This window comes from Tasmannia lanceolata, unplaced genomic scaffold (genome assembly GCF_043159265.1).
Source record: "Tasmannia lanceolata isolate RefF3 unplaced genomic scaffold, GAP_Taslan_0.1 ptg000012l, whole genome shotgun sequence".
NCBI classification, from domain to species: Eukaryota; Viridiplantae; Streptophyta; class Magnoliopsida; order Canellales; family Winteraceae; genus Tasmannia; species Tasmannia lanceolata.
The window spans coordinates 12,442,057-12,514,145 of NW_027518689.1; the positions used below are offsets into that span (position 1 = coordinate 12,442,057).

Sequence of the window (72,089 nt, forward strand, 5' to 3'; positions counted from 1 at the left end):
GGCTTTCTAGGGAAAATCGTGAATCATTGATTTTTCTAGAGTATTTTTGTTTCTCCATCAAAAATCATAATTCTGTTTTAGTGAGAATGTGGAGAGATTAAAGCTCTAGTCAGAGAGGAAACCTATTGGGTTTTTAGAAAATATCCAACTCCATTTTGAAAAAAAAGTTTGGGTCCTTGGAGACCAGCACATTTTATTGCTGAAATTCGTAGAGGGCGTGAGATCTCTTTCTTCTGCAAGGTGTCGGCAGAGAAGTTCTACAGAATACAGATGGGGGCAATCTCTGTTCATTTATAATTTTTTACTTTTCCCTTGTAATTGCTTTGAAAAAAGAAGAAGGAATGTCACTCCTGCTCGTTAATGTCACACTGATAGGGTCATCAAGTTGAATGTCCTAATCCACTAATACTGCATCGCTTAGAGAAAGATTTTGCTATTGTAGGAAATGTGGCTGGCATTGCCATCCATAACACTAGGCACTTCCACCCATGTTCTTATTTGAGAAGGAATTGAGGAAATAACTCCCTAAAAAGTTTATTATATTACACATACCATATTTATATTTCAGAACACTTGCTTAGTTGTATGATCAGATGCAGTATTTTTTTGAAACCTTATTGTTTGGCCAATTTCTCATCTGATATACTGCAATGATTTTATTTTGCAGAGGATATGAAGCTCTGTTCTGTATTCTAATTAGAGCAGTAGAGTAAATGGAGCAGACAAGTATTTAGGTTTAAGTTATTCGGTTCCAATGATGGCATCCTCTCGCAATATGAAGCTCAATTAATGGCATCCTCTCGCAATAGTAGTTCTAGCAGACGTGGTATCCGAATTGCTACAAGAAATTGTAAATGTGAGAAGAAAGCTTCTATCCAAATAACGCAGACGGATGAGAATGGCAATAGAGGCCGCCTGTTTTACGCTTGTGCCTTCTTTTGTGTAAGTAAGCAGTGAATAATTCTAATTTTTACTAGTATGTGAAGTTTCAAATTCCTAACTCTTATACAACACGCAGGAAGGAAGTACAAAGAAGTGCAATTATTTCCGTTGGTGTAAAGAAGATATGGATGACAATGAAGTTGGTTCGAATAGGGATGATATAGCCGAATTGAAGAATGACATGGGCACATTGGTAAATTTATTATACGAATTGAATGTGCAATCAGGCAAACGCTTCAACGGATTGAAGGTGCATGCAAATGAATTGAAGGTGCATGGAGGCAAACGCTTCCAAGTTTTTGAGAACCAACTACAATGGATTAAAGTTGCAGTTGTTGGGTTGTTTATCTTGATCCTTTTTGTGTCTCTGTTTCTTAATGATCTTGGGCAGTGTTGTTTAGTTGGAGGTGTGGGGTTGTTTATCTTGTTTCTTTTTGTGTCTATCCATTACTAAGTGATCTAGGGTACTGTTGTTTAGATGCCCTTTTATGAATGTAGGATGCTTAACTTAGCCTGTTTAACTTGCTTTTCCTGAAATTGGTACTTGTTTGTACAAACTGAATATAGATGACGAAGTGAAAGGAAACACGGGGAAATGAGTGTCATCGGGGTGATTAGGGATGAAATGGCAAATGTGATCATAGCCTGTTCCATTTACTATGAGACCAGCTCAACACATGGTGGCAGCAACCAGCTCAACACATGCAATGGCAAGATCCAATGTATCTTCACCAGCCCCTCATAATCAAGATTGACCACTCTGGTGGGCATTATTGTTGAGAACAACTCCATTGGGTAGGGTAGGTAAATCCTAGGGATTTATTCAGTTGGGAACAAATGATAATTTTCTTCCATTAATAGTTGTTTTATTAGAGTGCCCTTTTGTGGATCTATTTTCTAAGTGGAGAGTCAATGCTGCGTTAGTTTGAGTATAATAATCAGTATTGGACTTGAAATTGTAGAATTTGAATCATGAAAGCAATTTGTGAACAATATAAGATTTGTTTTGGATTATGAGAACCAATTGTGAGTTCAAAACTGATTATTAAATGAGGCTGACTTTGATGCCTCACTTCCAAGGTAATATTGAATGACTTTCTTTTTTAATTGGCTCTTTAATTGGCTTCTGAGAGTCTCAGAAGCCAACTGAGAGCTTCTAGGTTAATTAATAAAATACAAGGTGTGTGTATGCAATTATCAAAACATGGTAGTGCATCAATCCCGATTGTAGCCAAATACAGTAAATGATATTTTGCCATTTGAATCTTTTGATTTGATTCCACACAGTAAATATGGATTCATATTCGAGGAATTAAAATTAGCTTCTGAGATCCATTTTGATTTGATTGGATCTTGAGGATCTATTTAGATCATCCATTCAACAGGGCTGTTCTATAAGAATACCACCTCCCTTTTGTAAATCAATAGAGAAGAAAAACCAGAGCAAAAATGAAAGTGGCGAGCATGCAAATCAAGATGGGGCTGCTCTTGGGTTTGATATTTCAGGCAGTGAGTGTTGAGCATGTAAGGATTTGGGTAAAAGGATTGGTGAATAGCATTTTGTAATCTTTTATGCTTGTTACTTATAATGGAAGATAGATTCTCAGTCGTTTGTGCAACTTGTGTTCTTTGTTTACTCTTTCTAATCATTGATGTGGTTAGAGATTGTTGGAAAAGAACAATCAAGAAATGAAGAGTTTTGAAACCGTAATGCATATTCTAGGTGGAGATGGAGTTTCATTATTAGCTAACCTTCATTTCATGTCTATGTATGGTTTAGTTTTTATTTTGAATGGGTGTGGATCGATCAAAGAAATTTCATATCAATTAGGACAGAAAACAAGAACTTTCTGAAATGCTAATTTCTCCGTCTAGCCAATAAGAGAAACATCTGTACAATCATCCGCACCTTATCCAATCAATTATTGATACTGATTGGATGACTAAAGACCAATTGGCCGTTCCCTAGACAATTGGATGAGTGATAATTCCATCGGACTACTAGAAAATTTGGACGATCAGAACCCAAGTCTAATTGTTTTTTTCTATTTTTTTGGAGTGATCTGATGTTGGTCTAAATTGGTGGCAACTGGCTCAAATTCAAAAATTGAGATTAACAAATTTGATTGAAAATGTAGTTTCTCTCTATAGCAAAAAAGATTGAAGGATGTCCTAGTTTAACAGGGTCTTTCTATGACAGTGAAAAGGAAATGATAAGAATATGAAGAAGTTGCACGATAACAATTGGGAAAACTGAGATCCAGGGTCAGTGAGAAAGATATGCAATTTTATTGTTGTAAGAAATTTGACCATTTGAAGCAACAATGTACAGAACATGCTGAAAAAGGGAATGTCAATGGTTTTGAAAATACTACAGTAGTAATGGAGGTGAGCAAAAGAAGGTGGCACATTCCATACCAACATGGCACATGTAAATTTGATAGCTTATTTAAGAACTTAAGAAACTATAAAATGTCAATGTAAAATTGCTTAAGAATATTAAAAAACTTGCTTGATCCACCACTGGAAGAATGATAAACAGGCTCAACACTGTTCCACTTTCAATATCTGTGTCTATAAAGGAACAAACGACAAAAAATATAAACAGAAGAGAAAGTATTCCTTTATCCCCCATTACAGAAAGAAATTGCACCCTGTAGCAATTATACCCATGCCATCAACCTGTGTCCAAATATTCGAAACGACTGTTGATGAACATTCAGAGGTTAATATTGAGACATTTCAAAACTTAAAATTTGCTCATTACAGTTAATCTTATACGAAAGCAATCAAGGGGAAGCTTATTAAGAGCGCTTTTGTACACTCACCCCAAGTGCCTTTCAGTTCAAAACCTGAAAAGAAAGAAAAATAGTGAGAAAAAGGTCACTAGTAAATGGAAATGCATAAAGCTAAGTACTAAACTATCAGTGCATAAATGTTTTCAGAGAAAGGAAGCAACAGAATTATTCTATTATACAAAGAGAAAGGTAAATTCTATGTTTAAGGCTACAAGTCATACTTGGAAGAGTCTTTCTTGGACCATAGAGTCTTTGCTACTCTATGGTTCCTTGCTTCAAGCTACACCTACCAAGTACAGTTTGAGCAGATAAAATCATACTTGAAGAAGACTCTTGAAAGTTGCATCATGGACTTCAAATGATCAATTAATTATTGCGTAGATCAACTAAACTCTTTCACTTGAAGTCTTGCTCAAGTACTTGATCTGCCTACTACTTGGCTAAATGAGGCTACTCTTTTCTTCTCCTCCGCCTATATTCATTTTATTAGTAATGTTGATTTATAGTAGTGGCATTAGTGAACTATTCAGTTTAGCATATATAAATTAATCAATACCATGGAGATGTGTAGCCTCCTTCTATCTGAGTTTGGCTTATGGTTCTCTTAAATTGTGCGAATTTTGTTATATAATGCTACAAGTCAACTTTAGATATGGTTTCCATTACAAGACCACAATCTCTTTAGAGTTCCTACTACATTTCAGCTTGTTATGCAGGATCTTAGTCTTTGGCAGACAATGAACAAATAATATCTTCAACTATATTCTGCTAAAAAAATATCTTCAACTATATATTTTCTTTTGCTTGGGAAGGGGAGCATGGTCTGGGATGGTCGATTACCTGGAAGATGGCCTGTTGGGCACGTCTTCAATTTATAAGTGCACTATTATCGAAAGAAGCTACCACATACCTACGCGAATCTGCAAAATCACGAAGCAATATCCGCATGCATTGACTCTTCATGTTCGTCATCCTCTTGCTCATCCCTTAAAGTCATCTATTTCGAACCAAGAAAAATGAAAAAATTACAACATTGATAAAGACAATTAGTAAGAATAAGAAATTGAAGAGGTTGACATAAGAAATCCAAACCTTCTGTTTATTTTTATTTTCTTGTCCGCATGTTGTCATGTAATGGCCAATTTCTCCACATTTCTTACACCTTCGTATCTGCTTTGGTTGGGATTGGGACTTTTCTATCGGGGATTTGAACCGGGTAGCAACCTTTGGACGGCCCTTGGTTCTTACAGGTTGGGGGTCGCGAATAGAAATCTCAATTCCTTGGCTAACAAAGTTGGTTACTGCTTGGCTCCCACTGTTTGCCAAATTAGCTTCTTGTCTCTCATCTCCTTCTCAGAGTCCAACAACCAAGCATCAAGGGTTTCATTTGCCTACTTGAAAAGAGTGTTATTATCTTTAAAACTATCTAGAAGTGTTTGAAATTTTGTTATTAGGCACCATTTGTGAAGTGGAGATACGTCATTATTATACAACTCTCTCATAAACACTCCACTATCCACACGATATCTAACCCCAGTAGTCCATCTATTTAAGATATATTATTGGGGAATGCTCATCAATTGCTTCTTGGACATAATGCGGAGTATGTGTTTGCATAAAATTCCTTTCGTCTCGAACATCGCGCACTCACATGTTACCTTTACCCCTTCAGATTCATCGTACACAACCTTGCACCATTTCCCCTTCTCATCAACACTTAATCCAACTTTGTATACTGCCACGACGCCACTCTTTTCCACCTTCTCATGATAACAGTCAATACTATCCTTAAATTCTACCTGAAATATGTCAAACATTGTCTTCATATAAGACTTACTAGCTTCTTCTTCCAATTTGCTCCTTGAAACAAGTACAGGCTTCGTAGTTTTAGACTTGAAATCTTCTTGGGACTCCGCTTTACGGTGTTCAATAAGTGCCCTATCATATTGCTCTACGAATTCTTTTAAGCTTGTCTTCTGATTTACATATCCATCAAAGAAAGAGTTGATGCTTTCACTGCGCGCACTGGATGTCATGCCAGCAGTGAATGTGTCCCTGAAATATGCTGGCACCCAGTGGGTCCGTACATCCCACATTTTTGCTAACCATCCATTTTCCTCAATATGATATTTCTGAATCAAATTTTCCCATGCTACCTCACAGTCTTCCTTTTGTCTCGTGTAAAACCATTTCTTGTAATCCTTGGAAAATTCACTAGTGGGATCTCGCATTAATGGAACATGCTCAAGTAGATGCTTACTGATGTGCCAAGAGCAAAATCTGTGACGCGTATTTGGAAAAACGGTTCTGATAGCATTTTGCATCGCCCCATCCATATCTGTGATGATACAACCAGGAGCTCTCCCGAACATGCAGTCCAACCACTGCTCAAATAGCCATGTAAATGTCTCTTCTGTTTCGTCTGCTATTAGCTCACATCCAAATAAGGTGCTCTGCCTGTGGTGATTTACTCCAGTAAATGGTGCAAAAGGCATTCTAAACCTGTTCGTCCTATACGTTACATCAAACACAATGACATCACTAAAGGTTAGATATGCATCTCTAGCTCGTGAATCGGCCCAAAACATTGATCGCAAGTTACCATTAATATCCAACTCCATTTTGAAAAAAAAGTTTGGGTCCTCTGATTGTTTCGCTTGGAATTTCTGTGCTACCAAAACGCCTTCTTGCCCCATATTATTCACCCTCTGTTTTCTCAAATGGCAAACCACCTAATTTGTCGTTATAGAACTACCTGATCCTTTATATGAAACATTAATGGCCTTCGCAATATTAGCAGGATGGATTGAGGCTGTACTCAGGTCGTCCATCAAATTCTTAACTACCTGAGTCTTGATAAATTTGTTATGCGAATGATGCATTTGTCTTTTCAGTGGAGAAGTAAGCTCATGACAATGTACATCTTCAACAGCTTTAACTTTCCACTTCCCATCAATTAATGAGATATCCATTTTTGCTTTACAACCCTCCCTGACAGTCCGACGTGGCTTCACAACTCTATCAACCACCACATTTTTAGCTTTACTACTTTTGAACCCTGCTCTATCACAAACAAATCTCTTAAATATCACTTTCTGTGTTATCTTCGACTTATAAGTTGATAATTTCCATACTCCAAAACCGGTGGCCAACCCATATATATTATAAAACTCGTATGCATCATTTTCACTATCAAATATCTGATCCAAAAAGGGTTTCTTACCCAGATTCCTCTCACCACCATCATCAATATCAACAAATTCTACACCTCCCTCCTCATTTGGGTCTCCCTCCTCATTTGGGTCTACCTCCTCATCAACAGATATATATCCCACCTCACTTTCATCATTTCCTAACATATCGCCAACCATAATCAGTCTATTAGCGTCAATATCATCAATTGATAAACCAAAATCTATACAGTAGTCTCTATCATCCATTAACTCGAGTACACTTCTTCAATCCCTTCACTTCAAGACAATCAAATAAAACAAAAAACATGTAAGCCAAATCAATGTCAATTACATAATAATAAACCAAAGCATAAACATAAGCACAAATCTATAGAAATGCTTGGTCTATCCAAATCACCAAATAACCAACAGGAACAGCAGAAAAACCCATGAACTCCAAATCTTTTTAAGTACAAAAAATCACCACATCCAGATACATTACTCTATCATAGCATCGACATCCAAGTCACCAACAAAAGCCATTAAAACACAAAAAACCCCTCCAAATAAGTTAAAAACCCCACCAAAAATATGTTAAAATGAAACGGATATTTTCCCAGACCATGAAAAAACAGATACACCAGTTATTTTTCTAGAGGAATCTACACAAACTTGAAACTAAATTTGATGAAATTGCAATAACAATGAGTTAGAGGCAAAAATCACAAAGAAAACAGGGAAATAAATCTACAAATAGCATACTAAAAAAATCAACTGCAAATACCTTCAAAACAGAAATTGATCTACCTGAAAGGCTCTAAAATATCGAAAATATTTTCAAATGGTGCATTACAGTTGAAAATCAAACTGTAGAAAATCAAGGGGACAAATAACTCAAGAGAAGAGAGGACCGAAAACACCATCACAAACACCATCACAAAAGAGGGTAGAAAGCAAAAAACCCAAGCTATAAACCCTATAAACATAAACACTAACACTAGAAGAGGATAGAAACCAAAAAAGCCTAACTGAAACCCTAGAAAAGGGGAAAAAAGGACAAAAAATGAAATATAGAACTTACCTAGGGAGGAGAATGGCATCTGGTCCGTTGGAGGAGAAACCTAGAAAGAAAAATCGAAACTCCTAAAACCCTAGAAAGCAAAAATGTAGATCTGAAACCCTAGAAAAGGGGAAAAAAACAAAAAATTAAATTACAACTAACCTGGGAGGAGAACGCCGGGCTTTTGCGGAGATGGCAGATTTCTTCGTTGGAGGGGAAAAAAACAAAAAATGAGGTTATATATAAATAACCTGGGAGGAGAAAAAGGGAAAAAAAACAAAAAATTAAATTACAACTAACCTGGGAGGAGAACGCCGGGCTTCTGCGGAGATGGCAGATTTCTTCGTTGGAGGGAAAAAAATAAAAAATGAAATTATATATATAACCTGGGAGGAGAAAAAGGGAAAAAAATAAAAAATCAAATTAGAAACTAACCTGGGAGGAGAACGGCGGACGTCTGCTCCTTCGTTGGAGGAGGAAAACCGGCGGAGATGAGGGATTTCACGGCAAGAAAAGAGGGGTTTGGGTTTTTTCGAGCGAGAATGGCAAACGATCGACTCTTTTTTTTGTAAAAGATCTGAAAAGGGTTTGGGTTTTTTTCGAGCGAGAATGGCAAACGATCGACTCTTTTTTTTGTAAAAGATCTGAAAAGGGTTTGGGTTTTTTTCGAGCAAGAATGGCAAACGATCGAGCGAGAATGGCAAGTCGAGTCTCTTTTATCGAGCGAGAAAGAGAGACGATTGTAAGTTTTTTTGGGTGGATTTTAGCAGGCGAGAAGGGTAGGGGAGAAGGGATTTTGGTGCGTCTGTCGAGAAACAGAGAGAGAGAGACTCTTTTCTTCTTTACATTCTGAAAAGGGTATGGAATGGCCAGGATCGTTTGAGATCGACGGCTCCGAAGCTGCTGCGCATTTAACCTTATATGAGCGACCGCTCATAGTCACTTTCTCTCTCTCTCTCTCTATATATATATATATATATATAGAGAGAGAGAGAGAGAGAGAGAAAACGGTTCCTACACATGTGTAGAGAGTTCTCTACACACTAGCTTAAAATACAGTGGGGCCCACATTGTTTGGGTGATCCAAGCCATCCATTTTAAAGGCCCTCACATAGATAGGGTGTCTACAAAAAATCAGATCCATAGGATCATCCCAACCCTACGATTTGTGGAGGTAAAATGGATGTCTTTAAACCTTCACAAATTAGTCTATTTTTTGCCTCTACAGTTCGAATGGTTAGGATGATCCTATGGATCTGATTTTTTGTGGACACCCTATCTATGTGAGGGCCTTAAAAATGAATGGTTTGGATCACCCAAATAATGTGGCCCCCACTGTATGTTAAGCTAGTGTGTAGATAACTTATCTACACATATGTGTAGGAACCGTTTTCTCATATATATATATATATATATATATATATATATATATATATATATATATAGGATTGGCTTGTGAGAGCTTTTTGGGAACTGTAATAACTTTTTTACAGCTCTTTAAATACTAAAAGACAAGGTGCGTAAGTGAAAATATAAAATCCTTCCCAAAAAGCTCTCAAAAGTGATTTTTATAAAATTGACTTTGAATATACTTGAAGTAAGGTTTTTTTTTTTAATAAAACAATGGTAGTTCTGTCATGAAAAAAACTTATTCCTATAGGGCACGTTTGGTTGCCAGGAATTTGTTTTCATGATAAATCGGGCATCTTCAATTGTGAAGACCCTGAAAATTAGGAAACATGATCCCGGAAACGACTGTTTCCATGATGAGAAGTTGATAAAAATTGGAAACAAAAAACTCTGTTCAAAACCAGAGTAACATTTTCCGGTTTTGTAGCAACTTCTCATCACGGAGACAACCATTTCTCGGATTTGTCTTCCTGATTTTCAGAGACTTCACACTTGAAGATGCCCGATTTATCATGAAAACAAATTCCTCGTAGCCAAACGTGCCCATAAGCTTCGACACGGCGCAATAGGAAGGTTGTTAGGAAAATCCTTTACAAGAGTGTCTTCCAACATTCACAAATTTTATTGAAAATAAGGAAATCACATATTTGCTCCTTTTACTTGGGACAGTGGCCGCTAGTGTAAAACGGTAGTCATAAATGCACGAGACGGGCTGTCACAAGTAAGTATAAAGGGCTGAATATATGATTTCCTCCGTTTGGATGCAGGTCTGAGTACAAACAATATAGAAGTAAAAATTATGTTGTACTTTCCTTTCCTCTTAATTTGGGAGGAAACTCAAAAGGCTATAATTTGGTAATTCCTCCTTCCATGCAAGAAAAATAGAATAAACCGTGCGTGGCAACTGAACGTCCCCGGAAAAGGAATTGACACTAAACCCAAGGACAATGGACAAAAACCATTTAATCCGGCAATAGTCCTTTGTAATCTAAACATCCAAGCTAATACCTCTAGTGATGGTCTTATAGCAAGTTAACAAAGCAAATCACAGACCGGGCATCAACTAGTACAAATGTCAATTCTAAGCAATTGACAATAAACACTTTTACCGGTTCTCATGACAACCACCATTTCCAGTGAATCTAAGAAACATTGTAATTAATATTTAATGCCGTAACAAATTCAAATCCAATAACAATTCAAATCCAATAAGGGCCCGTTTGGATGCCGAGAAGATTTGGATTTGGATTTCTCTCATTTGCAGCCCTTTTTGCATTGTAATTTGGATCGGATCAAATTCTTGGATTTCTAATTCAGCAGCTGACAGTGAAAAAAATCAGATTTCTAAATATGCTTTGGAAATAAGAAATTGGAAATCCACAGATGTGGCAGTATCCTTCACCCTCTTTGCTCCTCAACCTCTCCCCTCCACTAGGAAGTACCCCCTTCCCTCTCTTTCTCCCTCTACATGAGTTGCCGCAAATCACAGACCGGGCATCAACTAGTACAAATGTCAATTCTAAGCAATTGACAATAAACACTTTTATCGGTTCTCATGACAACCACCATTTCCAGTGAATCTAAGAAACATTGTAATTAATATTTAATGCCATAACAAATTCAAATCCAATAACAATTCAAATCCAATAAGAGCCCGTTTGGATGCCGAGAAGATTTGGATTTGGATTTCTCTCATTTGCAGCCCTTTTTGCATTGTAATTTGGATCAGATCAAATTCTTGGATTTCTAATTCACCAGCTGACAGTGAAAAAAATCAGATTTCTAAATATGCTTTGGAAATAAGAAATTGGAAATCCACAGATGTGGCAGTTTCCTTCACCCTCTTTGCTCCTCAACCTCTCCCCTCCACTAGGAAGTACCCCCTTCCCTCTCTTTCTCCCTCTACATGAGCTGCCGGATCTACTCATTTTGTATTCAAAACTCAATTCCAAATTCAAATACAAAATGAGAGGCATCCAAACGGGCCATAAGCTTATTATAAGGTCCACGTGACATGTTTACGATTCGTGTTAATTTATAGCTTTTAGACTATTTTCTCATTGGATGATAGGATAGTGTTAATTTTCTATATAAGAAGCTTTAGGAACTTTTTTGAGGTTTTTTATTGTCAATACAAGATTACTGTCCTTTCCGCGAAACTTCCGAGCAAATCCCTTTAATAATTGCACACTCAGCTTGTCTTTTTCTACTTTAATGGGCTTCTGAGAGCTGTAATAACCTTTGACAGCTGTTTGAAAAATAAAAGACAAGACAGCTAGTGCAATTATTAAAACACGGTAGTGCCAATATCAGTATCCTTATTTTATTTCCTTGATTAAGGGCCAGTTCGGTAGGCAAGAATCTGGTGCAAAGGAAATATCACCAGTTTTCTCTATTTAGTGCACAGAAAGGCTTTCCAGAGTGGAAAGACCTTTCCACCTTGAAAGGACAAGACCCATTTTTCGGCTTGCCCCCTATTTCATGTTCACTAAATGCTGATGAGTTGATGATGTTCAGCAGGTGAGAAAGAACCATCAAAACTTAAAGCCATGGGAGGCCTACAAAAGTGCATCCATCACGGTACATAAATAAGGCCGCCCACATCAAAATATACAAAAAGATGTCAAAAGGACAATGAACGTAGATTACCTCCTATACTTGGGTGTCACTTGGTTCTTCCCAAGGCACCACTATTGAAAATTTGAAATGAAGATGAGCATCTCCATTGAAATCAAGATGGCAATAGGTACTTGGAGTATAACTTGCGTAAAAACAAATGAGATCTTCGTAACTTTTATGCTAAGTAATAAAAGAAACCAACCAATTTATTTAAAGGCTCCAACTTCCAAATCTCAACAACATAATCACAAATTAGGTACTGAACTTACTACTAAATCACTCATAAACCTTATAAGTATAAGACTACACATTGCTGTGAAGATCAATAGTCACTATTGCTTCAAAAATAATCTTGAAAGCATTGCTCTTCCTTGAAGTGTAGGATACAACTGTATACACTTCAATTAGCAGATCTGGATATCGACTTGCAATATAATCGTCAAATCCTTCAGGAACTGGCCCAAGAAGTTCCTAATATAGCAACAATAAGCTGCACTCAGCATTCAGTATGAAACAAAATAAGAGAAAATAAATTTGTTCAAAGAGATAAAAGTATCAATATGATAATCAATTATCACTACAACTTTTTTTGGGGGAATGGCATCTAGGGAATTATGCATAAATCTTTTTAGCATAGTGAGGACATGTTTTGTTCAATCATGGGAGTGATTTTGTCTTAACTATCACCATAACTTTATCCATATGAAATAAATTCAAACAAATTAATTAATTTAAATAAAGAACCCAGTAGGCACATGAGAAATAAAATAGAAATCATATAATTATTGCGTTTAGAAGTGTGGGACCCGATCCCGCGAGAGGGGTGGGGCGCGAGCCGCCACGCACTCTCTTGGTCTCTCGTACCCACGCGATTGGCGTGTGCATTTTATGATTAATTTTAATTCATCTTTTATGTGAACTTGGGATCACTAAGGCAATCCGAATTCCACACAAAAGAGACTGGCAGAGTCGCCACCTAAATGTGGGATCTAGGACCCATAATTAACCAGAAATCTAAACTCGCTACCTGGTTACGAGAATGGAAGGTATGGGGATTTATCCACCACATGCACCATTCCTGCCCGATAATCGGTCTTCGATTCCAAAAGCTAACTCTTTTAAATTTATTTTAAATGGCTCATTCAACTCTATGTTAATGTGCGAACTATGTGACATGCATCCTATGATCTAATTTCAATGTAAGTCCTAAGTGTGTATCTTGATTACTTTATTTGTTTGAATTCCATCTAAGTGAAAGTTCTCCTAAAATTCTAATTTCATGAAAAATCCTAAGTGATTTGATTAAGCATTTACAAGAAAATTAATATACAAAACACCACAATTTGTTGTGGTGCCGACTCGCGGTTGGTATGCCATCAGACATCCAAGCTGCCTACATACCCAAGCCTCACTGGGATCAGAGTCGACGTAGTTCGGTGCACCTAAGCTAAGCTACTTATGCCTAACTCAGCTAAGACACCGATCTAGACTGATTTGACTGTTTCAACAGTTTTAAGAGAAGTTATTTAATTCAAGTTGAGGATTTTATTATCTTAGGATTTCATCTAAGATGCTATATGATTCTTATCTAAATGCAAGTTGTTCCTTAGACTAATGCAGGTTAGCCTACATCCTAGTTTACTAGGCTTGTCCTAGGGAAAGATTGGGTGACTAGTGTAACTAGACCTATGGCACGGTTGCTATACATAGCAAACGTCCGTGATGAGGCTGGACTCCTAACTCTAGGACTCCCTAAAACCTAAGACTCCCTAAAACCTAGGACAAGACACGACACCAGTGTTCCTAAATTGGGCTCTAATGGTTCTTATATCGGAAACCATAATCCAATGGTTCCGAAAGACTCGAGACAAATCGATTTAAGCTCTTGAAGTTAGTTAATTTCAGATTTCAAGGATTTTCAATTTTTGGACATTTAAGGATTACCAATGGCTCTAGGGTTCACCAATTTCGGCCTCGAATAGCATCCAAGGAAGGGAATCGCACTCTTTCCTTGCGCAATTTAATGCTTAGGTTATAGCATCTTATTGCCTGGCATATCTCAGGATTTCCGTGGACAGTAACCTCGGAGCCAACAACATGCTATAGCTTAAATATTCTAATTGTCAAAGATCGGTTGCAATTGAGATACGATTATGGATGCACTGGCCATTTTTCAAGGGAAATCTAAAGATCCTAAGATTTTTGTTTCAATGGATTAAGGAGTTAATATGTGACAGAGTTTTAAGGTTCTTTAGAGATTTTCAGATGATTTTTAATTAATTTCGGATTTTCAATGAATTTTATCAATTTTAAACATATGAGTGATTTTACAAGTGAAACTGTTGTAAACGAATTCAAAAGGAGTTGAAACTTTTACAGCAGAAAGATATGATGAAATGTAGCTTACTGAAAGATTTTTACAGATTTTACATTAAGCTCATATTTAATTTTGATTTAACAATTAATTGATCAGATTGCAAAAATAAGACAGAAACTACTGGAAATAGGAATCTAAATTCAATGAAATTTCTACAGTAACAAGATATAAGTAGACATAGCATGCTGTGAGATTTTCATGAATTTTAGAAAGCATTTACTATCAGTTTCGGATTTTTTAATTTTCAGACAAGATTATGAATTAAAAATACATCCCATATGAAACAAGATCTAAATCACTTGAAAATTTTACAGCAACTAGAAATATGGAATATAAGACTACTGTAAAAATTTGGAGAATTTTATCTGTGATATGATGTCTGTAAAAATTCTCCCAAAATCTAATAATTTTCTAAGAAAGCATAAAATAATATACCAAACCAATTCCAAAAATTCTCAAAAAGTCATGGTAAAATGTATCAGCATTATATTATTTTCCTACGAAATTTCATTAATTTTGGAATTCGTTTAGTATATAGTTTATTTTTCTTCTTCGAAAAGATATTTTTGAAGAGTTTTCTATTTTTAAAACACGATTTTCGAGAAAATTACGATTCCGGAAAACGTCCTCCAACCTTGTTCTGATGTGATGAACACAAGAAAAATTTAAAATTCCAAAAAATAGATCATCCTGAGATGGCTATTTTTTTGAATTTCGTAATTTCTCAGCCAATTTTTTAAATAAAATTCTACTCCTCACTCATTTTCTACAAAACCGTTTATCCAATGTCCGATCTGATCCGATAGTTATTTTACTCTATTTAAGTAGAACATCGTATTAAATTTTGGGACGAAACGGATTTGAAACACTCATGCAGATCATTATTTTTAGTTCACACATTTAATATTGAATTAAATTTAATAAAATGCTAAAAACCATGCAAAATTCATAAAAAATGCCAAATCATCTGGGAAAAATCTGAGAATAGTGTACTAACCTGTAGGCGAGATCTCTGCCGAGTCCAAGAGCCGAAAAATCCGAAAATCCCGCCGACGCTGTGATCCGACCCGCTTTCTTCTCCCCTTTTTTTTTTCTTTTGTTTCTTACTTTCTTGCTGTGGATGGGGATAGAGATATAGAGAGGGAGAGTGTGAGAGTGAGAGACAGTGGTAGAGAACGAGAGTGAAAGAAAGAGTTTGTGAGAGAGTGAGGGAGACAGATGGAACGAGGGAGTGAGAGAGACAGATGGAGAAACAAAATAGAGAAAATAAGAGAGATAGAGAATGGGAGGGATAGGGAGACACAGAGATGCGGAGAGACCGAGAGGTGAGAGGCCGATAGAGATTGACAGAGAATGTGAGATGGGGAGTGGGAATGAGGATGAGAGAGAGATGGGGAGTGACAGAACGGTAGAGAGTGTGGGGAGTGGTGTGGAACAAAAACAGAGAGGGTGGTGAAGAACAGAACGAGAGGTTAAGGGAGGGAGAGAGAGAGAGAGAGAGAGAGAGAGAGAACAGAAAAACAGAGCATCGCATGCTCTGTTTGTTCACGTTTTTTTCCTTTTTTTTAATTTAGAGGGAATATAAAGGAGAGAGAATAGATATGGGGAACGTGAGAATGATGGGGAGATGGAGAGGCCATGGGAGGACTGGTTGGTGTAGCAAAACAGATGCTCTGTTTTCCTGCTGAGATAGGATGGGTGAGTGAAAAACACGTAAAAAAAAAAATAGAGTAAGAAGGGAGCTGCTGGTGAGGGAGTGAAGAGATGATAAGCTATGAAGATAGAGGGTAGGGAAAATGGAAGCTCTGTTTTCTCGTCCCTTTTGTTTCTTTTTTTTTAAAAAAAAAAACCACTTACGGCTTGCTGCTGGGGAGAGAACACCGAGGGAGAGGCTGCTTGAGAGAGTAGAGGATGTAGGGAGAGAGATCTGTCAAAAGAAAATCATCGATGCTACTCAAGGAAGGTTGTAGAGAAATCGCACTCTCCCTTTCAACCATTCATCTCCCACCTCTCCTCAGACCGATTCTCCTCCTTTTTTTTCTTCTTCTTTTTTATTCTTTTTTTTTTCTTCAGCCGAGAGCCTCTAGAGAGAGCTTGCCTCCAAACGTTTCTAATCCTCCCCCTCTTTCCTTTTTGCTCGATCTCCCTCTGAGGGAAAGTTGCCAAGAGGTTTTCTTTTTTTTTTTCTTTTTTAAGTCTGCTCTCTTTCTAATATTGCCCATGCTTCCACTTTGAGAGATACAAACGTATCTTTTCACATTGGAAAGAATTTTGGCCATCCTTTAATATTTTTTCTTTCTAAATGATCACTCCCTTCGTGAACAGACCTTCTAAATGGATTTATGCGCCCATAATTATTTAAAAATCAAGCCTTTTATAAGGGGTGGACCCACTATTCGGCCGAACAAATATTCCTTAAAGAAATTTGATCTTTTAAACCTTGACCAATCGCATCAACTTGGATACATCCCTAACGCTGGGCGATTGCATATTGAATATTTTACGGGCCCCACTTTCCAACTTGGCCGAAAATGCACGAAAATCATCAAGAAATGGCGGGCCCCCTGTTCGCTGAAAGACGATCTAAAACCGTCCATTTATACTTCTCAAATTAATCGCTTCTCATAAGTTATCTTTATAGGATGACCTTTAAAGGAAAGGTGGGCCTCCTTACATCGGATCAAAATTGGCTTGAAACTCATTTTTCATTAAAACAACATGCGGGCCTTCTGATTGGTCCAAATTTAAGCAAATGTTCAATGCGGGCCCACCCCAAACCGGTCCAAATTTCAATAAATGCTCAATGCGGGCCCACCGAATGGGTCCAAATTCTCTTTTGCTCGGATTCTCGGGAATAACCTTTCTCAACAATTATCAGGACGACACAAAACATGACAAAAATAACCAAAAAGATCGAGAAAACAAGAGGAGCGGACACGGGAATGGAAAACACTGAAAGAGACTGATAACAAGAACACTAACTTCTTTGTTGATTAAAACAAAGCAAAATGGGGTGTTTACAGATGCCCCTCTTTGGTAAAGATGACGTAGTCATCGAATACCAAAGCAAAAATGACAGAACCATTTTGCGTAGCTTTAATCGACAAAGGACTCTCTAGACACAACGCACCTTAACATAATGCAAAACCCTAGATGAAATCCTAGAATTGGAATGTAATAAGAAATCCCGCTGTGGTGCCGTTTACAAACGGGCAACGAGAGAATGAGATACCATTTTCGAATGAATTCTGAAGAGGATGAAATACCATATTCATACGGATTCCAAGGAATGAGACATCACATTTGTGTGATGCTCAAAGAGAATAAGAGACCATAGTTGTATGGATTTGAAGAGAATGTAATGTCGTATTTGTACGGATTCCAAGAAAATGAGATGTCATAGTTGTATGATGTTCAAAGGGGATAAGAGACCATAGTTGTACGGACTTGAAGAGAATGAAATACCGTATTTATACGGATTCCAAGGAAATGAGACATCATAGTTGTATGATGTTCAAAGGGTATATGAGACCATAGTTGTATGGACTCGAAGAGAATGAAATACCGTATTTGTACGGATTCCAAGGAAATGAGACATCATAGTTGTATGATGTTCAAAAGGGAATAAAAGACCATAGTTGTATGGACTCGAAGAGAATGAAATACCGTATTTGTACGGATTCCAAGGAAATGAGACATCATAGTTGTATGATGTTCAAAAGGGTATAAGAGACCATAGTTGTCTGGACTTGAAGAGAATGAAATACCGTATTTGTACGGATTCCAAGGAAATGAGACATCATAGTTGTATGATGTTCAAAGGGAATAAAAGAGACTATAGTTGTATGGACTCGAAGAGAATGAAATACCGTATTTGTATGGATTCCAAGGAAATGAGACATCATAATTGTATGATGTTCAAAGGGTATAAGAGACCATAGTTGTATGGACTCGAAGAGAATGAAATACCGTATTTGTACGGATTCCAAGGAAATGAGACATCATAGTTGTATGATGTTCAAAGGGAATAAAAGAGACCATAGTTATATGGACTCGAAGAGAATGAAATACCGTATTTGTACGGATTCCAAGGAAAAGAGACATCATAGTTGTATGATGTTCAAAGGGAATAAAAGAGACCATAGTTGAATGGACTAGAAGAGAATGAAATACCGTATTTGTACGGATTCCAAGGAAATGAGACATCATAGTTGTATGATGTTCAAAGGGAATAAGAGACCATAGTTGTATGGACTCGGAGAAAATGAAATACCGTATTTGTACGGATTCCAAGGAAATGAGACATCATAGTTGTATGATGTTCAAAAGGGTATAAGAGACCATAGTTGTCTGGACTTGAAGAGAATGAAATACCGTATTTGTACGGATTCCAAGGAAATGAGACATCATAGTTGTATGATGTTCAAAGGGAATAAAAGAGACTATAGTTGTATGGACTCGAAGAGAATGAAATACCGTATTTGTATGGATTCCAAGGAAATGAGACATCATAATTGTATGATGTTCAAAGGGTATAAGAGACCATAGTTGTATGGACTCGAAGAGAATGAAATACCGTATTTGTACGGATTCCAAGGAAATGAGACATCATAGTTGTATGATGTTCAAAGGGAATAAAAGAGACCATAGTTATATGGACTCGAAGAGAATGAAATACCGTATTTGTACGGATTCCAAGGAAAAGAGACATCATAGTTGTATGATGTTCAAAGGGAATAAAAGAGACCATAGTTGAATGGACTAGAAGAGAATGAAATACCGTATTTGTACGGATTCCAAGGAAATGAGACATCATAGTTGTATGATGTTCAAAGGGAATAAGAGACCATAGTTGTATGGACTCGGAGAAAATGAAATACCGTATTTGTACGGATTCCAAGGAAATGAGACATCATAGTTGTATGATGTTCAAAAGGGTATAAGAGACCATAGTTGTCTGGACTTGAAGAGAATGAAATACCGTATTTGTACGGATTCCAAGGAAATGAGACATCATAGTTGTATGATGTTCAAAGGGAATAAAAGAGACTATAGTTGTATGGACTCGAAGAGAATGAAATACCGTATTTGTATGGATTCCAAGGAAATGAGACATCATAATTGTATGATGTTCAAAGGGTATAAGAGACCATAGTTGTATGGACTCGAAGAGAATGAAATACCGTATTTGTACGGATTCCAAGGAAATGAGACATCATAGTTGTATGATGTTCAAAGGGAATAAAAGAGACCATAGTTATATGGACTCGAAGAGAATGAAATACCGTATTTGTACGGATTCCAAGGAAAAGAGACATCATAGTTGTATGATGTTCAAAGGGAATAAAAGAGACCATAGTTGAATGGACTAGAAGAGAATGAAATACCGTATTTGTACGGATTCCAAGGAAATGAGACATCATAGTTGTATGATGTTCAAAGGGAATAAGAGACCATAGTTGTATGGACTCGAAGAGAATGAAATACCGTATTTATACGGATTCCAAGGAAATGAGACATCATAGTTGTATGATGCTCAAAGAGAATAAGAGACCATAGTTGTATGGACTAGGAGAAAATGAAATACCGTATTTATACGGATTCCAAAGAAATGAGACATCATAGTTGTATGATGCTCACAGAGAATAAGAGACCATAGTTGTATGGACTCGGAGAAAATGAAATACCGTATTTATACGGATTCCAAAGAAATGAGACATCATAGTTGTATGATGCTCACAGAGAATAAGAGACCATAATTGTATGGACTTGAAGAGAAAGAAATACCGTATTTATACGGATTCCAAGGAAATGAGATATCATAGTTGTATGATGTTCAAAGGGAATAAAAAGCCATAGTCGTATGGACTTGGAGAGAATGAAATACCGTATTTGTACGGATTCCAAGGAAATGAGATATCACATTTTTATGATGCTCAAAGAGAAAATATTATTTTCACATGGATTCAGAGAGATATGATAATTTGAGTTTTGACAGAGATTATCAGAAAAAGGAAATCGAAATCTCCAATTAACAATTTTGGAAGCAAAGGATTTAATAAGACCATGCAACAAAGGACTTTCAAGGCTTGGATATGAGATGCCACTTCATTAGCAACCTTCCCCAGTTTGAGGTATTCTTACCTCCTTCTATTCATTGACCAGAGATTATTCTTTCAAAGATCTTCGCCATTCGTGGCAGTGTCACCTTTTTCCAAGTTTCTCAGAACATGTTAATGAACCTGCCTTCAGAGTGATTGCACCCTACAACAATTCTAAAAATAGAGTTCGTAATATTTTTTTTTTTTTAACAAAATAGAACCACAGACATTTGTAATAAAAAGACAAAATAAGAAAGATTACTCCAGTAATCTCATGATGCTTATGACTTTTCAGCATTTTCTTTTGGGTTAGGCTAGCCTCTTTTAAAGAATGTTTCTCCATTGATAAACTTCTTCACTTATTTTTAAGATAGTGATACTTCATATATCTTTCTATCATCTTTCAGATTGCTTTGAAATTAATGCCCCTAGTTTCGAGAATCATTGTTTATTAGCTTTGCCTGACCTACCGCGAGTTCAGAGATCGAGGTAATTTTCCTGGCGTGAATCCCATCTTACCACGACCAAGTCTTCCTTTTTGGATTTTCAACTTGGCGGACCGCTCGGCCTTAACTTTTGCCTGAATCGCCTTTTCAGGTTTTCGACTCACCCCCTTAACTTTTGCCTAAGCCGCCCTTTCAGGTTTTCAACTGGGAATGATCCTAAATTTTGCCTAGATCGCCTTTTCAGGTTTTCAATGTAGCGGATCTTCAAGCTCCATTTCTTTTTTTCTTTTTCTTTATTTTTTCATTTTCTTTTTCTTTTTACTTGAACACCAAAAGGACTTTATAGGTGAGGTAGGGCTTTTCAAAGAATGGCTTAAGGTTTTGCAAGAGTTTCGACCGAACCTGTGAACAGGTTGCCTACGTATCCCAATGTAGGAATCAGGTCATGCGTAGTTCAGGGCGAATGCTCCTAATTTGAAGGTATTTTAATTTTTCTTTTCTTTTTGCATTGATTTTTTCTTTTTCTTTTCAACTTCTTTTTGGAATGATTGATTTTCTTCCTTTGAAACAATCGAACTCGGTTTGACCGAGCTGCCTACGTACCCCAGTGTAGGGATCAGGTCATGCGTAGTTCAGGGCGAATGCCCCCAATATATTGGGCTTTTAAAGGAAAATGTTATTTAGGCTCAAAAGGGTTCGCAAAAGGTTATATATTTTTTAACTTTGGGTTATGAATTTGGGATTTGTTCGGCCAAAAGTCGGCCTTCTGGTGTTCAAGCAAAGAACCTCTTGAGTTGATCAAGATTTGTTGGTTCTGGTAATATTTCTCCATTTAAATTACGGAGCTTGACGGTTTTTCCGGGTAAGATTTGGTCCACAATGTATGGTCCTGACCAATTTGGCTTGAATTTGCCTCTTGGGTCAAACACTGGTGCTCGGTTCTCTTTCAAAACAAGATTGCCTTCTTCTAGATCTCTGATTTTAACCTTTTTATTAAAAGCCCTGGCTATTCTGCGCTGATAACCCTGTACATGGTAAAGCGCCTTTAACCTCTTCTCATCTAGCATGCTCAGCTCTTTATATCTGGCATCTGCCCATTCATTTTCTGGCAACTTGGCCTCAGTCAATACTCGAAGCGAAGGTACACGGGTCTCAACAGGTAGCACTGCCTCCATCCCGTAAACAAGAGAGTAAGGGGTTGCCCCAGTTGAAGCTCTAATTGATGTTCTGTAAGCCCACAAGGCGTACGGCAACTTATTCGACCAATCCTTATAAGTTTCTGACATTTTGCTAATGATAGTCTTGACATTTTTGTTTGCAGCTTCTACCGCTCCATTTGTCTGTGGACGATAAGGCGAGGATTTATGATGCTTAATCTTGAACTCTTCGCAAAGAGAGATTACTTCCTTCTTGAAATGAGATCCATTATCTGAGATAAGTTCATGGGGAATTCCATATCTGCAAATAATGTTGGTGCGTATGAATTTAGCAACTGATGCGGATGTAAGCTTTGCATAAGAAGCGGCCTCGACCCACTTGGTGAAGTAGTCAATTGCAACGAGTATGTACTCATGACCATTAGATGACCTAGGAGAAATCTTGCCAATGATGTCAATTCCCCATACCGAAAACGGCCAAGGAGAGGTAAGAGAATGCAATTCGGTGGGTGGTACATGGATGAGGTTCGCATGTATTTGACATTTATAGCATTTCTTCACAAATGTATGACAATCTGCTTCCAATGTTGGCCAATAGTACCCCAGACGTAGGATCTTCTTTGCCAACATCTTTCCATTCATATGAGGCCCACACACCCCTTCATGAATATCTGCGAGAACTTCTTCTGCCTGATCTTCAGTGACACATAAGAGTTGAATTCCATCGAAAGACCGTCGATACAACTCTCCTCCACAAATGACAAAATTAGCTGCCAATCTCTGCAAAGTCCTTATTTCTTTACTCGACGCCTCATTAGGATGCCCCTGGCCTGAGATGTAGTTCTTTATGTCCGTATACCATGGTTTTCCATCGGGACATCTTGTAGCTATCTCTATAGCATCAACATATGCAGGAGCCCATTGCTCTTGAACCGTGATGGGCCTCATCTTCATATTGTGAGGTATGTCAATCATAGAAGCTAATGTTGCTAAGGCATCGGCGAATCTATTCTTCAACCTTGGCAGATAACTGAAAGTGATGCACTTGAATTGTTTAGCAAGAGCATCCAAGTATTCATGATATGGCAATAGCTTTTCTTCTTTGGTTCTCCACTCTCCTTGAGTTTGGCAAATGATTAGCTTCGAATCTCCATATACGTCAAGATTCTCTATGCCTAAGGCCAATGCAGCCTCAAGCCCAACAATGCATGCTTCATATTCTGCCATATTGTTGGTGCAATTAAATTGTAACTTAACGGCAAGGGGAACATGCTCATTTCGAGGTGACACCAGCAATGCCCCTACTCCTTGTCCTGTTTGATTTGCTGCTCCATCAAAATAGAGGGTCCAACCAGTTTCTGGATATTCATCTTCTACCATCATGATCTCTTCATCTGGGAACATTGGTTTGAAAGGCTGATTTTCTTCTCGGGGTGCTTCTGCCAATTGCTCAGCAATGACTCGGCCCTTTACTGATTTTTGGGTTACATGGGTGATGTCAAACTCAGACAACAACAATAACCATCTGGCGGTCTTGCTTGTCAAGGCTGGTTTTTCAAAGAGATATTTCAGAGGATCCATCCTTCACAGGAGCAAGACCTTATGTGATAAAAGGTAATGCCTGAGTCGCTGAGTAGCCCAAACCAGAGCTAAGCAGGTTTTTTCTAGGACAGTGTACTTCTGTTCATACTCCAACATTTTCTTACTGAGATAATACACAGCCTTTTCATGCTTGGTTTCTGGATCTTGCTGTGCTAACATACAACCCATTGTGGTTTCTGTTACTGACAAGTAAAGCAGCAAAGGATGCCCCGGTATCACTGGTGCTACTATCGGTGGTTCAGCCAAACTTTGTTTTATCTTCTCAAAGGCCTGTTGACATTCCTTCGTCCATTCTTTAGAAGAGTTTTTCTTTAAGAGCTTAAAGATAGGTTCACAAGTTGATGTCAGATGAGCGATGAATCGCCTTAGGAACTGTATCCTTCCTAGGAATCCTCGAATTTCCTTCTCGGTTTTAGGCGGCGGCATCTCCTGGATAGCCTTAATTTTCAGAGGATCTACCTCTATGCCCCTTTGACTCACCATAAATCCAAGCAACTTACCGGAGGTAACCCCGAACACACACTTGCTAGGATTCAGGCGAAGCTGGTATTTGAGAATTCTTTCAAAGAACTTCTTAAGGTTTGGGATATGATCTCTCCTTTCCTTGGCCTTTACAATCATATCATCGACATAAACTTCAACTTCTCTATGTATCATGTCATGGAGTAGGTCTGTAGCTGCTCTTTGATATGTCGCACCGGCATTCTTAAGACCAAATGGCATTACTCGATAGCAATATGTCCCCCATTGTGTAATGAACGAGGTCTTAGCCATGTCCTCGGGTGCCATCTTAATTTGATTGTAGCCCGAGAAACCATCAATGAACGATAGTAATTCATGCCCGGCCGTATTGTCTACCAGGATATCGATATGTGGTAGAGGGAAATCATCTTTTGGACTTGCCTTGTTCAAATCCCTGAAATCTACACACATTCTCACCTTTCCATCTTTCTTCGGTACAGGTACTATATTTGCGAGCCATTCTGGATATTCTACCACTTGCAGGAACCCAGCATTCAACTGCTTAGTAACTTCTTCTTCTACTTTCAGGACCCACTCGAGCTTCATTCTCCTTAGCTTCTGCTTTTTAGGTTTAATCCCAGGCAACAAAGGTAGCTTGTGCTGAACAATGTCTTCGCTCAACCCGGGCATATCTTTGTAGGACCAGGCAAAAACTTCTTTATATTCCTTAAGTAGGTTTATTAATTCATCGCGCTCTTCAGAGGATAGAGTATTTCCAATTCGTATTTCCTGTATTAAATCTTCTGTTCCGATGTTTATAATTTCGATTTCATCTTTAAGAGGCTGGGCTCGGCGCTCCTCCTCTTGTTTGAGCATATGCTGCAATTCAAGGGGAGTTTCGTCGATCCCCTCTTCCTCGTCTGAGGAGGGAGTGTTATCATTATTATTAAAGTCAGAAGCAAACACAGAGACATACTGAGAATCAAATTTCATTGAATTGAAAGAAATTACATCATTATTATCAGACTCATCCTGAACAGGCTCAGGATTCACATAGTAAATAAACTCAGAAAATGACTCGCCTGGACTAGGCACTGACACTGATTCAATCGACTTGACTAGACTTGACTTAGCAATAAAATAAGATGGAAAAATATCAGAACTCCAGTTTGAAAGATTTTCTGTTGCAGGTGCAATCTGACTCTGAGGTTCAGTAAATGTATCATTACTCTGAATAACTGCCACCAGCACATCTTCACAATCGGTCTCTTCTTGTTCTTCAGAATAGTAATCAACATCTGGCACATTTTCTTCAAACAAAGATCCCAGCACATCTGGCTCAAGGTAGACTAACCAGTCCTCAACAGCTTTCTCAACATAATATATCGGCGGTTCTGTTTATGGGAGAGCAAGGCCACTGAATATTTCCAAACCGGGTATCATGATCCCTGTCACTGAGTCATACCATGGTTCAGAAAACCCATAGTATGTAGAGGTCTCACCTTCTTTGATAAAATGACCATTCATCGATAAGGAATATGGAGCCATTGGGAGTACCCTTCCGGTGCGGCGGACTTCTTCCTTCAATTTCAACAATTCTTCCATGGCTTCCTCCTCCTCCTCAGTAGGTACATATCCAAGACTGAAAATTCCATGGTTTGCTTTGATTGGGCGCCAGTGAGATGCCTTGCTTGGATCACGGCCCAAATTCATACCAGGGAAGTAATTCATTTTTCTCATCATCTTGGCCACCACAGGACTGATGGCAAAAGGCAAATACAACTCCTCCCGAGAGGCGTTATCATAAGAAATAGCAGCAACGTCGAATGCGAAACCATTCAAGTTGTAGTCATCTGCTTTTGCAACTGGAAGGATCAAGGTTTCTCCTGTTATCTGCCCTATTTCTGGCTCTTCGTCACCTCTGACAGTGAACAACTTCCCATCTTTGATGAACTTCAGTTTTTGGTGAAGGGTTGAAGCAACAGCACCTTCCTTGTGCAACCAGGGACGTCCTAGAAGCATATTGAACGAGGCTTTGATATCAATAACTTGAAACTCAACCTCAAATTCTTGACCGCCTATAACGATCTTGGTGGTGAGGACTCCGACCACATTTCTGCGGGTGTTGTCATATGCGAGGATACCAAGAGTTGATTCGGCAAAATCAGTGGGACCGAAACCCAAGGTAATGGCAGTTCTCAATGGACACACATTCAAGGCGGATCCGTTATCTACCAACACAGATGGTACTTTCTTGCCTCTACAGACAATAGTGACATGAAGAGCTCTAGCATGATTCCGACCTTGAGGAGGCAGCTCCTGATCTGAGAAACTAATGGCCCTGGTGGCCTGGGTTAGAGCAACAACTTCAGCCAGTTGTTCCGGAGATATCTCTGAGGATACCTGTGTGGTATTCAATTCTTTCAACACAGCCTCTCTGTGTTTCTTTGATGCTATCAATAATCCCCATACAGATATAACAGCCTGAGTTTTCTTCAACTGTTGCACAACTTCATCATCTGGATCTTTCACATATTGCGGCTCCTCTCCTCGAGCCAATGCCCCTGGGTTTTCGACTCTCAATTCAGCAGGTTTGAAAATTCTTCCGCCCCTTGTCACATGTCTGACTTCATCCAATTCAGGCTCATCATAAGTGATAATTTGAGGGACTTGTGGCTCGTAGGTGATTACCAAGGGAGGTACTGACTCTCTTGGGTATGATTCATCACAGAAGATGATTTGGGGTTCAGAAACGGGTTCTAAAGCGCATATGAGGGTGATAGGGTCAAACTCAGAATCTCCTATGTTTATGGCATTAACGGCAGCAGGAGGGTTTGCATGACCAGGTAGTGGGTTTTGGGTGACATTGGGTCTTGGCTGGAATGCAATGACTTTCTCATCAATGAGTTTCTGGATTCTATATTTCAAGGCAATGCAGTTGTCAGTAAGATGACCAGGACCTCTGTGATACTCACAGTGTAGGTCAGCTCGCCAATTTGCAGGTAGAGGATTGGGTGGAGGCCGGATGGTAGGTAGGGTTATGCGACCTGAAGCCAGACACTGCTTAAGCACCTCTAAAGATGGAATGGGGAGAGGGGTAAATTCTACCCGGGTTTGTTGCCGAGGTGCGGTCGCGGGTTGAGCATAGTCCATTACTAGAGGTTCTTGGGATTTGGAGGACTGAGCATTGGAACGAGAGATGCTACTGACTTGGGCTGGAGGGGACTTTTTGAAGTCTCTGGGGTTTGGGTTGCTACGGTTAAATACACCTTGAGCCATAGCCTCCTCTATCTGGGTGCCAGCCACAATGAAGTGTTTGAAGTCTGGATAGTATTGCAATGACATGTGATACTGGAGTTGGGGGGAAATATTTTTCATGATTATTTGAACCTGCTCCTCCTCAGACGGGCGCTCCATCATCTGAGCTGCTATTCTCCTCCATCTTTTCACAAAAATCAGGAAGGATTCCCTCGAGTCTTGCTTTGTTCTCTCTAAATCCTTTCTGGTGATTTCTGTCCCATCATCATATTTGAACTGCCTGATGAATTGTTCGCCGATATCCTTTCATGTTCTGTAACGAGTCTTGTCCAAGACCATGAACCATCTCCTAGCAACCTTGGTTAGGGAAACTGGGAACAATTGAGCCATTTGCTCAGGAGATAAGCCTTGAGGCTGACACATGATGGTGAACATTTGCAAATGTGTGATTGGACAACCCACACCATCATATTTGTCGAAATCGGGCATTTGAAAATTAGCAGGAAGGCGGATTTCGGGAAATAGAGTAAGATCACTGTGATTGAAACCACCCTGGTCTTGAAACTGAATATCTTGAACTTTCCTAGTAAGAGTCTCTAATTTCTCCATAACAGACTTATCAACCATGAACTGAGAAGGCCTACTGCGATCCTCGCTGTACTGCTCTTTTTCTAAGTCTTCTTCGGCTTTATCGGGGATATTGATGAACATTGGTTGGGCAGGTGCTGCTGAAGTAGCTGCTTGGTGCATAGGCCCTTTATCCTTGGACAATGATGGTCCCAACTTTTCAGAAAGCTGAGCCTTGATAACTCGGTTCTCTTCTTTGAGTTCTTGAAGCTGCTGGAGAATCAAGGTAAGAGTATCGGTAATAGCAGCAGGTGGAAGGCCATCTTGGTTATCTGCCATTGGTGAGGATGAGAAAGAAGGAGATGCTTGGGTTCTCAGAGAGGGTGGTGGAGAGACAGAATTCCTCTCCAATCGTGAAGAGACCCGAACCCAAGGAGCAGTGGGGTTAGCTATGGTGTTTTACTGCCCTGTAATATTTGAAAGACACATTTTAAAATCAAGGAAAGAAGTAAACAATGACGCATGCATAGACTAGGATAATGAGAGAGAAAGATGAACTTTATTGATCAATCATTAAAATTTGAGTACATGGTTCAATCTTTCAAAGATAAACGGATAAGATTAAACATGGAACTAAGCATTCTTTTTAGACTTCTTCTTTGAACGACAATCTTTCTCAGCTAACTCTTTTAGAGGCTTGATGATTTTGACATCCCAAGCAGATGAAACGGCTTTGACAATCTTGGGCTTGAGATCCTCAGGCGGATAGAAATGACGAAGGGGAGGCACAATGGATTGCTCCCTTCCATACTAACGCAGGATCCTGGCAGGAACATAAAAGGAAGTCTTTTTGAGACCAAGAAGGTGAACGTAGTTAGCTTCTCCGGTGTTGAAGACAGCTTCTTGGATTCCAGGAATTTGCCAATAAATCTGATCTTCTTGGCGAGAATTTAACCATTCAACCCAATCGCTTTTATGATCGAAAGAAACATCATGACGCCATTCACTGAAGGTGTATAACGTATGATCAAAATGGACAGGAGCTGCAATTTTTAGCTTGTGGCATAACCACACTTGAAGTAATGCAGGACATCCTGAGAAAGACCCAACGAAAGAGCGAATATAAGAGCCTGGACCTGAACTGGCACGAAGGTGAGCCATATCATCCAATCCATTGAAGGTTTCTGCAAGCATAGTAGGAATTGGATTGGCGCCACGATCCATTTGATCAACGAGGTCCAGAAGAACAGCTGACGCAAAGCGAGAAGGCTGTACAGTGAGGAACCTAGCAAAGGAGCAGAATCTCAAAGCGCGCCGTCGAGCTTTTTGAATATCAACAGCACCAATGTGTCCAACAGGAGGGTAAATGTCAATCAGTTGCTGCATGGACACTTCTTGGCCTTTGATGAAAGAGTTCATGGATTCATCTGGATTATTCATCAAGCGAAGGAACAAAGGACGATAATCTGGAACACAGGATGGCTTCACTAGAGGGCCATCCACAGGATATTCCAATAAGGCACACCATTCTTCAAAGGTGGGACACATTTCTAGGTTGTCAAAACGGAAGACATGATGATCGGGATCCCAACACTCTGATGCGGCATAAAGTAATCCCCAATCGAGCTTAATGGTTGCCACGTAGCCGAAGAGATTTTTCTCTTGCTCACTTATGGCATAGATATGGGATTCTCTTAATGTACCACGGATCCAATCAAGAATTGCACGAGTAGACATGGTGCCTGCAAGCCAAGAGAAGGGATAAAGAATGATCAGGATTACATGAACACGAGATTGGGATAAGTTCCTGCCAGTATAAAGAAAGTATGGATACATGATCGAATCACATAATAGAAGTTTGAAAATCGTACTATCAAAAGATGGGATGAGATAGCATAGGATTGCTTTCAACGGATAGATCATGAATGACTAATCCTATGAGATCTTCGGAAATGATGGGATTTATATCCTAACCCCAAAGGGAAATTTTTTAATCTTCGCACATTTTAACAGTGTTACCTGAAGGCATCAACCCTAATCCTAATCTAACGGAGTGGAGACAGGATCTCGACTCATGACTTTGTTTGTGTACTTAGGGACCGATCGTAGCCATTGGAAGATGGACTACGGCCTAATCTAGATGCAAATGGGTAGGATATCCTAAACTAGGCTCACACACGTGATGCACATGTGTTCGTATACTACATGCATGTGTGGGTTAATCTAGGGGTAAGGCCAAGAGTTCCCTTAGCGCGAATCCATGTTCGATATACTGTACTAGTGTCCGGCGTATCAGTACGTGAACAAGATATTCGTTTACGCACCATAAGGCGCTAGGCTAAGGGTGGAATGCTTCTCTAGCACAGAGGCACCAGGTGATGAAATCCCAGTCAACCATGCTAGATAACACTCCGGGTTCCTAAAATAGGACGTGTGTGCATGTGAGATGCAGGGTTTAGATGCAAGTGATGTAAGTGTGTGCAATAAGTTCACGCAATCTATGATGCCTTCAGGTTTTATTAGATTAAGTTCGGGTAAAATGTGATGAGAAAATAAAGCATACAAACTAATCTAATCAAGTATATAAGAGATAGAGTTTTTATGAGCCAGTTAAATTAAATTCAAATGAGTTATCTTTTAGAATTTTGATGAAGTTAGGTGATCCCCAGCAGAGTCGCCAAACTGTGGGACCCGATCCCGCGAGAGGGGTGGGGCGCGAGCCGCCACGCACTCTCTTGGTCTCTCGTACCCACGCGATTGGCGTGTGCATTTTATGATTGATTTTAATTCATCTTTTATGTGAACTTGGGATCACTAAGGCAATCCGAATACCACACAAAAGAGACTGACAGAGTCGCCACCTAGATGTGGGATCTAGGACCCATAATTAACCAGAAATCTAGACTCGCTACCTGGTTACGAAAATGGAAGGTATGGGGATTTATCCACCACATGCACCATTCCTGCCCGATAATCGGTCTTCGATTCCAAAAGCTAACTCTTTTAAATTTATTTTAAATGGCTCATTCAACTCTATGTTAATGTGCGAACTATGTGACATGCATCCTATGATCTAATTTCAATGTAGATCCTAAGTGTGTATCTTGATTACTTTATTTGTTTGAATTCCATCTAAGTGAAAGTTCTCCTAAAATTCTAATTTCATGGAAAATCTTAAGTGATTTGATTAAGCATTTACAAGAAAATTAATATACAAAACACCACAATTTGTTTTGGTGCCGACTCGCAGTTGGTATGCCATCAGACATCCAAGCTGCCTACGTACCCAAGCCTCACTGGGATCAGAGTTGACGTAGTTCGGTGCACCTAAGCTAAGCTACTTATGCCTAACTCAGCTAAGACACCGATCTAGACTGATTTGACTGTTTCAACAGTTTTAAGAGAAGTTATTTAATTCAAGTTGAGGATTTTATTATCTTAGGATTTCATCTAAGATGCTATATGATTCTTATCTAAATGCAAGTTGTTCCTTAGACTAATGCAGGTTAGCCTACATCCTAATTTACTAGGCTTGTCCTAGGGAAAGATTGGGTGACTAGTGTAACTAGACCTATGGTACGGTTGCTATACATAGCAAACGTCCGTGATGAGGCTGGACTCCTAACTCTAGGACTCCCTAAAACCTAAGACTCCCTAAAACCTAGGACAAGACACGACACCAGTGTTCCTAAATTGGGCTCTAATGGTTCTTATATCGGAAACCATAATCCAATGGTTCCGAAAGACTCGAGACAAATCGATTTAAGCTCTTGAAGTTAGTTAATTTCAGATTTCAAGAATTTTCAGTTTTTGGACATTTAAGGATTACCAATGGCTCTAGGGTTCACCAATTTCGGCCTCGAATAACATCCAAGGAAGGGAATCGTGCACTCTTTCCTTCCGCAATTTAATGCTTAGGTTATAGCATCTTATTGCCTGGCATATCTCAGGATTTCCGTGGACAGTAACCTCGGAGCCAACAACATGCTATAGCTTAAATATTCTAATTGTCAAAGATCGGTTGCAATTGAGATACGATTATGGATGCACTGGCCATTTTTCCAGGGAAATCTAAAGATCCTAAGATTTCTGTTTCAATGGATTAAGGAGTTAATATGTGACAGATTTTTAAGGTTCTTTAGAGATTTTCAGATGATTTTTAATTAATTTCGGATTTTCAATGAATTTTATCAATTTTAAACATATGAGTGATTTTACAAGTGAAACTGTTGCAAACGAATTCAAAATGAGTTGAAACTTTTACAAAAGCAAGATATGATAAAATGTAGCTTACTGAAAGATTTTTACAGATTTTTACATTAAGCTCATATTTAATTTTTATTTAACAATTAATTGATCAGATTGCAAAAATAACACATAAACTACTGGAAATAAGTAAAAATAGCATGTTGTGAGATTTTCATGAATTTTGGAAGCCATTTACTATCATTTTCGGATTGTTTAATTTTCAGACAAGATGATGAATTAACAATACATCCCATATGAAACAAGATCTAAATTACTTGAAAATTTCACAGCAACTAGAAATATGGAATATAAGACTACTGTAAAAATGTTGGGAATTTTATCTGTGATCTGATGGCTGTAAAAATTCTCCCAAAATCTGATAATTTTCAAAGAAAGCATAAAATAATATACCAAACCAATTCCAAAAATTCTCAAAAAGTCATGGTAAAATGTATCAGTATTATATTATTTTCCTACAAAATTTCATTAATTTTGGAATTCGTTTAGTATATAATTTATTTTTCTTCGTCGAAAAGATATTTTTGAAGAGTTTTCTATTTTTAAAACACGATTTTCGAGAAAATTACGATTCTGGAAAACGTCCTCCAACCTTGTTCTGATGTGATGAACACAAGAAAATTTTAAAATTCCAAAAAATAGATCATCCTGAGATGGCTATTTTTTCGAATTTCGTAATTTCTCAGCCAATTTTTTAAATAAAATTCTACTCCTCACTCAAATTCTAAAAAACCGTTTATCCAATGTCCGATCCGATCCGATAGTTATTTTACCCTATTTAAGTAGAACATCGTATTAAATTTTGGGACGAAACGGATTTGAAACACTCATACAGATCATGATTTTTAGTTCACACATTTAATATTGAATTAAATTTAATAAAATGCTAAAAACCATGCAAAATTCATAAAAAATGCCAAATCATCTGGGAAAAATCTGAAAATCCCGCCGACGCTGCGATCCGACCCGCTTTCTTCTTCCCTTTTTCTTTTTTTTTCTTTTGTTTCTTGCTTTCTTGCTGTGGATGGGGATAGAGATATAGAGAGGGAGAGTGTGAGAGTGAGAGACAGTGGTAGAGAACGAGAGTGAAAGAAAGAGTTTGTGAGAGAGTGAGAGAGACAGATGGAACGAGGGAGTGAGAGAGACAGATGGAGAAACAAAATAGAGAAAATAAGAGAGATAGAGAATGGGAGGGACAGGGAGACACAGAGATGCGGAGAGACCGAGAGGTGAGAGGCCGATAGAGATTGACAGAGAATGTGAGATGGGGAGTGGGAATGAGGATGAGAGAGAGATGGAGAGTGACAGAGCGGTAGAGAGTGTGGGGAGTGGTGTGGAACAAAAACAGAGAGGGTGGTGAAGAACAGAACGAGAGGTTAAGGGAGGGAGAGAGAGAGAGAGAGAGAGAGAGAGAGAGAGAGAGAGAGAGAGAAAGAACAGAAATAACAGAGCATGCGATGCTCTGTTTTTTCACGTTTTTTTCCTTTTTTTTTAATTTAGAGGGAATATAAAGGAGAGAGAATAGATATGGGGAACATGAGAATGATGGGGAGATGGAGAGGCCATGGGAAGACTGGTTGGTGTAGCAAAACAGATGCTCTGTTTTCCTGCTGAGATAGGATGTGTGAGTGAAAAACACGTAAAAAAAAAAGAGTAAGAAGGGAGCTGCTGGTGAGGGAGTGAGGAGATGATGATTGGCAAGGAAGGTAGGGATAGGGAAAATGGAAGCTCTGTTTTCTCGTCCCTTTTGTTTCTTTTTTAAAAAAAAAAAAAAAACCACTTACGGCTTGCTGCTGGGGAGAGAACACCGAGGGAGAGGCTGCTTGAGAGAGTAGAGGATGTAGGGTGAGAGATCTGTCAAAAGAAAATCATCGATGCTACTCAGGGAAGGTTGCAGAGAAATCGCACTCTCCCTTTCAACCGTTCATCTCCCACCTCTCCTCAGACCGATTCTCCTCCTTTTTTTCTTCTTCTTTTTTATTCTTTTTTTTTTCTTCAGCCGAGAGCCTCTAGAGAGAGCTTGCCTCCAAACATTTCTAATCCTCCCCCTCTTTCCTTTTTGCTTGATCTCCCTCTGAGGGAAAGTTGCCAAGAGGTTTTCCTTTTTTTTCTTTTTTAAGTCTGCTCTCTTTCTAATATTGCCCATGCTTCCACTTTGAGAGATACAAACGTATCTTTTCACATTGGAAAGAATTTTGGCCATCCTTTAATATTTTTTCTTTCTAAATGATCACTCCCTTCGTGAACAGACCATCTAAATGGATTTATGCGCCCATAATTATTTAAAAATCAAGCCTTTTATTAGGGGTGGACCCACTATTCGGCCGAACAAATATTCCTTAATGAAATTTGATCTTTTAAACCTCGACCAATCGCATCAACTTGGATACATCCCTAACGCTGGGCGATTGCATATTGAATATTTTACGGGCCCCACTTTCCAACTTGGCCGAAAATGCACGAAAATCATCAAGAAATGGCGGGCCCCCTGTTCGCTGAAAGACGATCTAAAACCCTCCATTTATACTTCTCAAATTAATCGCTTCTCATAAGTTATCTTTATAGGATGACCTTCAAAGAAAAGGTGGGCCCCCTTACATCGGATCAAAATCGGCTTGAAACTCATTTTTCATTAAAACAACATGCGGGCCCTCTGATTGGTCCAAATTTAAGCAAATGTTCAATGCGGGCCCACCCCAAACCGGTCCAAATTTCAATAAATGCTCAATTCGGGCCCACCGAATGAGTCCAAATTCTCTTTTGCTCGGATTCTCGGGAATAACCTTTCTCAACAATTATCAGGACGACACAAAACATGACAAAAATAACCAAAAAGATCGAGAAAACAAGAGGAGCGGACACGGGAATGGAAAACACTGAAAGAGACTGATAACAAGAACACTAACTTCTTTGTTGATTAAAACAAAGCAAAATGGGGTGTCTACAAGAAGCAAACCTGGATATTTTGAGGTAGGTCTCCATAATGATGTAACATATTTCTAATAGCTCACAACAAATCACATGTGGAGTTTCCATTGTAGTTTCTATGCATAAAAATGTCTTTTGTAACTGTAAATCCCAACCTTTTATCCCACATTTTATATACCACCATACTTTCTATTTCCTTAGAAAGAGGACCACCCCTATCTGGTTGTACCTTGTCACTAACCTCCTGAAGAAACCACATGCGCTTCTTAGATTTCCAAAGCAGAGGATGGCGCATAACTGTAGTCTCTTTTGGCCTGGGAATGATTTTCAGGTGCTTTGTCAAAAGTGTGATCTTATTAACAACAACAATAACAACAATAATAATAAAATACATAAAGAACATTGAAGATTTGCTTACCTCAATTCTGGGTTAGGGTCTAGCAAACAAGAAATAACATCTACAACTTCTTTGATGTGTTCTATTAGAAATAGTTCTAAATTGTTGGACGCAATATTGGATTCACGGTCAAAGGAAACACCAAATGGGTGTCCACCCCCTGAAATGCAGAAGAAAAGAACGCAACCCAAGCTGAATAAATCAACTGCATTTGTTTGACGATGACCTCCAGCAATTTCAGGTGCTTTCCAACCTAAAGTTCCATAACGATCTACAAATAATGACAAATATGATGAATTTAAAAGAAAAATCCCAAGATCCTACAATATACTATATGTTAACAACAATAGGATGCTTGTCGAGGTTCAACAACTACCCTTACTCTGAGAATGACTGAAAGATGTCATGCTCGTAGGAAGGTGCTTGCTTATACCCATGTCTGAGAGCTTAGCACATAAAAATCCTTCAGTGCTTGCTAATTCGTTGGTGTTTATCAATACATTCCGGGGCTTCAAATCTCTGTGTACAATTTCTTTGTCGTGTAAATAGACAAGCCCATTGACGATATCACTACATCACACATAAGCAGATGCATTATTAAATATGAAAACTTAGGAAAACAAAAATTTTGAAAGATTAATAGCCGTTTGAAATAGCCATTCAGTTTATGCTCCAAAGATTTCAGATAAGGACTGATAATACAATTGAATACATTAGCCCATGAATGTGCTGAAATAGGAGATTTAATCAATTTTCCCCTACATTCGACACACACCATCATATGATTAACAGTTAATACTTGCAGATTAAATAAATTTTACCCACAACACCATCTGTTTAGGGGATATAATGATCAAAATCCTATGGACAAAAAAGATAAAAAGAGAAAGAAATTTATAAAGGAGAGCATGGTGTATACACTCCAAATCAGCTGTGAACATGTAGCAATGAAGATCAAAAGAGAGAGAACAAAGCCCTTTCATTGATTAGAAAAATAGTGACTGTAAGTTTATAACATTAGAATCATCTGTAAATGGGTAATCTCAGAAATACCCAATTTCTTTCTCTCCACAGAACAATTGGAAAATAGATGAAAGAGAACCGATCAGCCAGCAGCTTACTCATGAAAGAGAACCAATCATCCATCAAATTAAACCCATTACAGAGCTCTCCCATAAACTCCTCTTGTCCCAACTTATCTTCCATAAAATCCTCGGAATATACTGATTTCCTGGCCTTTCATAAAGTTGGGAGAAGCTCTTCAAACAAAAATCCTGGCTCTCATGCGGACTCGCACCCATTTTTTGAAGAATGACCATGAAGAACGTCTGGTTTCTAGTGCGGAGAGAGCGAAAGAGAAGACAAGGAAAGATTGGAGAGTGTTGTCGAGGAAAAATGAGAACCTAAAATTCCTTAGGTTCAGCAACCATCTTAAAAGTAGTTTCTCCCGAATTTTTTAGGGGAGTAAAGCCATAAAAAATGAAGAAATTAGGAATTTCACTAAACTTGGATCATTTTCATTAATAACAGAAAGTGCTTATATAGAGCACATAAAGAAAAAACATAGAAGGAGATTTAGATAAGAAAGGAAATAACAAATCCTAATCTAATAGAGTTACCAAATATAGCCCTAAATACTTATCCTGCCACCTAATGTAATAAAATCAGATCTCACAATATCCCATAATCAAATCAAACCTGATCTCACTCAAATGTATATGGAGGTTTGATTACAATAAATATCCCCTAAAATATAGAAAATTTTGCCAAATTTGATGTACAATTGCAACAATTTGCACAAGAGAGATAGGAGGTAAAGTCAAAGAGATGGACACAAGATTTACGTGGTTCGGAGCAAGTTCTACAGTACAAAACATGTTTACCACGTTCTTTTCATTTCCTAAGTCCTCTCACATTCCAGGACAAGATCTATATTTATATTTATGGTTTTCCTACTTCTGCTCCCATCCGGGCTGGCGTGCGAGCGTTCGAGCGTGCTAGAGTCGTGAAAGGGAGTGAGGTCTCAGTTTGTTTGTTGAATTTATTAGATTGGGCTGAGTATTACCATCAAAACTTGATTGCACGCAATGTAAAATCTGGTAGTTAAAAATTTATATATTTGTTGCCCGAGTTTGAGGGATCTCTGTACATTAATAGATGAGTGTTTACAAGTGTTTTTTTCCCTTCCAGTTTTTAGTTGTATAAAGCTTCTTTAAAAAAGAATTTACCTTACTTAATGCCATGTTAATGACTTACTATGGAGGGTTAGCACCGGACTAATATTTTATGAAGGGAGTATTATTGACCTACTATGCATAATCAAGGGTGCTGCTTTTGACGTGCCGCCCCCACGGGACTTGCCGGTTGCGCACTATACCCTGCTTCTATCTTTGAATTAGAGGTAAAATCTTATACCGTCAGGGTTTTCACACCATACATATATGCCCAAAACTCTAGCCTCTCAACCTCTCTCTCTCTCTCTCTCTCTCTCTCTCTCTCTCCCACTGTCTCTCTGTCTCTCTCTCTCAGAGCCTTTTCTAGCCCTAAAATGCAGATTCGATACTTTTATGACCCTACCTCTCCGCTTGATGTATGTTGTTGATGATGAGGATTGATGCTAATTGCCGAAGAAGACGCAGCTTTGTTAATGTACCGCGAAGACGGCTTATAAAAGCCACTGAATCATGGTCGTAATGGGCCAAATATACCCAAGTCTCGATGGGTGAGTAAGAACAGGTCACTATGGACCTTCACTATGGACCAATGCTGGAATGGGCAAGAAATGGGTCATAATGGACCAATGCTGGAATGGGCAAGAAATGGGTCATAATGGACCACTGCCGAAATATGCAAGAATGGGCCACGGTGAGCGAGACAACATGAGTCGGCTCTTACCGATCCTCATGGAAATGAAACTCTTTCACGCACTTCAAAGAGAAATGAAGCACCTCACTGAAAGGAGGGAATATTCAGGGCACGCACCTCAAATGAGGTACCTCAACCGAAATATATCAACAAAAGAAACAAAATTTAAGAGAGAGAAGAAGAAGAAGAAGAAAAGATAAAGGAATGATGAGAAGCGGCAATTAGCGGATAAAAATGTAATGGAAATTATCAATCATCTTGGAAAAGGGGCAGTGATATTAGGACATGGAAAATGCATTTTTTTAAGGAGTGCAAGTATAAAAAAAAATATAGGGAGAAAAATTTTGTCGAAGAGAATATGGTGGGTTGCAATTTCCTACCCCTTCCGAACGGATGAAAATTTTTGGAATAACAAGGGGTGCCAATATAAGATTTTATAGAAAGAATTGTCATCTTCCAAAAGGCTCTTTTCAAGTGGCTATGACAGAAGTATGTCGAGATAGCTTCACCAGAATAGATAGTGGACGTCTTCCTTTGATCTTGAAGAACAAGGGCCAAATAATAAAGAGTATGTCTGCAGCATCCATGTAGCAAATATGGATGTCCATGGAAGCATGCCATTCAAGCAATGATACAGGGGCAGCATCAGATCTGACCTCAATATGCCAAAGATTGGGATCAAGCAAGAGGGTTACAGAAACAACAAGGACGGAGACGGCGCAGCAAGTGCAACAACAACAGCCACGCGAGGATGAATGGATGGTAGGACTTATTGTAGTCAGGCAGACGGCATCATCGGCCGTCTCCGTCCTTGTTGTAGCCAGAGAACAAAACTTGATGGATTGTGATCGGGGCAAGGTCCGGGTCGAGAAATTAGGAATTTCACTAAACTTCATTTTCATTAATCACAGAAGGTGCTTATATAGAGCACATAAAGATAAACATAGAAGGAGATTTAGATAAGAAAGGAAATAATTAATCCTAATCTAATAGAATTACCTAATATAGCCTTAAATACTTGACCTACCACCTGTGTAATCAAATCAGATCTCTCAATATCCCATAATCAAATCAAATCTGATCCCACTATCTCCCATATACATATATATAGATTTGCTAGCGTCCATCGCATAGCTTCCATCGCAGATGGTCTATTGCATGTCAAATAAGCCACATCATGAATGAAGACAGAAGCTGCTGTAAAGTGAGCTTGTGTGGCTGGTCTAACATGCAGCAGACCATCTGCGATGGACGCTAGCAAATCCCATATATGAAGGATCTCATTCTAGCCGAACAAATCGGGTAGAAGCGGATATGAGATTCTGTCAGCAGAATCTTAGTGTTACATGCCTAAATGGAATCCACTTGTGGTGGAATAAATTAATATGCTATTTGAAATATTTTCGGATCGTCAGACAGGCGGAGAAAACCTAAGGACCTTCCAAAATGATTTTCTATAAATACCATAAATACCCTTAGAATATATGTAATTACACAAATTATACAGTGCATATTTCCTTAAAGAGGGATCATATAATGGTGGGATTCATTCCACTTTTCCATTTTCAAACGAAAACCCCGCTCTTCTTCCTCAGTCCCTTTCTTCTTGAAATCCTAATCTATTTCCTACACGTTGGTCGTTGCTAACTTGCTAGCCACTCGTCCTCACTGAAACCTAGCCCTTGCCACCCCCAACCTTGTTGTAGCCACAGTGCTCTTTACCAGTTTTACATCTAGGTAGGCATCTTACGATTTTAACCAGTCAGTTTTTTATTTTTTAAAAAAAGATCTGCATGCTAAGAGGGAAAAATTAGTTTCTAATGTCATCTTATGGGAGTTGAAACTTATGTTATGCCTTGGGGTTTTCTTGGTATTATTCTTGCAATCTGTGATATGATTTCTAGTGGCATCTAATGGGAGTTGAAACTTATGTTGTGCCTTGGGGTTTTCTTGGCACTATTCTTGTAATCCGTGATCTGAATGTGATCTGAATATAGAGTTTTTCTGATTCTCTACACTCGTCACTAGTAAGTATAATGGTGGGGTTGATTTTGAAGGAGAGGTTATTCAAAAATAGTCATGGAAAAACATATTCTTTGTTTTCTTTCCGATTGCTTGTTTTAATTGGCAATAATAAACTCGGTAGATTTGGAGCTTGTAGTTTATCTACAGTAATGATTGTGCCTTACATAGATATCATAATGTTCTTGTTTGAAAGTGATTTATGTCTTCATCTTGACAAAGAGGCTATTGTTATTGCTTTCTTCTTAGCTAAAGAAGGATTCCATTAGTTATATTAGTTGTGAACAAGGAAATCTCTGCCAATGGTGTAATCCTGTGTTTTATATTCTTTGTTTTATTTCATATATCATTCAACAAAAAATTAAAATTATGCAACTCTTAGTAAGACCTACGAGGACACTCTGATGGACAGTCTGATTTGAAATGTGACGCGGGAAGTAGAATCCAAAGAACAATCCCAATCCGATTCAACCGATAAGGAATCTAAATGGATCTTGACTAGGACATAGGTGGATCCGATCCAAAGTGAATCTAAATGGATCTTGAATAGGACATAGGTGGATCCGATCTGAAGTGGATCCGTTGACACCCCTACCCATGGGGCTTTTTACTTTCCTGGAATGATTTCTTATTTTTTTTTAATAAAAACGAAGGAAATGATGTTCTTTAATTGATTTTTAGGCTACATTTTTATGGAGCGAACGCTTCTCAGTCCAGGGAATTGAATTCAAAAGAAGGATATTTCGGGTTCGATATATTCATGTCCCCCCCTCTCTTCCTTCTCTGCTCTCCACCCTCTATCCATATTTTCACAACCCAGCTCTCCGATTTCCACCATTTCCCTTCTAATAGTGTTTTTTCTGATCTCTTCAAATCACTCTCCCAAAGACCCAAACCATATCCTATGTTATTGCACTCACGGCTAACTCCTCTATGGGAGCTGCAGATACAGAGTGATGTCGATTCGATCTCATCAAGGCTTTATCAGCATCTCCTAGAAAACAGCAGAACCTCATCAAGAGCGTGTGCACCGGGAAATGGCAGATCAGGATTTCAGAATGAAAGAATTCTGCCTTGAATTTGCCACAATCTGCTTCAGATCATTGAATACCAAAGTGGGTTTACGAAGGAGAATGGCATTTGTGGTGAACTAGGATCAGATGGCAGCCGAATCACGGTATAAAGGGCGTGGTCTCACGTAGTCTTGGGATGGTATAAAGGTGAGAGGGTCTTTGTGGTGGCTGATTTTAGATGATTTTAGAGGGTCTTTTGCAAACTTTGGGAAGGAGGATTAGATAAGGATTTATGCTGAGATTGAAGATGGTCTTTGGGCTGGGAAATTAAGGGGTTTCGGATGCAATAGGATGAAGAACAAGGAGACGTCAAAGGCTGGGTCACTGGGTCAAAACAGAGAGGGAAAAAAGAGTGGAAGGGACTGGGTTATTGCTGAACTTTGGGAAGGTGAGGCTCAAGGTAAAAGAAAACGAGCAGCAGATGGCTCATTTTGTGCTACTCTTCAAAGGCAACAATGGCAACAATTTTAATTGGCAAACTGAATTTTATTTCCAATATAAGATGATGAGAAACTTAAATTTGTCCATGTACTCATGTCAAGACTGTGGAACCTAAACATGATGGACTTCTAGTGGGGAAACGTGACTAGCATTTGGGATATAGGTTTCTTAATTGTAAAGTCTAGAGATGAGGGAATATGGGCAACTGTGCACATGCGAGTGTGTGTGGTATGTGTACATATTAGGGGCAAGTAATAGGGTGTGGTAAATGAGCCAAATCAGCATTAGATGGCTCAAGGAGAGGAGTTTTCTCCTCCATTAGAGGTGAATGAAGCTTCTTTGTGTAAGAGTTCCTTTCCTCTATTTTTACTTTCTTGTAATATGTTCCTTACCAAAGATCATTATAAGGTTTATTTCAGCTTTAGCCTGAATATCAATCTTTGTTTCATGTTGTTTTGTTCTTACTTCGATCCAATTCTTGACATTATTATGTTCGTCATATGGTAAATTTTGTCCAAGATTGAATCCTTCTTTTGCCTCCACCCTGGTGAACAACATTTCAGTTCAGATCTATGCATTAGATCTAGCCTAGAAGTTGTGTCTCTTCTAGGTGTTGAATGATGTTAAAAGCCTAGCTTAATGTGGTACCCTGATCCCGCGAGAGGGGTGTGGGGCGCGAGCCGCCGCTCTCTCTCTCTTGGTCTCTCGTATCCACGCGATTGGCGTGTGCATTTTATTATTGATTTGAATTAATCTTTCCTGTGAACTTGGGATCACTAAGGCAATCCGAATTCCACACGAAAGAGACTGACAGAGTCGCCACCTAGATGTGGGATCTAGGACCCGTAATTAACCAGAAATCTAGACTCGCTACCTGGTTACGAGAATGGAAGGTATGGGGAGTTATCCACCACATGCACCATTCTTGCCCGATAATCGGTCTTCGATTCCAAAAGCTAACTCTTTTAAATTTATTTTAAATGGCTCATTCAACTCTATGTTAATGTGCGAACTAAGTGACATGCATCTTATGATCTAATTTCAATGTGAATCCTAAATGTGTATCTTGATTTATTAATTTGTCTGGATTCAATCTATGTGAAAGTTCTCCTAAAATTCTAATTTCATGGAAAGTCCTAAGTGATTTGATTAAGCATTTACAAGAAAATTAATATACAAAACACCACAATTTGTTTGTGGTGCCGACTCGCGGGTGGTATGCCATCAGACATCCAAGCTGCCTACGTACCCAAGCCTCACTGGGATCAGAGTCGACGTAGTTCGGTGCACCTAAGCTAAGTTACATATGCCTAACTCAACTAAGACACCGACCTAGACGGGATTGACTGTTTCAACAGTTTTAAGAGAAGTTATTTAATTCAAGTTGAGGATTTTATTATCTTAGGATTTCATCGAAGATGCTATATGATTCTTATCTAAATGCAAGTTGTCCCTTAGACTAATGCAGGTTAGCCTACATCCTAGTTTACTAGGCTTGTCCTATGGAAAAGATCGGGTGACTAGTGTAACTAAACCTATGGCACGGTTGCTATACATAGCAAACGTCCGTGATGAGGCTGGACTCTTGACTCTAGGACTCCCTAAAACCTAGGACTCCCTAAAACTTAGGACACGACATGACACGACACCAGTGTTCCTAAATTGGGCTCTAAGGGTTCCTAAAGGAATTTTGAATCCACCGGCTCTTGGGAATCTCGAATTCTTTTGGGTTTGTGGAAACTTTTAGAGTTTTCTTGAAGCTTTTATTATCTGAAGGTATTTAGTGTGTTTGGTAGCTTTTAAAGTTGTTTATTTAGAAGGTTTTAGTTTCATTTGAAATTTTTAGTGGTCTTTTGGTTAATGGCTTTTAACGGATTTTTATCAGTGGATTTTAAATGGGTGAATTTTAGTTTTGTTAATTTTAGGTTGGATGTACTTTAGATTAATGTCTTTCGATTTTGGTTTGGAAAATGACGTTAACACAACCAAGTTTTGACAATTGCACAAATTCGACAAACCATTGACCATTAAAAGATCTGACAAATGCAGCCCACTAAAACTGTCGTAACTCTTTAACCGCTTGGCCAAATTCAACGTACAAACATGCGTTGGAAAGATCTTTTATAGGGCTACAACTTTGTAGTTCTCCATTGTTTGTAAATCTGTGATTTAGAGGTTCGAATTTGTGTTGCAAACAAAAGGACAGCAACATTAAACTGGAAATGCCTAAAGGTGTGCCGCAACCATTTTGGACTTAACTTTTTAACCGCTCGCTGTCTGATCTAGCACGAATACTCGTTGGAAACGGCACGAAAATATCTACGACTTTGTAGTTAACCATTTCCCACGATTCTGTTGTTTAGAGGTCGAAAAATCTGTTTAAAGTCTAACAGCTAGCACTATGACGGGAATGATATTGGCACCCCCATGTTTTCTTTTGATAGTTCTTATTTTTTTAGTGATTAAAAGACGGTGAATATGAAAAATGGCTTGAATGGGCCTGAGATTAGATTCAAATGGGATGTTTGAAAAAGGGGTTGTTTTTATCTACTTGGCAAGGTGGGGTATGGATATTGGGTTCTTGAGATTGAGTGGGGGCTGTTGTTATCAAATTGGAGTGGGGGCTGTTGTTATCAATTGAAAGATGGAGGTTTTGTAAGCCAAATTAAATGGGTTTTGATAATTCATGTAAAATTCAAGTTTTCTTTCTTGTAAATGTTCAAAATTTTTAATGAATTGTTTTCCCAAAAGAAATCTAAATTCCCTAACAAGCCAATGATTTCAACATCCCATTGCAAATAGGTTCTAATGACCCTAACACATTAATCATATTTAGCATAAGTGAGAACATGACCAAGGCCAAACTAGTACAAAATTAAACATGACATCAACCAAAATATACGCAAAACAACACTCAATCCTACAAATATAGAAAAGAAAATAAAATTCCAAAAGACATACCTTTTTGTAGACGATATTCCATGCAAACTTATGGAGAAGAGGGATTTGGTCTAGAGAGAGGGCTTGAATTTTCTAAGAGAGGGGTTCTCTCCTCTTTTCTTTTTTTTTTTTTGATGGTGGGATGAGAGGGTATTTATAGGAGAATGGGATAGGAGGTTAGGTGAGGTTAGGTGAGGTTAGGTGAGGTTAGGTAAGGTTAGGTGAGGTTAGGTGAGGTTAGGTGAGGTTTGGTGAGGTTTGGATGGTTATGATGAGAGGAGAGGTTAGGTGAGGTTAGGTGAGGTTTGGATGGTTAGGATGAGAGGAGAGGTTAGGTGGTTTTGGATGGTTAGACCCAGGTCATGATCTGCCACTGATCTAACGATTTACGGAAATCGGGTCTCGGAATAGAATCAGGGTCCGGGCTATGAAGTGACCCTAGCTTATTTTGTCCCGATTGATGATCCGTAAAGTCAGATCAAGATATTAATGACCTAAAACATATAAATCAATGATAGAGGGGGTTCTCACATGGATTTAACACACTAATTTATTTGTCGATTAAAACAAAACAAAATGGGGTGTCTACAGATGCCCCTCTTTGGTAGAGATGACGTAGTCATTGAATACCAAAGTTAAAAATGACAGAACCATTTTGCGTAGCTTTAATCGACAAAGGACTCTCTAGACACAACGCACCTTAACATAATGCAAAACCTTAGATGAAACCCTAGAACTTGAATAATAAAAAAAAAAAAAAAAAAAAAAAAAAAAAACTCGATGCGGCGCCGTTCACAAACGGGCAATTAGAGAATGAGATATCATTTTCGAATGGATTCTGAAGGAAAAGGACAAAGATCGCTCTCAAACAGTTTTTAGAAGGAGATGAGACGCCGCTCACAAGCGGGTTCAACGAGGATAAGAAGCATTCCCAAATGGACTTGGATAATGAGGCACCGTTCACAAACGGCCTCAAGGAGGATAGAAAACCATTCACAAATGGACTCGAGAAAAGAGGCACCGTTCACAAACGGGCTCAAGGAGAAGACAAGACCATTCACAAATGGACTCGAGAAATGAGGCACCGTTCACAAACGGGCTCAAGGAGGACGATACCATTCACAAATGGATTCGAGAAAAGAGGCACCGTTCACAAACGGGCTCAAGGAGAAGACAAGACCATTCACAAATGGACTCGAGAAATAAGGCACCGTTCACAAACGGGCTCAAGGAGGACGATACCATTCACAAATGGATTCGAGAAAAGAGGCACCATTCACAAACGGGCTCAAGGATAAGACAAGACCATTCACAAATGGACTCGAGAAATGAGGCACCATTCACAAACAGGCTCAAGGAGAAGACGAGACCATTCACAAATGGACTCGAGAAATGAGGCACCGTTCACAAACGGGCTCAAAGAGGACACGAGACCATTCACAAATGGACTCAGAAAATGAGGCACCGTTCACAAACGGGCTCAAGGAGAAGATGAGACAATTCACAAATGGACTCAGAGAATGAGACACCTGTTCACAAACGGGTTCGAGGAGAAGACGAGACCATTCACAAATGGACTCGAGAAATGAGGCACCGTTCACAAACGGGCTCGAAGAATTTAGGGATTTTTTTATGAACTTGAATTTGACGTAGGAATGGATTTTTATTTTTATTTTTTAATTAAGGATTTGGATTTGATAAATTTTTTTATTTTTGGAAAATGAGGTACCGTCCGCAAACGGGCTCAAGGAGAAGATGAGACCATTCACAAATGGCCTCGAGAAAAGAGGCACCGTTCACAAACGGGCTCAAAGAGGACATGAGACCATTCACAAATGGACTCAGAGAATGAGAAACCTGTTCACAAACGGGTTCAAGGAGAAGACGAGACCATCCCCAAATGGCCTCGAGAAAAGAGGCACCGTTCACAAACGGGCTCAAAGAGGGCATGAGATTTTTCATGAACTTGAATTTGACGTAAGATTGGATTTGTTTGAATCGGGGATTGGTTTTGATGAATTTTTTATTTTTGGGAAATGAGGTACCGTCCGCAAACGGGCTCAAGGAGAAGACGAGACCATTCACAAACGGCCTCAAGAAATGAGGCACCTTTCACAGAAGGGCTCAAAGAGGACATGAGATTTTTCATGAACTTGAATTTGACGTAAGATTGGATTTGTTTGAATCGGGGATTGGATTTGATGAATTTTTATTTTTGGGAAATGAGGTACCGTCCGCAAACGGGCTCAAGGAGAAGACGAGACCATTCACAAATGGGCTCGAGAAATGAGGCACCGTTCACAAACGGGCTCGACGACACAAGATAGCTTTGATTGATGAATTCAACAATGAAAAATTTAGAGATTTTTATGAATTTGAATTTGACGTAGGATTGGATTTTTTGAATTGGGGATTGGATTTGATGAATTTTTGATTTTTTGAGAAATGAGGCACCGTCCACAAACGGGCTCAAGGAGGACATGAGACCATTCATAAATGAACTCAGAAAATGAGGCACCGTTCACAAATGGGCTCAAGGAGAAGACGAAACCATTCACAAATGGACTCGAGAGATGAGGCACCGTTCACAAACGGGCTCAAAGAAACAAGAGAATTTTTATGAACTTGAATTTGTCGTAGGATTGGATTTTTTTGAATTAAGGATTTGGATTTGATAAATTTTTTATTTTTGGGAAATGAGGTACCGTCCGTAAACGGGCTCAAGGAGAAGACGAGACCATTCACAAATGGACTCGAGAAATGGGGCACCTTTCACAAAAGGGCTCAAAGAGGACATGAGATTTTTCGTAGGATTGGATTTTTTTTTTTTGAAGTAAGGATTTGGATTTGCTAAATTTTTTATTTTTGGGAAATGAGGTACCGTCCGTAAACAGGCTCAATGAGAAGACGAGACCATTCACAAATGGCCTCGAGAAAAGAGGCACCGTTCACAAACAGGCTCAAAGAGGACATGAGATTTTTCGTAGGATTGGATTTTTTTTTTTTTGAATTAGGATTTGATTTGATGAATTTTTATTATTTTTATTTATTTTTTTTGTATTTTTGGGAAATGTGGCACCGTCCGCAAACGGGCTCATGGAGAAGATGAGACCATTCACAAATGGCCTCGAGAAAAGAGGCACCGTTCACAAATGGGCTCGAAGAATTTAGAGGTTTTCATGAATTTGAATTTGACGTAGAATTGGATTTGATGAATTTTAGATTTTTTTTTTTTTGAACTCAATGAAATCGGGGACATTATAGATCGTGCCCAGTAAAGATATTGGAAACCAAGACTTTGACGAATGATGAGACGACCAACCTTATGAACGAAGAACCATTAGTAACAAGAATGGATTAGGAACACTTTTATGAAACTTCAACAAGATTTTTCTCAATGAGACTGTTGGTCTTGTCTTCTGGGGATTTTGATAACTGAAACCTTGAACAAGACAGTTGAGATTGGTAATTTAGAACAATGGCTCTCTTGGATATAATCATGGAAAAGTGGGATTTGCCTCTTGACCGGTGTTTAGATAAACATTTCTTGACCAGGATAGTATTTAACAACTGGAAGGAGATTCCGAATTTTAATGGTTCATCTTTCTGAGAAATTGGCTCAACCACCATTGCATCTGGGGCTCTTCCAAGCTTAAGGTGCCTTCCTGGGGTATGATCTTTTTACGAAAGTTGGGCTTTCTGATGTTTCTACTTCTGAACTCTTCTGAGTTGATCTTCTTTGAAATGTAGCTGTTTGACTAGATTCTCGAACTCCTTCATACGATCGCAGGGAGCTGACGAGGCTGGGCCTTCTTCACCGAGACAGTTGCATCATTTGGACACCAGGACGACGATTGACTCTTTCTAAAGAGAAAACTTAGATAAAATGCACTACTCAAAAGATTGAGCAGCTCTGAAGGAGTGAACATAGAATGACAAAGATTGACTGACTACACTGACAGACACAGTAATACTTCTGACTTAGTTAATATTTTATTTGGTAAGTCTATCCTTTCAAGGAATGTTTTTTTTCAATTGGTGCACATGGGACTTCTTCCTTGAAACAGTAATGCCTCAAGGATTTAATTACGCCCCTTAAGATTGCTTAGCTTCAATGCCCCCAGTTTTGAGGATATCACTTGAATTTGCTTGAATTTCAGTTGATCTTCAGTCTTGATACCGGCTGTAGCCTTCTTATACTGATTCTCTTACCGTGACCAAGTTACCTCTTCAGGGTTTTTAACTTGGCGGACCGCGCTAGCCTTAACTTTTGCCTGAACCACCTTTCTAGGTTTTCGATCCAGCAGGCTATCCCCTTAGCTTTTGCCTAAGCCGCCCTTTCGGGTTTTCAACTTAGCAGGGAAATGATCTTAAATTTTGCCTAGACCGCCCTTTCAGGTTTTCAGTCTAGCAGATCTTCAAACTCCGTTCTTTTTTTTCTTTTTGTGTTTCGGGACCTAGATCATTAAATCTGAACACCGGAGGGACTTTATAGGTAGGATAGGGCTTTACAAAGAATGGCTTAAGGCTCAACAAAGATTTCGACCAAACCTGTGAACAGGTTGCCTCCATATCCCCATGTAGGAATTAGGACGTGTGTAGTTCAGGGCAAATGCCCCTAGTTTGAAAATAAATTGTTTGAAGGTTAATTGATTTTTCTTTTTTTCTTTTCTTTCTGGAATAATTATCTTCTCTTCTTTTGGAACTTGTCCCTCTTTTTTTTTTTGGAACGATTGATTTTTCTTTTTCTTTTTCTTTTGAATCGACCGAACTCGGTTTAACCGAGCTGCCTACGTACCCCAGTGTAGGGATCAGGTCTCGCGTAGTTCGGGGGAATGCCCCAAGTTTGATGGGTTTTCAAGAAAATTTGATTTAGGCTCGAAGGGTTTGCAAATCGGTATTCTTTTGACATTGGGTTTTGATTTTGGGATTTAATCGGCCAAAGGAGGCCTTTCGATGTTCAGATTGGGAATCGATCTAGGTTACTAGAGTCCCTCTGGTACTGATTATTTTTTTTTTCTCTTTTGTTTTTTTTTTCGCGGAGTTTGACGGCATTTCCAGGTAAGAGATAATGGATCTTCTTCTTTCAAGATTCTAATACGTGCTTTTGACTTTCATAGAGCGAAACTTGTTCTTTGACATCCTCCATCTATGGATTCATACTCTCGATATCTGATGATCACTTTTCATTGTTTGCTCTTGAACTTTTCATCTTGAATTTGTTGGCTTTATGAATTTGAGAACCAAGGTCATTGATTGGAAATATGAAAGTTGTTTCCACTCTATGCCCCTTGTATAGCATATATCTTCTCACTTTCTTCATTTTCTTTGAGCTTTCCATCTATGTCTTGCCCCTGGTATCGGTTGTAGCTTTTCTAGACAATCTTCTTATTCTTGAAATAATTTTATCAATTCTTCACACTCTTTAGAGGGTAATGTATTTTCAATCGGCATTCACTGAATCAAAGTTTCAGTGCCAGTGTTTATCATTTCAATTTCATCTTTGAAAGGTTGGGATTGGCGCTCCTCCTCTCGTTCAAGTAATTGCTGTGACTCAAGTGGAGTTTCGTCAATTTTGTCCTCATTTGTGGAGGGAGTCTTATTTTAAGATCAGAAGCACACTTAAGAACAGACACAAGTGAACTTTTTGGAACTGACTGAAATTTTATTTAAAGAAAAGCTATTACATCAGATGACCTATCCTGAACATGCTCACGATTCACAACTCTAAATAAGAAAGAGAAACAGAAGATAACTTGCCTGGACTAGGTATTGACCTTTAACTGTAAGACCGGACTCAACAATTATACTGACCATGATGACTGACTCAACATAAAATAGTAAGTGACTAAAACTTTAACTGCTGCAACTGTTTGGCGTTGAAGGCTCGGCGAAGGCTGGTTCGTTCTGAACATCATCATGGCTGATACTTTCAATTTTGGACAATGATGACTGATTCGCATAGGGAAATGCCCCTAGCTCAATGATTCTGAGAGTGAACTCTGAAGGACTTAGCAAAATAATCTTGAAAAAGGTAGCCCCTAGAGGAGGAACAGACCAGGGGTACAAGCAAGATTGGATTATCTGGACCAGGCATGATCAGATCATGAGAACGCATAATCGAAAGATTGTGAGATTCTGCATCTGCCAGTTAGGGGATGGCATGAAGATACGATCGAATCGTATGACAGAAGAACGAAAGACGCACGATCAAAAGATTAGATGAGATAGCATAAGATTGCTTTCAACGGATAGATCATGAATGACTAATCCTATGAGATCTTTGAAAATTATGGGATTTATATCCTAACCCAAAGGGAAATTTTTTTTTTTTTTTTTTTTTCACATTTTATCAGTGTTACCTGAAGGCATCAACCCTAATCCTAATCTATCGGAGTGGAGAGAGAATCTCGACTCATGACTTTGTTCGTGTATCTAAGGACCGATCGTGACCATTGGAAGATGGACCACGGCCTAATCTAGACACCAATGGGTAGGATATCCTAAACTAGGCTCACACACATGATGCACATGTGTTCGTATACTACATGCATGTGTGGGTTAATCTAGGGGTAAGGCCAAGAGTTCCCTTAGCGCGAATCCCTGTTCGATATACTGTACCAGTGTCCGGCGTATCAGTACGTGAACAAGAGATCCGTTTACGTACCATAAAGGTACTAGGCTAAGGGTGGAATGCTTCTCTAGCACAGAGGCACCAGGTGATGAAATCCCAGTCAACCATGCTAGATAACACTCCGGGTTCCTAAAATAGGACGTGTGTGCACGTGAGATGCAAGAGTTTAGATGCAAGTGATGTAAGTGTGTGCAATATGTTTGCGCAATCTATGATGCCCTCAGGTTTTGTTAGGTTAAGTTCGAGTAAAATGTGATGAGAAAATAAAACAAGACAAACTAATCTAACAAGTATAGAGTTTTTATGAGCCAGTTAAATTAAATTCAAATGAATTATCTTTTGAAATTTTAATGAAGTTAGGTGGTCCCCAGCAGAGTCGCCAGACTGTGGTACCCTGATCCCGCGAGAGGGGTGTGGGGCGCGAGCCGCCGCTCTCTCTCTCTTGGTCTCTCGTATCCACGCGATTGGCGTGTGCATTTTATTATTGATTTGAATTAATCTTTCCTGTGAACTTGGGATCACTAAGGCAATCCGAATTCCACACGAAAGAGACTGACAGAGTCGCCACCTAGATGTGGGATCTAGGACCCGTAATTAACCAGAAATCTAGACTCGCTACCTGGTTACGAGAATGGAAGGTATGGGGAGTTATCCACCACATGCACCATTCTTGCCCGATAATCGGTCTTCGATTCCAAAAGCTAACTCTTTTAAATTTATTTTAAATGGCTCATTCAACTCTATGTTAATGTGCGAACTAAGTGACATGCATCCTATGATCTAATTTCAATGTGAATCCTAAATGTGTATCTTGATTTATTAATTTGTCTGGATTCAATCTATGTGAAAGTTCTCCTAAAATTCTAATTTCATGGAAAGTCCTAAGTGATTTGATTAAGCATTTACAAGAAAATTAATATACAAAACACCACAATTTGTTTGTGGTGCCGACTCGCGGGTGGTATGCCATCAGACATCCAAGCTGCCTACGTACCCAAGCCTCACTGGGATCAGAGTCGACGTAGTTCGGTGCACCTAAGCTAAGTTACATATGCCTAACTCAACTAAGACACCGACCTAGACGGGATTGACTGTTTCAACAGTTTTAAGAGAAGTTATTTAATTCAAGTTGAGGATTTTATTATCTTAGGATTTCATCGAAGATGCTATATGATTCTTATCTAAATGCAAGTTGTCCCTTAGACTAATGCAGGTTAGCCTACATCCTAGTTTACTAGGCTTGTCCTATGGAAAAGATCGGGTGACTAGTGTAACTAAACCTATGGCACGGTTGCTATACATAGCAAACGTCCGTGATGAGGCTGGACTCTTGACTCTAGGACTCCCTAAAACCTAGGACTCCCTAAAACTTAGGACACGACATGACACGACACCAGTGTTCCTAAATTGGGCTCTAAGGGTTCCTAAAGGAATTTTGAATCCACCGGCTCTTGGGAATCTCGAATTCTTTTGGGTTTGTGGAAACTTTTAGAGTTTTCTTGAAGCTTTTATTATCTGAAGGTATTTAGTGTGTTTGGTAGCTTTTAAAGTTGTTTATTTAGAAGGTTTTAGTTTCATTTGAAATTTTTAGTGGTCTTTTGGTTAATGGCTTTTAACGGATTTTTATCAGTGGATTTTAAATGGGTGAATTTTAGTTTTGTTAATTTTAGGTTGGATGTACTTTAGATTAATGTCTTTCGATTTTGGTTTGGAAAATGACGTTAACACAACCAAGTTTTGACAATTGCACAAATTCGACAAACCATTGACCATTAAAAGATCTGACAAATGCAGCCCACTAAAACTGTCGTAACTCTTTAACCGCTTGGCCAAATTCAACGTACAAACATGCGTTGGAAAGATCTTTTATAGGGCTACAACTTTGTAGTTCTCCATTGTTTGTAAATCTGTGATTTAGAGGTTCGAATTTGTGTTGCAAACAAAAGGACAGCAACATTAAACTGGAAATGCCTAAAGGTGTGCCGCAACCATTTTGGACTTAACTTTTTAACCGCTCGCTGTCTGATCTAGCACGAATACTCGTTGGAAACGGCACGAAAATATCTACGACTTTGTAGTTAACCATTTCCCACGATTCTGTTGTTTAGAGGTCGAAAAATCTGTTTAAAGTCTAACAGCTAGCACTATGACGGGAATGATATTGGCACCCCCATGTTTTCTTTTGATAGTTCTTATTTTTTTAGTGATTAAAAGACGGTGAATATGAAAAATGGCTTGAATGGGCCTGAGATTAGATTCAAATGGGATGTTTGAAAAAGGGGTTGTTTTTATCTACTTGGCAAGGTGGGGTATGGATATTGGGTTCTTGAGATTGAGTGGGGGCTGTTGTTATCAAATTGGAGTGGGGGCTGTTGTTATCAATTGAAAGATGGAGGTTTTGTAAGCCAAATTAAATGGGTTTTGATAATTCATGTAAAATTCAAGTTTTCTTTCTTGTAAATGTTCAAAATTTTTAATGAATTGTTTTCCCAAAAGAAATCTAAATTCCCTAACAAGCCAATGATTTCAACATCCCATTGCAAATAGGTTCTAATGACCCTAACACATTAATCATATTTAGCATAAGTGAGAACATGACCAAGGCCAAACTAGTACAAAATTAAACATGACATCAACCAAAATATACGCAAAACAACACTCAATCCTACAAATATAGAAAAGAAAATAAAATTCCAAAAGACATACCTTTTTGTAGACGATATTCCATGCAAACTTATGGAGAAGAGGGATTTGGTCTAGAGAGAGGGCTTGAATTTTCTAAGAGAGGGGTTCTCTCCTCTTTTCTTTTTTTTTTTTTGATGGTGGGATGAGAGGGTATTTATAGGAGAATGGGATAGGAGGTTAGGTGAGGTTAGGTGAGGTTAGGTGAGGTTAGGTAAGGTTAGGTGAGGTTAGGTGAGGTTAGGTGAGGTTTGGTGAGGTTTGGATGGTTATGATGAGAGGAGAGGTTAGGTGAGGTTAGGTGAGGTTTGGATGGTTAGGATGAGAGGAGAGGTTAGGTGGTTTTGGATGGTTAGACCCAGGTCATGATCTGCCACTGATCTAACGATTTACGGAAATCGGGTCTCGGAATAGAATCAGGGTCCGGGCTATGAAGTGACCCTAGCTTATTTTGTCCCGATTGATGATCCGTAAAGTCAGATCAAGATATTAATGACCTAAAACATATAAATCAATGATAGAGGGGGTTCTCACATGGATTTAACACACTAATTTATTTGTCGATTAAAACAAAACAAAATGGGGTGTCTACACTTAAGATCTGGATCTGATCCTTCAAGGTGTCTGCCATATTTCCAGTTCTTCAAAGGACAAATCTCATGTTTAATTCCAAGATTCTTCTATAATCAATTAACCCGTTGTTTTTTTTTTTTTTGCTCTCTTCCTAGCTCAATTTCTTACGATCTAGTCTATGATCTTCAACTAAGAGTTCTTAATCCTATATTTTAAATTCTTTTGAAACTCTTTGCTTTACGTTGTGGAAGATCACAACACCTCACTGCTTACTGTTGCACTTCACCTCACTAGTTTCTCAACATCTTTCTTCCTCCTTGATTCCAATCCGCATCATCTGGTATCAGAGCACAGCTTGCAAAAGATTCTTATCTTTGGCAGATCCTAGAGCTGGAGTACTCTGGATTTATAGAGCACTAATAGATCTGATCTACTTCTTGTGGTTTGCACACTTTGAAAACCTTGATCTCCTAGTTGATATTGAGACCAAGGGCAACAAGGTTCACGGGAGTAGAGAACAACACATTGCCAATTGCTCCGATTCATTTTTGGCAGATGCAATCCACAAAATACTCCGATTCCTCCATTTTTTTGTGATCTTCATTGCTCAGAGTTCAATTATTCCTCGCCTACAATATTTTTTTTGTAATCTAGCAGTTTCTTTTCCTCAACTTTAACTCTCTGTCGAATCATCACATTCATGTTTAAGTACTACAGAGAGAGAGAGAGAGAGAGAGAGAGTATCGTTTTTGCTCTGTTCTTTTAATCACTATTGCTAGTGTGTTCTAGCAAATCTAATTCTAATCTTGTACATCGTCTGCCTTGGAGAATCAAAAGCTTTTTCCAGCGTGTCCATCTTTCTTTCTCTCTCTCTCTCTCTCTTTTTCTTTTTTTTCTTTTTTTTTTTTGAGGTTACAAATCAACTAGATCCAATAGATCTCAGGAAGAATAGTAGAATTTTTGCTCGTTCTTGATGGATCTAGATTTCACTCCTTGAAGGAAGCCTTGGTGGTCACGGGTTAGAGCAACTAAAACTGCAAAGCAGAGGTAAGGCTGTGTACATCTAGCCCTCCCTAGACCCGAGCCTTGTGCATTGGGTCGCCCTTTTATGTTATTCAAGAGATATTTACGAAGGTCATAGTACATCTATATAAGCCGGGCCGGTTTTTGGGTTTTTTTCTCTAAACCCGACCCTACCCAAGATTTGAGCTGAGTTTTTCAAACTAAAACCCGACCCAACCCGAGACCCATGATTCCTAAACCCGACCAATGTTATTTTCGGGTCGGGTCGATGCACCGACCCAAGTTGCACCCCTAATTTAACCTGGCGAAAGAATGAAAAACGTCTGCAAGTGATTTTATTTCCAATAGTTTGAAAAAAGAAATCCTAATTAAACTTAAATTACTTAATTTCCTACTTTAACTCAAACTACTATCCTAATCCCACTAAAAAAAAAGAAAAACGTCCAACTCTGTCATAGAAGGAAACACGTCTTACCCATTTCAAGTGATTTGTCACTAGACCTATGTTGGTGTGAATCATTATTGTACAATATCACTTATGACACCACTTTTCATGGATACGCGTCACATGATGAGAAATTATGATTAATAGTGATCCTTGTGTGCCTCAACCTGCTGAACGATTGCTCATTAGTATGCTTCAACATGCAACTGCACTAATTTAGATGAAGGTTTTATTGTTAACCTATGGAGGTTTGGTTTAGTAGACTACGAGATTGATAGTAAACTCTAATCATAGTGAGACATCTATTATTAATAAATTAGGCTTGTTATGTTCGTCTCACAAATTAGTAATATTAGTCTAGAGTCAATTTGTTTAACAAAATAATGTGATCCTGTTCTAATAAATATTGAAAAATAATTCTTACAATTAAGTTAAAGAATGCGATTTTAATACTGGAAGCGCTCCAAAGAATATGAATTGATTCTGATAATTAAAGAATGCACATAAAATTTACTGACCTCATTAGATCAATCAATAGAGATGTAGGGCGGCCAATTGGAGTCCATAATTTCATATCTTCAGAAATTTTCTCTTTTAAAATCTTCAACTCAACCTCACTTGTAGAGTGCATCGTACTCTCGGAGCAGTACAAAATGAAAGAGTATAGTGTGAAATCGCAGCGCTGTAGTATAAGATAATAAAAATCTTTGGTCTCATGCACTCCATAGAACCCAATAACGTTTTTGTTTTCATGTGCAACCCTAAGAATTTCAAGCTCTCTAAAATTCGCCTTATGATGGGACTTAAGGAGGCGTTTTGTAACAATATTGTGGCCCTGATAAGTACCTTAAAAAACAATTGAACCTTTAGATAATGAACATTCGAAAAAATTCAATAGTTATAATGACAAAACCTGAATGATCATTTCAACATAAAGATTAAACTTTGCTCACAATTCCTTTGGTATTTGAAAATCTTAGCTAATGTATCATGAGCCCAATAAAACCAAAGTAAAGCACACCTGAATATACACATACTGAAATGAAACATGACCAAAAGATCCATGTATCTAAACCTAAATGAGAAAACACCTTGAATAAAACAGGGTAAAAAAAATTAAATGTGTAAAGGTTTTTGACAGATATATTCCTTGCATTTAACACTATAAGCTGAGTTAAGGTACATAAATTGCTAAACTATAAAAATTATGACCGTTGTAGCCCACAAGTTACAAAGACACAAAGCATGCCGTTAGGATATGAGGACTCTAACAACAGATCCCTAAAAGCGAATGTAAGGCTGAAATTAAAGCTATATAAAGTGCCCAGACCCTGTCATTATGTCTTTCTGAACATGCACTTATGAGAGTAATATATGCAAAGCTGAGTCAAATGAAAGACCTTGTCATTATGTCCTTTTACCAATAGTCATAAACACAAGGCAAGATCAAGACTAAAAACTACATCTCACTATTTCTATAAAAAAATCCATAGCTACAACTGCTAATGAATTTTAAACCTTATCCTATCCTTTAAATCCTCATTTAAAGTCTTCAAAAATCACAAAAATTCAATCTGAATTCCATCATTATGCCATCCATACATGACTTGAGCTCTCAGGACAACTCACTCGTTAACTCTTGCACCCAACTCAACAAATAATTTCGAAAACATGGTCTATCAATGCAAACTCTAACATGTTTTTAAAACAAAAGAGAGTCCCTATGCTACACCAAAACTATTCTGAACTCATCCTTACCATGATAGAGAAAACCTCACAACCATACCAATGTTCCTAAGTAAACTGGAATTCAAAGATATAGAGCAGGCTATTTTGATGTTAATTAAGGCTACACGCACCTCACATATGTATGGATCCTAACTATATAGGTCTGGATGAAGGCTAACACGTATGACCTGTTAGTGAACTACAAGAATGTTTCACTCATAATTTTCGTAAGTCAGTCAAGAGAAAATGCACAAATAACAGAGAAAATATTTAGATATGAAGAAAAAGTACAAATGACAGTAAATTAACATGCTATTTTAAAAAATGAAATGATCTTATAGATTCTCAAAGATAAATTCTCCACAATTAAATTTAACATCACATTGAAACCTAACAATTAAATTTACCTTCAAAAACAGTTGAACCTCTGCTCCCCAAACCAATTACGTTATCAGAAATACGAAGCTTCTCCAAAATAATTCCACTACCTCCCTCTCCGACATCCTTGGATACCCTCTTCCGCATGGGACAGTCAGTGAGAGGGCACATTTCAAAAGACATGGAGGAAGACTCACAAAGAGGATGAGGTGGTGGAGGAGGAGGAGGAGGAGAAGATGGTGGTTCGGTTGGTGGTGTCGAAGGTGGTGGTTGGAAAGGGGCCAGCTGTGTGTTTTTTCTCTGCCCTCCGTGTTTTCCGTGTTTTCCTCGAAAAACATTCTTCATTTTCTCTCAATGGTTTTGCAAAAACACCCTTTCTCTCTCTCGATCTCTCTCTGTGTGTTAATTAAGATTTACTGTGATCTCGTTCGTTCGTTGTCTGCAATCTTTGTGCGAAACAAAAAAGAAGAAATATCCAAACTCCTACTCTCGCTCTTTCCGCTGTGTTTGAATTCCTCGCTCCTGAATACTTTAATATTTGTTTTCAGTAAATTCCCATCAAAACTCACTCTCCACCAAATGATAACCAAGCTTAATAACAGAGCAAACAAGCACCTGTAACAACCATACTATACTAAGGGCGCTGATATTTCTACCCCGTTGGAGACTATTTCTCACTAACGGGAAATTCTGATCTACTTTTGACAGGTAACACTATTCCAATCCGGTTCTCTCCCCAACATGCATGAATGGTTGGTGGGACCAACAATAATTTGTTTTAATATGTGAGCCACCATAGGATGATCCAAACCATCCATTCGATGGCCCACAACGTAAATAGGTTTCTCTTTAGATCGAAGGGCTAGGATCATCCTTTGGAAATGATATTTTGGGGTGCAACCTATTTACGTTGTGGGCCATCGAATGGATGGTTTGGATCATCCTATGGTTCAAGTCGTACAGTGACATTAAGGCCCAATTGTAGGCCCCACTTATATTTTTCAAAATGAAGTGTACGGTCTACACAATAGGATGATCCAAGCCGTCCATTTGATGGGCCACAACGTAAATAGGTTGTGCCCCCAAAATCATTTCCACAGGATGATCACAGCCCTCCAAAATATTATAGATCGGAGGGCTGTGATCATCCTGTGGAAATGAATTTTGGGGACACAACCTATTTAAGTTGTGGGCCATAGAATGGATGGTTTGGATCATCCTATGGTGGGGCCTACCTTGCTTAATGTAGTGTTGTACAACTGTAGAGTAAATGGGGTGATTTTATCCTAGAAAGAGAGTGAAAAAGGGAGTGACTGCTTAGCCGGTTAAAAGTAGATAGGAAACATACTTTATAGTTAGTGGGCCGTCATGGGGAATATCAGCGCCCTAACCTAATTCAAATGAACTTCATTCAGTCTAAAGAGACAAGAGTATGTCACTTCACTTAAATTTAGGGGCATTTTAATCATGTAACAAAGTTTAGAGTTTATTCCATCCAAAAAAATACAAAGTTTAGGGTTTAAGCTTATATGATGCATTCCAACAACAAAAAAAACATTCCTTTGGGTCATTCTGTGCATTTAAATATAATAAATAACAATATGCATTCATCAAATAATACGAATTCCAACCTTATAATCCAATGCAAGAATCAGAAGTTTGAAGACGTGTAAATAAATAAAAAATCACGCCATAAATTTGCCAAGCTTTTCCATTAGGATTTAGGGTTTGGGGTTTAGGGGTTTGGGGTTTGGGGTTGAATGTTGGGGTTTATGGTTTTGGGTTTTAGGGTTTGGGGTTTAAGGTTTAGGGGTTAGGGGTTAGGGGTTAGGGTTTAGGGTTTAAGGTTTAGGATATAGAGTTTAGGATATAAGGTTTAAGGTTTAAGGTTTAGGGGGTTAGGGGATTAGGATTTAGGGTTTAAGGTTTATGGGGTTTAGAGGGTTAAGGGGTTAGGGTTTAGGGTTAACTATTTAGGGTTTAGGGTAGGGGTTTCTATTTTCGAGGTTCGGGGTTCGGGGTTTAGGGTTCGGTGTTCAGGGTTCAGGGTTCAGGGGTTCATAGTGAGGGGTTCATGGTTTAGGGGTTCAGGGGTTTAGGGGTTCAGGGTTTTGGGGTTTCGGGTTTCAGGTTTTGGGTTTTGGGTTCAGGGTTCAGGGTGTTAGGGTTTAGGGTTTTAGGGTTTAGGGTTTAGGGTTTAGGGGTATATGCGTTAGGGGTTTGGGGTTGGGAACTTAGGGGTTTGGAACTTAAGGGGTTTAGGGGTAAGTACGCATCGTGGATGCGGGTAGGATTTTAAATGTCTGTTAAAGGTTGCAAAGAGTAAGTAAAGTTCCTGTTTGGATGCAAAGTTAACAGGTGGAGAGGAGAATGAGAGGAAGAGATAGAGAGGATTAGAGAGAGGAAGGAGGATTACCTAAAAATCTCTTCCTTTTTTAGATATTTCATATGAAAAGAGAAGTGGTGCCACATCACCAGACATTCAATAATTGCACCTTTTCTTGCCTGGCAAACTCTAAGGATTTGGGTGTTAATTCAAGCAAACACTACAAGCAAACCACATGTAAAGCAAAAAGTGTTTTTTTTATATAGGGATTGATTGAGGACCCCTTTTAGTTGGCATCCAAACAGAGCTTAGGGATTTTGCTAGGGACTATCATAAAAAGGCATTTTGTGCCTCGCTGTTGCATGTGAGAGGAGCCACCTCGGATGAATAAAATGAATAAGGCAAAATCTGCTAAAAGTGAGCATTTGTGGTTGCTCTCATATGCAACTGCCAGCCACGATGTCCCTAGCAAATCCCTTATAAGTTATATCGAGAAAAAAACGAGTACAGGGGATTTTGAAGGTTATATGAACTCTCGCAGATTGTTTATGATACTTGGTCATCTGGGCTTTGAATGTGTGGACATCTAAGCTACTATGGACTTTATGCAAACTTCGATGAAAACTTTAGATCACGTGGGAATTGAGGACATGCGGTAGTTGTCAATAAATAAGAGATGTTGAAGTCTTGAAAGTTTAACATTCAATTTTTTACCGTTACCTTGTAGATTTATGAGCTCCATATATGAATTTGAATATTACTGGGGTTTATCAGCCACGCAGAGGAATCTAAATACCAGCTAGGACGCTTGCTCTAGGAACCGATTACGTCCATTCCACCCATTATTATTATGATAATGCTAGAATATCTGAGATATCGCCATTGAATTAGGTTGAGATTCACCATTGGATCATCCTGGTTGTAGATTAGGAATTGATTAGATGAGGTAACCTAGGTTGATTAGGCAACTAAGCTAGATATGGTAATTAGGTTAGATTAGGATGGATCTTGATTAATTAACCCATCACCAATGGATCTTGATTAGAATGAATTTTTCCTTGCTTGCAGAAATAAAATAGATCAAAATAAAACAAATCTTATAAAAGTACTGCAAGTAAAACTGAAAATTCCAATGTAGGATCTAGAGGCAATCTAGGATGGATCTTGATTAATTAACTCATCACCGATGTACCCATAATTGTCTTGTGGGTTTTTTTTTTTTTGAAGTGGTCCAGTTAGAATATCTAGAACAACCACGTGCGGGGCCTTGTAATGGATGGGGTCAAAATACAAAAATTGAACTGATAGTACAATATCACCATCTGATTAATTGGCTTCACTAATATGGGTTAAAATAAATCAGGTAGTCTAAATCAAGGTTTGAAGGTCGCAATATATAGCCCATATCAGAAAACGTCTGATGTCGATATATCGGCTCATATATGAGGAATATTCTGCAATATTATCAAATATTTCTGATAAATCAGCATATCGGAGGGTGCTGATATCGATATAATTCAGTATATCGGCCGATATATATTGATAGTTATAACATCTACATTCAGCATACAAAAGTCTATTAATTAGATTGATAAGTTAATAGAATTTTACCCTCGGGTTCATCTAGCACAGGGTATATATCATATAAATGATTGGGCTAATGCGCAGTTAACCAAAATGGGCAGTTGTAGTTCACCTCAGGCCTCAAAAAGTTGAAAGTATAAACCACGTGATTGCTAAGATTCGGTTGAGCTCCAACCGTGTCTTTTTTACCCTACCCTTCTCCAGCCTTGGCACTTTGGCAAAGCCTTTATTGTCACTCAGTCCAAAGTTTCATTTACAAAGAAATCACTAACAATACATACAAAAAATAAAACGCAAAATTCAAACAGAATGAAATTTGACTACCTCCATCTGCAAGACCATGTTCATCCCCCAAAATTAACCAACAGAAAAACCAACAAACCATAAGCTTAATACCCAAATTGCTCAAAAAATATGAAAGGAACTGATAGGAAGAGATCAAAAATTCAAAATAGCCTCCAAAGGGGGAAAATTTCAGCTTTGTACTTCTATTATTTAATAATGCCACCATCAAAACCAAAACGTGTTACATGGATGTTTTGTAAAACACTCGTTTACTGCCTTGGTAATTTTGCATGCCCAATTCGATATTTCCACCTAAACCCTTACTTAAAGCAAAATCAAGGGGTGGCTTCTGCTTTTTATACAAACACCCCTTGTTTCCTCTTTTGTCAGGCTAATTTAGAACTATACAAATTGTTTTTAATGCAATTTCGGAATCCGTTTTTCCTTAAATTGTAAACACGGATATCTGAGATTGTGGTCCGCCCTATGAAATTTTAAAAGCCCGAAAATTCCTTCCATAGGACCATTACTTTATACTGCTTGTAATTCATTTGAAACATCTTACGGTATTTTTGGTAATGGGGCCCACTTTGCAAGGGCTATTTGAAGAAATTTCCTGGGCCACAAAACGGATATAATATTCTGTTAATTTTAAGAGATTGAGGGGTTACGAGTATTCCTCATCTCTTAATGATTAATTAGAAATTAAAATGGATCTATCATAACCTGAGTCTTAATATTGAATGCAAAATGAATGGGCAATATTTTATTTCTTACTAAATTCTTTATGGGATTTGTTAGAGTTAAATTTCAATTTCCTGAATAATTTAACTGTTAACTTTGTGTTCTTTATTCGAGAAAAAATGTTCCAAAATTATTCAACTGGAAATTCTCCATGAGAAATCTTTTATATTTCTACTTGGATAAAATTGGAATTTTAATTGGGAACACTAATGGAATTGAATTGTGTAACATTAATTCTAGATGCCCCGACTATCGTATAACATCAAGGTTTATTTTTCGATCATTTTACTATAGATGCTGAATTTGATTTTTTTCTCCTCACTTTGCAAGTTTGGGTTAATTTTGGTTCAGCATTGTAATAATTGACATGAAAAATGATATTTGATAGTGTATACGATAGATCCTGATCGTGTGATTATAACCATCGAACTATCCACATAAAATTTATGTATGCAATTCTTTGCTTTTGTCTAGCGGTACAGAATGGCTTCGAAGGGTATGATTTCCAAGCTCAACAAGGGAGAGAAACTAGACGGTAATAACTATGATATGTGGAGATGTAAGATGACCTACATTTTGCATGAACAAAAGGCCTCCTGTACTCTGAGTAGGACTATGATTCAACCCGTGTCAGATAAGGGTGAGCCGGTGGTTGATGCCACATATGACTAGACCTGGCAAACGGGTAACCCGTGCGGGTACGGATACAACCCGTGCGGGTACGAGTACCGGCGGGTACGGGTAAGAAACACCAGCACACGTACGGGTAGCCTTTCATAAACCCGGAACCCACCTGGGCAGGTACGGGTGTACCCGCGGGTAACCCGGCAAATTTAAAGAGGAAATTATATATATATATACCAAAAGAAATTATATGATGAATGGGTGTATGAACACATAAAGGTGGCACGATGGATGTACAAGCCTTGATATTTAATCCAACAGCATCTTCTTAACAAGTCAGCTGCTGTTGGATCAAATATCAAGGATGGGATGATGAGTACGTACATGTTTAAACGCCCATTCATCATACAATTTTTCATTTACTTTAACAAGTGTTTGTTTTGGTACAACCAAAGATACCATTCACATAGTCTGATTGCTTTGACTTTGTTTTGTTGGCCCACCCACATAGTCTAGTTTTTACTGTTTAGTGTTTATGCCATAAGAATAAAAGGTTGAAAACCGAATGGCGGGTAACCCGCGGGCACCAACGCTCAACCCAGACCCACCCGCGGGTCACGAGTACGGGTTGGGTACGAGTGTTTTTTTTCGTGGGTAATGAAATTGGTACTTGCACCCCTGCAGGCCGGGTGTACCCGCAAGTACGGGTCCCATTTTGCCAGGTCTACATATGAGAAATGGTATGAGGATGACACAACCGCTAGGTATGCGTTACTTAGTGCTATACATGATGACCTTATCACCGCCTTCGAGATCCATGATAATGCCAAGGGCAGGTGAGATGCACTTAAGACTCGATATGCATCGGTGACAGTCAATAAGCTTAGAGTCATGGTTATGCAGTTACAAAACTGTAGGATGGAAGAAGGTTCGAACGTTTGTGACCATCGATCTGCCAGTTGACAGTTGTCGGTCATGTACTCAATGACGAGAAACAAATTCGTGTCGTTATTAAATCCCGTCCCCCTCTTGGGTAATGATTAAAACTCTATTGACCCATAACGCCAATGTGAAGAATCTTAATGACCTTAGTTTTTACTTAGAGTTAGAGGCTGAGCGACGTTCTGCCGAGGGTGAGACTCATGTACATCTGGTAGAGCCTAAGACAGTGAAGGCTTTATCCCCAAGGCAAAGAAAGGGTAAAGGGGGCAAGGGATTTAAGAAAGGGCGAAAATTCGAACTTGAGAAAAAGAAAGATTTTATCCCCAAGGCAAAGAAAGGGCATCAGAAGAAGCGTGCTAGAATTGACAAGTCAAAGCTCACTTGCTTTAACTGAGGTCAGAAGGGTCATTTTGCAAGGGAATGTAAAGAACCGAAGGTATGCCCATTGTCTCACCTTAATGTGAGTGCTTTAAGTTTGCTCAAAGGTTTTGATAGTTGACCAATCTTGTCCTTATTGGTTTTTGGATTCAGGGGCAACAAAGAACATGACGTGGGATAGGAGTGGATTCGTAGATTTCCACCCAATCGCCAAGGGAGTTCACCATTTATACATGGGAAATATTGTGGCTTAGGATGTGCTTGGAGTCGGCACCTACCACCTTCAAACACGCATTGGGGTCACCTTAGTTCTTCATGATACTCTTTACTCTCCCGGCATGAGAAATCTGATTCCGATTTTAGGACTAGTTAGAGATGGATTTGAATTGAAGTTTTTAGGCGATAGGGTTTCTATTCGTAAAAACAATACTTTATATGGTTGGGGTTTCATTTGTGATAATTTATTTCGATTGGCTTCTATTTGTTCTAATCAATGCATGAATTTAAATATTATGCGTGAATGAATCATTTAATATTATTGATGCTTCCAAATTGTGGCATCAAGATTGGGACACTTTAGTAAGGATCGTATGTCCAGGTTAGCTAAGGACGGTTAACTTGGACGACTAAATGCCATTGATTACCCCACCTGTGAGTCATGTGTGTCAGGAAAGGCGAGTAGAAAACCCTTCCCTAAAGCTAAGAGAATTGACAATTTATTAGAAATAATCCACTCTGACATATGTTGGCCTATGAGTGTAAGGGCTAGGAACGGTTCCCATTATTTCATCACTTTTATAGACGATTTCTCCAAATACGGTTATGCATACCTTATAACTCGTAAACACGAAGCGTTGGACATGTTCAGGCGCTATAAGTTAGAGGTTCAGAACCAATTAGAGAGAAAGATTAAAATCTTAAGGATTGATAGGGGTGGAGAATATATGTCTGATTTGTTCGATCAATTTTGTATGGATAATGGGATTGTCCACCAAACCTCCATGCCATACACACACCCAAAAAAATGGTGAGGCAGAGAGGCAGAATAGAACCCTTCTTGATTCCATTATCCATGGAATCGTGAATTAGGGGTGCACAATAGCTCTAAGTCCTATTTTATAATAAGTTATATTTCAAATGATTCCATTATCCATGGAATCGTGAATTAGCGTGACCTCGCGATCAAATTCTTGGTGGAAATCATTAACTTTATAATGTTTTAATAATGGCTCACACTCCTTTAATGATTTTTTTTTATGGTTACGCAAATCAGACAGTTCATATATGGGAATTTGCTGAAAACTGTTTTCATCTCGTTCGTCGATTGGGTGATCTGCCAGTGATTTTTGCATATCACCGTTTTCATCTCGTCCGTTAATTGGGCGATCGTGAATTGATTGTTAGAATTGATCCGATTAATATTCTAACGATCAATTTTTGGGTCCCACAAGGGGACGTGTATTTGAGACTGTTGATCTTGTAGGCCAGCACGAGTCAACCCACATGGTTCTAATCTCATGCTGAACGCACATATCATTTGCAAATCAAGGCTTAGGAAAATCAATGGTTTTTGCTTTTCTTGGCCGAAGGAAAAACTAGGCTTGATGGATCAAATGGCTAGGATCATCCAATCAAGATGGGGTCAATAGAAATGGGCCGGATTTGTGGTCTCCGGTCAGATCAACAGACTCGATCATGCCAATGTGGCACATGTGCGGCCAAGAAAAGTGGGGTTACCACTTTTTAAACTTGAAACCTTGCAAAGTGATTTCCTGCTTTTATTTATTTTATATTTTTTACTAATATGATGTTTCAGAGGAATGATAGAGGCAAGGGCGCCCTTGAATAAAGAGCTGGAAAAGGGGCCCTCGATTGGATCCACTTCATTAAGTGTAACTGATTTTACATTCCCAAAGAAGTTTAAAAAGTCACCGAAAATGACATGGATCCAATCAAGGGCCCTTTTTCGGTTCTTTGTGCAAGGGTGCCCTTGCCTCTATCATTCCTCAAATTTTCGATAATAATTTTGGCTCGAAAAAAATGAAAGTTTTTATAAAAATGACGGTAACAAGAGGTCTATTGACGTTTGCATTGTCACATTTGGTAATTGCACTAATTCACCTTGTCTTTTATTATTTAACAGCTGTCAAAGGTCATTACAATTCCCAAAAAGCTCTCAAAAGTCAATTAAAAAAGAAAAGACAAGATGAATTAGTTCAATTATCAAACATGGTAGTGCTAATTTTAGTAGCCTAGAGTGACAGTGATAAATTTCTTTCCGAAATGTTTTTTTTGTAATCCAAACCACACCAGGCCCTGTTTGGATCGCAAGAATTTTGTGGAAAAGTTTGAAAATGAATTTTTTTTTCTAAAATTTCTTACTTTTTACCCACTAAAAAGATAATTGGAACCGACATTTTTTACCCACTAATTCAAATTTTATTTAGAGGGATTTACAATTTAGAATAATATTAGTCCAAATGAGCAACAATCATTTTTTTTCCCTCTAAATAGCTGGGGAAGAAATTAATCTCTACATTTTTTTCCATCATAAATGTTTTTCTTGCAATCCAAGCAGGGCCTAGTGACCTTCGATAATTGATAATATCCCTCTAAATTAACCATAATCATATCATGTCCCACTAAATCATGGGAAGATAAAATTCTCCCAAGTAAAAAAAAAATCTATGAGAGAGATTTTCTGGCAATCCAAATGGGGAGGAAAACTATTTCTCCCTCGAGGTGTAATACAGTCTCCACCCCTCCCAAAAGAGGAGTCATCCCGTCTTATTCGGCAATGATCTAGGTCAGTAGGTAGTCCTCTTCCTGATTTCTAGAGACCCTTTAAGAATATGAATGGGGCAGATGAGCATCTGAAAGATCTAGCCCAAGGGTCTGTCTCTTCCCAAATGTCAGGTTACCAAAAAAGCTCAAAGTAAAGGACATGAAAAAAATTAGATAGAACAACAAGTTTGAAGACCCATTAGGATGTATGTGGGGTTATTGGGGCAATATGGGCTCAGTAATGATCAGTTGGGACAGTCGTTTTAGAGCCAAATTGACTATCAAAGACCCAGAAACGATTGCCTTATACATCAATTCTCTGTCACGTGGACGCTAAATTGACGATCAGAGACCTATAAATAACCAAACAAAGCCTCTGTATTAGCTCACTTTCTAGATCACCCGCTGGAGGAGGAAAGCCACATAAGGAGCAAGTTCAAATGGTCCTTTCAAATTTAAACCACCAGTATTCCCAATACTTAGTTGGCCCATTTCCATAATTTCTTTGATTACTCAGTCCAAGAAGGAACCTGGGTGGAATTTAAACTGGGGCAAACTGCAATGATAATTTCAAAGGAAAGAAGCAGTACAACCAAGAAAGAAAAGTGGGGGAACAATGTGTAAGATGTTGCCATTCACTTGTAGTGGTTGTTAGCCTTGTCTATTCAACCTCAATTGCACCAACAACAACAACATCAAAACCGTGTGCCGCAAGATGTTCACCCAATTGGAAGTGTCTTTGAGCTCCATTTTAAGGCAAATTGCAGCTCATCCTGTCGCAACCAAAAGCACCGACAGATCCCCTCCCTACAGGATATAATCCCAATAGAATATGTGCATAGCACTAAGCCCGACATATTTGATGGACAAGTGCAGTACACTTGAGTATGTCATGCAGAACCAGTGTTTCAAAATGAGGTTGCGACTCAAAAACCGGACAAAGTAAATCTTATTCGACTCGGCAAGACACGGTCATTATTCAGTTGACGCGGGCTTAACTTGAGTCCAATGTAGGGTGCAATGATTGACTTTGAAGGGTGAAATGCGGCCAAGGTAAAAGGGGGTTGACTCAGGGGAGTCCATGAAGATGCATGGGAGTTTTGAAACTGTGTAGAACTTGTTGGAGGAAGAGAAAATGGTCCAATGTAGCAACAAATCACTTCCTCCTACTCATGCAGTACCGCTACCAGCCAATGTCAAAGTCATGGTCTCAGAAGAATCAACATTAAATGCCACAAAGTGCATTACTAGTCAAGAAGAGAGAATATGATCCCTTGTAAACATGGTGGTGTTTTAGATGTCAGCACAAGTAAAACCATATGAACTGATCCTTGAATCAGTGAATCCAGGGTACCAACTATTTATACTGCCCAGCACATGAATTTTGCAGTTCTTATAGCCAGAGCTAAAAGTCATGGACAATCTGGACAATCCTTACCATCAGATATGAGGAGTTCTGCAAGTTGTGAACGGTACAAGAGAGTCGACCATCTTAATGAGATTCAATAATTAAGGTTCTTAACTATAATACATTAGCAAACAAACAAAAAATGTTCAATATTTAGTGAAGACGATGCCTTGAAACAAAGCTCAGTTTGAACTCCATATCCAATTGAAAAAAAATGAGCATGATAATCTAACAAAAACAACCAAACAAAGCTGAAGATACAGAAGATACTATTATTCTAATAAAGGTGGTAATAGAACATTGATCAAATTTATAACATTAGCAGGTTCGAAATATAAGTACAGTATTGTTACAAGAAACTTTTTAGTGAATAATATACAGTTACAATTAAATCACTTATGAACCTTAAATGTACAAGATTATACATGGTTGTCATATTCAGTTAGGAACCTGGATGTTGGAACTCACCATGAGATAGATAGTCACTATTTCTTCTAAAATATTTCTCAAAGCATTGATCTTCCTTGCAGTATTTATATACAACTTTATAAACTTCAATTAATAATTTTGGAAATCAACTTGCAAAGTAGTCATCAAACCCTTCAGCAATTGGCCCGAGAAGTTCCTAATATAGCAACAATAAGCACTACTCAGTATTCAATATGAAACAGAACAAGAGAAAAAAACTTTACTAAGAGCGATAAAAGTATCAATAATAGAATGCAAATCTTTATCGTGTATCCAAATCCTTATCCTATGGAGCTGATTTTTTGGAAGGGCCTATCAAATGAATGCTTTGGATCATCCAAACAATGTGGGCCCACATGATTTTATGAGCTCTTGCTCAGATAACTTATTTGAGGTATCGCGCAGAAAATGTTTCCCCATATATATATATATATATATATATATATATATATATGAACGTGATTTTTTTAGCTCTTGCTCAGATAACTTATCTGAGGTATCGTGCAGAAAACGTTTCCCCATATATATATATATATATATATATATATATATATATATATATATATGATTATTAGAAAATAATGATAATAATAGTTTTAGAAATAATATAGTTAATGGCTTCCAAGGAGAGGTGTTATTATCCCATTTGTAAATAAGATTAACTTAAAGAGGAATGCTAACTGCAAACTCAATTATTTAGGTACTATTTGTTTAGGATTTTGAGAACTGATTGTGATTGCAATATGGAATTTATTGTTTGATGAATATAGTTTGTATTTTGTTTAGTGATTTATTGTATCATGAATATAGTTTGTGCTTTGCTTTACTAATCATAGAATTTTATATTTAATTTAATACTTTTGAATGGAAAACAGATAATTACTCAGTTTATTCTTGTTTCTGACCTTTTTATATTTTCAGTAGCTTTTCTCGTCTTTATATATAAATATGAAAAAAAATCTTATGATTTACAATTCGAACCCTGTTACGATTTAAGATTCGATTCCGATTTTAAGAACCTTGGAGACATATATGCGTGTTTGAGATGCATAAGCAGACCTTGCTTCTGTAGATAGACCTTTCTCTGTAGCCAGCATTCTACAAACTTAAGATAATTTTATTTGCAAATAAGGTCTCGTTTTGGTGACATCCAAAGGAGCCCTAAAACTATTATCTACTATTCAATACAATAATATAGATATCCAGTTCATATTAGGGGGTATCAAGAGGAACGTTGCACTTTTTTTTCTCTTTGTCCAACCACCTTGGATTGGTCCCATGCAATGAGGCACGCCTGAAAGCTCTGATTGGTCCCATACAACAGCTCAGATTCACTACAACCATTACATTATAAAGTTGTCATTTTTAAGCTAGATTGTAGGTGATTGTTACTCTCTTTACTTAGGAAAGTCGTCTTTTTCTTGCATTTTGCAGTCTCTTATTAATCAATATTTTTATTTTTTTGTTGCAAGAAAAATAGAAGAAGAGAGAAAGAGCGAGGAGAACAAGAGAGTGACTAACTGACTATCAAAGCCTCTATCGCATATTTTTCAAAAAAACAAAAGCCTCTCCTACATGTTTATTCAACTATCTCATAACTGCAATGAGATCGATAGAGTGACTAACAAAGAACCTCTCTTAGATGGCTATTCAATAATCTCATAACTGCAATGAAATGCCCCACAAATCAAGTGCACAAGTCTACTAACACAAAACTTTGGATGTCAATCTCATGCTGTCCACATTTGAGTGATGGCTATTTAATAAGGGATCGGGAGGGAAACAGACCAACAATACCTCTCTTAAACAAGGTTATTAAATTGACCCAAAAAGATAAAAAAAAAATGAAAGGGTTCAGTAAAGGACGTATATGATAACTTATTACTCACTGGCAGGGACCTATCAATGGCCAGGCGATTAATGTAAATCATATCGAGAAATGAGTAACAAAAAATAGACGTCCCAAAGTCAATAAAGACAACAAATATCAATTGATCATGTACATCAAAGGATTGCATGGGAAACTCTTCATCTTTGGAGGGATGCTGTGATACAACTTGGAAGAGACCCCTGACTCGAAGCTCTGGTGCCACTTTATATGGGCCCAGGAATCTTTCATACCAATCTCAATAATCAACATGGGACACAGTTCCAATATCAACAAGCCCAAATATGGAAT

General features: G+C 38.4%; 1 protein-coding gene and 1 pseudogene across 8 annotated transcripts; both read right to left on the minus strand.

Annotated features, from left to right (window-relative positions):
• Positions 1–4,668: 4,668 nt before the first annotated feature.
• Positions 4,669–6,436, minus strand: LOC143888554 (protein FAR1-RELATED SEQUENCE 5 pseudogene; annotated as a pseudogene).
• An 18,722-nt stretch (positions 6,437–25,158) lies between these two features.
• On the minus strand, positions 25,159–57,112 carry LOC143887627 (serine/threonine-protein kinase/endoribonuclease IRE1b-like). Of its 8 annotated transcripts, none has more exons than XM_077391738.1 (5): positions 56,780–57,112; positions 35,946–36,133; positions 35,585–35,834; positions 35,408–35,480; positions 27,591–29,714 (listed from the first exon to the last, which is right to left on the minus strand). In XM_077391738.1, the coding sequence occupies exons 1-5, from the start codon at positions 56,890–56,892 to the stop codon at positions 29,667–29,669; spliced, it is 672 nt and encodes a 223-aa protein (XP_077247853.1). In that variant the 5' UTR covers positions 56,893–57,112; the 3' UTR covers positions 27,591–29,666. The 8 variants fall into 8 exon arrangements, 4 of the variants coding, with proteins under 4 accessions (XP_077247851.1, XP_077247849.1, XP_077247853.1 ...); XM_077391737.1 differs by having other exon boundaries at positions 35,396–35,480; XM_077391736.1 differs by lacking the exons at positions 35,408–35,480; positions 35,585–35,834; positions 35,946–36,133; positions 56,780–57,112 and adding exons at positions 44,926–45,398; positions 54,245–54,804 and having other exon boundaries at positions 25,159–29,714.
• Positions 57,113–72,089: the final 14,977 nt, after the last annotated feature.

Coding starts and splice junctions, on each gene's coding strand:
- LOC143887627 (XM_077391736.1), bottom strand. CDS start 27,567: ATGATGGAGCGCCCGTCTGAGGAGGAGCAGGTTCAAATAATCATGAAA.